At 39.7% G+C, this 61,253-nt stretch overlaps 2 protein-coding genes across 2 annotated transcripts; one reads left to right on the forward strand and one right to left on the reverse strand.

Moving 5' to 3' along the window:
* Nucleotides 1-6,219: 6,219 nt before the first annotated feature.
* PLAC9 (placenta associated 9) lies at nucleotides 6,220-17,688 on the forward strand. The gene is made up of 4 exons (XM_041473944.1): nucleotides 6,220-6,393; nucleotides 15,271-15,368; nucleotides 16,324-16,444; nucleotides 17,506-17,688. The coding sequence occupies exons 1-4, from the start codon at nucleotides 6,336-6,338 to the stop codon at nucleotides 17,514-17,516; spliced, it is 288 nt and encodes a 95-aa protein (XP_041329878.1). The 5' UTR covers nucleotides 6,220-6,335; the 3' UTR covers nucleotides 17,517-17,688.
* Nucleotides 17,689-18,638: 950 nt separating this feature from the next.
* ANXA11 (annexin A11) lies at nucleotides 18,639-39,557 on the reverse strand. The gene is made up of 15 exons (XM_041473933.1): nucleotides 39,413-39,557; nucleotides 30,542-30,602; nucleotides 29,329-29,441; nucleotides 27,779-28,153; nucleotides 27,171-27,258; nucleotides 26,706-26,800; nucleotides 26,146-26,259; nucleotides 25,837-25,927; nucleotides 25,646-25,725; nucleotides 25,453-25,509; nucleotides 24,473-24,566; nucleotides 23,680-23,775; nucleotides 21,070-21,128; nucleotides 20,383-20,505; nucleotides 18,639-19,350 (listed from the first exon to the last, which is right to left on the reverse strand). The coding sequence occupies exons 2-15, from the start codon at nucleotides 30,591-30,593 to the stop codon at nucleotides 19,291-19,293; spliced, it is 1,497 nt and encodes a 498-aa protein (XP_041329867.1). The 5' UTR covers nucleotides 30,594-30,602; nucleotides 39,413-39,557; the 3' UTR covers nucleotides 18,639-19,290.
* Nucleotides 39,558-61,253: the final 21,696 nt, after the last annotated feature.

Genomic DNA, 61,253 nt, shown 5'->3' on the forward strand with positions numbered 1-61,253 from the left:
GCCCCATCAGCTTCTTCTAATTCACTTTTTTAGTGATAAAGAGATTACTTCCGAATTATTTATAGCATCCTAATGATTCAATTGGCTCCTGTCCTCACCTTTGATGCTTCTTATTCCTCGAACATATGCAATGAGCCCTCCATTTCCCTTCGACTTTTTTATCCTTTAATCTTGTGTTTCCTCTTTTCTCAGTGTTAATGAGAAGAGACAGAGAGTCACCACGGTGAAAGTCATACCTTCATTATTCTGTTAATAACAAACAGTAGTATTCAAAAAGATAAAAACAGAAAGCATTTACAGAAATAAAAATCACAGAATGACATAGATTAATATCTGCATTAGGACATAATATTTCTGTTATTCTTAAAAAGAGTTCCAGTGGTGGGTATGAATTAAAGAACATTTGGGACAGCATTTTACTGCATCTGGATGGAATACTGTAAGAGATCTTTTAACTTGGAGCTAACTGGTCTCTTAAGGCAAGGAAGGCTGTTCTAAAACCTGACATTGGAAACAGCATCCATGCTACCCCAATTTCCTACATGGATGCTGCTTCAGGTGATAATTCTTGCTCCTACTTCTTTCATCCTTAACACTAACTGAACTATTCATGCAGATACAGCAAACTAATAGCAAGTGTAGCAATCATCAGGCTCCCTCCTAAATACATATGGAGCCAATTGCACTTGAACGAACTCATTAGAAAAAAATTTAGGAAAGGGGTGGAGGACAATAGTCGAGTTCACATCTGTTTTCCAACAATTGGAGTTAATGTTCTGCCTCTAGAGTTTGTGGAGTATGCTAATCTGTTCATTTTTTTCATATTCTCACAAGATATTTTCCAACAATTGGAGTTAATGTTCTGCCTCTAGAGTTTGTTGAGTATGCTAATCTGTTCATTTTTTCATATTCTCACAACATTTTTCATGCCTTGAATCAACCTTTATGAGAAATCTTTTCTAGCCCTTCTCTTCCTTCTTACAGTTATACTATTACCCTATGGAAACTACCACACATTCTTCTGTTAAGTAGAAGCTTTATGAAAGTATTTAAGTTGTCTTTTACTGCAGTTTTTCAGCTGGAATTAAAGAGGTGAGAAGCCATCAGTACCATACAGTAATAACTAGCTGTACTGTTGGGGAATCTTGTTGGACAGGATCCATCATGTGATTAACTACACAGGCAGCAGGATGAAATAAAATTCATACACATTCTTGTTCACTCTTTGCCTGGAAACGTGTATTGGAAGCATGTTTGAAGAAAAATTGCAGCTAAAGACATAAGTGATCTGTAATAACAAAGGAACTACTATCATCCTGATACAGTATTGTATATTTAATCACTCACATATTTTAAAAGGAATTTTAACCAGGGATTTTTACTACATTGGCTTTAAAATTATACACATACTGTAAATTTTCAGAGAAATGGCAGCAGAATGATTAGCTTGGCTTCTCTCTCTGGCAAGTCATTCTTCCCCTTGCAAGTCTCCATGACCTTGTGGTAATTAAGAGGAAAGGAGACCATGCTGAGTGGCAAACAAAAATAGGATTTATTTCCAGCTGTTTCTCTGTTTTGTTAGGTATCTCCAATCACATGGCAAACATTACCTGTATTCAAAGGCTTCACATACATGGGTGATGCCTTCCCTAATGGAGAAAGGTCCACAGCTGTTAAGTAACAGACCTTTGCTATTGTATGACTCGTATTCAGCAAGGTGCTACTCAACACATGAATAGCTTCTCAGGTATTAGCAGCTCCTTCATGGAACGAAATTGTGGCTTCGGTTTCAAGTAATTATCTCATTTAATTGGTGTGGTTTGTAATACCCATCTGCTAAAGACACTAGCTGAGTAATTCTAATTTGGGAATAATCAAGTACTTCCCCTGTATTATTTTCCCCGAATATTATCCACCACAGACTCACAGATCTATTTCCCATTTTTATGTGACGCAAAAGGGTACACGTAAGGTTACAACAGCAAAGGGCCACAACCTTCTGCAACAGCAAACAGAGCAAATATCAGACCACCATATGTGCAATACAAGACTGGGAGTAAAGAGACTATTCCTGAATCACTAATTTTGCTGGGAATGTAGTTAATCCAACTTTCTAAGGTTTCTTTTAAAGAAAAGAAAGGTTTCTTTTCATTAAAATGGGTGGGCGCACTGCGTATCATATTTCATAGGGTTCCTGAGGCATGACCAGCCTTCATAAAATGCCTGAAATATGTCAAATGAAAGAACATAACTAGTTAAAATACAAAACAAACAACATAATTCACTAATATTCCATGTGACCCCCCTTTTCCTTCAGCTTTCTGATTCAGTCTCCTTGTGGATCATTGCTCAGGAAGCTGAAGCCACAGACTGAAAACAGCCTGAAGCCATGGGATGCTTACCTAATGCTGGCAAACAGAATCCAGCCTAGTGCGCTGGCACCAAGCTGACACCAGAGAGGCAATTCCTGTAGCTGACTCACTGCTGGCTCTAGGCGGAGCACAAAATGTATTGTTTTGAAGAAGGCTGGATCAGAGTTTGCTCCATTACACATAGGCTTGTTAACTTCTCCAGGGAGGGCAGAGACAGAGCTGATCTTCACAGTGCTTCACAGTATCAATCATGTGATATGAAGTGTTTAAGTGCATTAGATTGTGCCTTTATGACAATAGCAGGAGAACTTGACATTTTTTGATGTCCCCTGCAAATCGAGATAATAAACACGAGTACTAGTTAATATGCAACAAACCAGAGAGGGGTTTGCTGGCACACTGAAGGTGAACACTCACTCAAGGTGATCACTCATTCGAGGCTGCAGACCTGTAACTCCAACAGAGGCTGCCTGAGAATGACAGAGGCATGGAGGCTCTGTGGAGACTGCCAGGGATGCGTGCTAAAAATCACTACTATCCAAAGCTTTCAATGGCAATGTCTACTTCATTCTAATGAAATCACCAGTGAAAGAGGCCCTTCATCTGTTCACCAAACAGAAATACTGTTGCAGAGCAAACTTCTGCTTCCCTGAGAAGCAGCCCAAAAGCTGCATGCCTACTCTGCACAAATCAGCCTCTCCAGGTAATAAAATTCTGCATCTGTTCAACAACTGCTCCAACCCAGCAGTCAGAAACTGAATGAATTAAGAGAGTGAAAGTAAGTGACCTCTTTCAAATGGATCATGGAACAAGCCTCAATTTACATTAGGTATTCAACAGCCTCCAAGTAGCAAGAACTTCTGGTCATGAGCAGCTGACAGAAGTTAAGCCTGTGACAAGAGCCTAAGGTACCTGGACAGTCTCTAATGGAGACAAATCTTCTCTCAGGGGCAGGTAGGCAGACTACACAATCCTTGCACAGATTTCTTCATCCACCAGTGTTAAATCCAGGGTGGTGATTATATTCTTTCATTTCCTTCTCTTCAGGGTAAGGTACTTTCCTCTTCCTACAAGGATTGCTTTTCTACCATATTTTTTGTCTCCTGAAATAATCTCCACCTAATTTTCTCTGTGTTTCACATAAGGTCCTATTTTTCCCAAGAGTTTGCTCAGCTATATCCTTTGTCAGCCCATGCTGCAGGATTTCATGCCCAACAGCAATGTGTTTTTTCACATGGCACATATGTTCTCTGTCAACATATACCCTTTATTTAGTCCATTCCTTCTCCCTATGCACCCTGTGGGATCACTGTGCAGTTATTTATTGCTTTTGCCAAGCATTTAACTAATTCAAGTAAGAGATACAGAAAGACTGTACCAAAAACAAACAAAAAAGCACCTCCCAAAATAGACAGTCCTTATGTTTGCTCTGCCTTTCACCAAACTGCCTGCTGGCATAAATTCACATCCCTGTTCACTGGTATGCTTTTTTTGGCTGCCAGTATCTTGGGAACATCTCAACAGCTGGATTTCGTGCAAACCTACATTCATATGATCTCACTGTGTTCTCATATATGGCTATTTCGAAGATGAATGTGCTAAAGAATGCTTTCTCTAATGGCAGTCAGTTACTGACTAACTTCTCAGAACACAAATATGTTTGCATCATATTCTTTTGCTCTCACATCTTCTGTCTTCTGAAAAACCTGCTTTACAATTTAATGGGCATTGTCACATCCCCAGATTTTTTGTGTTTTAGTTGCCATTTGTCTTACCCTGTTGCTTCCTTCTGAGTTTTTATAATTACAAAAGCAATCTGAGGTAATTACCCAAGATGACCAAAAATCTCAGGACAGGTAGTCCTACTGAAAAACAGAATCCCACTTGGCAGAAATATTCTTTCTGGCTGCATTTCCCTGCAGTGGAAAAAACTACTCTCCGATTACAGAAACAAGCCCTGGAGGATAATACTAGAGAAAACCCACACTATTTTGTTTAGTTCTCCATGGCTATCAGACCAGCACCTCACTATAGTCAAACATAACACAGTATACAGAAATATGCAGCAAGTGCCTTAGAGGGACTGAACTGTTCCAGGAGTCTGAGAGGAATTCAGGAGGAACCTCAAGGAAACATGCTCTAAAGGGGGTGAGTGGCCTCAGCAAAGGTGGTCTGGAATGGAAATTGCCGTATTTTTTACAGTGTGTTGAAGGGAAAACTGTTTCAATGAATGTTCATTGCTTTTTAGTGTGTGGCATAGGGGGATGGCAGAGAGCTTGCAGAAATCCTTCATGAACAGGCTCCCTTTGCAATACAGAGAATGCACTGGGTGATTCTGCTTTAAAAAAAGGGAGCCAAAAGGACAAACAGATTCAGAAAACAGCAGCCAACTATTCATAAATATTCTTCTTGTGCTCCCCTGTCTTTAAAGCACAGACAACACACAGATAATGTCTCACTTCAAAAAAATCACAGCTTACCACATCAGTATCTCATATTGAAACATAGGGTACAACTGAGGCTAAACTCACTGTTACCTTTTGCAGTTCCCATCTCAGGACCTGTTAAATTAAGATTTATGTAAGCTTTCAGCAGGCATAATCAAATTTATTCTCAAAACAAGAATTCGTAAGAATTGCAGTATGCTACATAGTGACTGAAGCCAAAACACCCAGAAAAACACTGCCACTCCAATTTTCATAGCTAATTTTTTTATTTCATAAAAACGTTAATGGATTCAAACCAACCCTGAGGGCTTAATAAACACTGAGGTTGTTCTATGCCTCATCAAAGTTATCAGACAAATTCCAGTCACAGAATCTGTTACTGAGACTATTTAACCTTACAACTGAGTTTACAACCTAACTTATTATGGAAGTCATTGAGGATGATTATATTTTGAACTCTAAGATAGCATCTCTACAGGATCATTTTCAGATATTCAAAGATCTTGATTTTTTGACTGCTGGGGAGGTGGTAAACCCCAAGGAAATCTGTTCTAGTTTGCAGGGGTTTATTTTCAGTGGTTAAAACACTGTCTATTCTGAACAATGGCCTTCAGGATTAAGTAGGATGCCTTACTGGCCTCTCAATTTTTCTTGCAGTAGTTTGAAAAAGGATAACTTGAATATGAGGACAATACCAGGAAGGAAACACCTTAAGTGTTTTAATGCCAGTTTAGAGAGGTCAAAGACTGATGCTTATCCAGTCAATACCCAGGAACCTGCAAGACAATGTTCAAGATCCTGCTAAAAATCACACACGTTTCCAGGCTACCATGAGTAGCGCTGTTTTTGCATGTGATGTTACCAAGCCCAACCAAATTTAAAACCCTGCCAAACTGAGAAGAGCTCAGATGGCTCCTCAGGAGATCCTATGATAATGTCCAAACATAAAGCACCACAAGGAGTTGTAACTTCCCACAAGACTGCCACACATTGGTACTGCCCAAGGAAGATGTTTCTGCACTCTTCAAAAGAGCATATGGTACAAGCCCTCTAAGCTCATGAGATCTAAAGATACTGTGTTTTGCAACGCTTTGCCTGCTCCAGATGAAATTCTACACGGAAAGAAACATCCAGCACCCTTCCTCCTCCTTCCTCCCTTCCTTGCCTTGCCCCAGTTGCTTTTCATCCAAAGCTTTTCATCGAATTCCATTGTAATCTGTGTAAATAAATACAAGTGTAAAAAAACCCAACTTTGGGGAGCCTGGGCCACTTCCAGCTTGCCTGAATAGCTGGGCTGTGCATGGAGCTGGAAGGGTGTTTTTAAAAGGAGGGAAGCAGAAGAGAACAGCTTAAGAATCTTGGCTCAGGCTGGGCATATTTCCGCCTAACTCTGGCTAAACCTCAGCACGAAGGGCTGGACGAGGAGCCGATAGGAAGCCGGGGAGGGAGGGAGAGAGGGAGGGAGGCTGCGGGGCTCTCCAGCACAGCCACGGCAGAGCCCGGGCACGCTGGAACCATGCTTTTCCTCTGGGTACTGGCGTTTGCTCTAGTCCTGCAGGAGCAAGATCCCTTAGGTAAGTGACTCTGAACCTGCAAAGCACAAACTGTAGCTTAATCTCAGTATGGTCAAAGCCTTTGCATGGGGTAGGAGGGGGAGGCAAATAATCGCTTAATTTCTCTATTTAATGTGAAGGTGACACAGGCATATGTCACAATTCTCTGATTTGAGAGGTAAAACTCCATTTTTGTGATGTTAAAGTCTGTCCTTTAGGCATATTGCTTTGGTAGAATTGGAGATTTTTTACTTCTTACAGGAGACAGAATCACTCTACCTTCAGAAATTTAGAACCACATTGAGGTGCTGCAGACAGTGCTCTGAATTTCCATAATTACTGTTCTGGCAGCCGTATTGATATCACACTAATCCACTTGGAAATGAGACTGAAGTTCAAGGTGATTAGAGAAAGAGTCTCCTTTACTCAAAGCCTTCTTTTTAAATTTCCTGGTAACAGCATCACCATTTTGTTTCTTCTACTTTGGATTGTTTATTCCTGAAATTTTGAGGTACATAACGACTTCTCCAAAAGCCTTGGGAGAAAAAAGTACAAACAGAGAACATCTGATATGCCTGCATCTGAATTCTATTTTCATTAACAAGAGATTAGCACTGAATAACCTGTAATCACATTGTAGTGTGACAAAGCTATTCAGTTTGGCTAGTTCAGGGTTTACAGTCTCTGTGTAACCACAAACCTGGCTTCCCAGCCTGTTCATACTACATCTTTTCTGCTAGCTGAGGCTCAGATTGATCTTCCCTCTGGTCCTACTTTCTTGACAAGACAATACTTGTATTTCATGGCAAGGTAGCAAGATGCTATTACATTCAAAACATTTCCTAAAAAACTGTTAGTCCCTTCTGCTCCCAAGTTCTAGTCACTCTTCCTTGCTCTGACTCCCTCCTACTTAACTGGCTTTGTGATGTTTATCTCAGTGATGAACTGAAACATCAATGCAGCAGCAAGAGCACTCTAACTTGTTTTCACTCCACAAGAATTCCCTATCCTCTTGTGAGTTTTGCGAGCTTCACTGAAATAAAAGAAAATAAAAAATAGCTTTGTCTATTCCCATAAAAGTAGGGTTTTAACCTAAAATAATTCACAAACTCAGATAAAATTCAGTTAATTAGAATAGCACTTCAATAATAACTGCAGAGGAGACTAGCACCCAGTATCATGCCAGGTGGTAGCTACTCAATCAGCAAACCATATTTACTGTCTTAATAGTGTATACCACGAAAAATGAGAAATTTTCTGCCTGTCATGGCCAGGGAAGCACCCTGCCAGACTGAAGGCTTAAAAAAGCAATCCCCACTTTCCCTCTGCTACCTTTGAGATAGGAACATAGCTTTTGATTCCCTTGCAGATCCCCCCATCCTAACTCCCACGGGTTCCTCTTAAAAATTATTCAGCCAAACTAGAATCTATGTTTTAATTCAGCCATTAACATAAACAATCTCATAGTCAAAGAGCTCAGCCTCCAAATCATTCAGGAGGAGAGGCTGGTACAGGAACCCTTCTGGATGCAACCATGCGCTCCTGCCACAGTTTACAGTGCTTTGCTGCCGGTGCCAGGTTAATTTGTGAGGTGCTGCTCAAATGCAGCACACAATGTAGCCTGGAGCACAATACCTGCCCCTTTTAAACGCGTTTCCAGGCAAGGGGAGGGGTGTGGCACCCAACAGCAAAGATTTTGCTCCATGTTTATGCGTGGCAGAGAGGTGACCTGGAGTTCATAGGTAAACAAGCACCTGCCCCTGCTCCATCAGCGGAGCACACCAAACACCGAGTGCTCTGCCAGGGACAGCTTCCAGCCGAGGCACTGCTGCTCCACACTGTGGCGTGATTTGCTTTCAAACAGCACACAGTTTCATCCAGTTCTAAGTTAAAGTAAACCAAGTGCAAGTGTATGAATGTTTCTTTTCATTCACCTAGCACTTTTTGAATTCTCAAGATGTTTTGAATCCTGTGATATTCATATGCAATATCAAAGCTGGGAAGATCTATAAGCTAGACCATTATCTAGAAAGCAGGAAAAAAATCCTTTCAGAACACAGCCAGATTCTGCCCCAAACTGACCATTTGCATTATCACAGAGAAGCATTTTTTCCTCTAGGAGATCAAAACACTGCATTGTAGAATTAAAGCCACAATAAAAATTTATGATAGATATGCTATTTTAGGCCTGACTTGGACTCATACTTCTCTACTAACAAATTAATAATGGATTAACCTATACTCCATGTTAGAGGTATTTTCTGTCCTTATAGAAAGCTATCAGCATTATTGTCTCCAACACAAGGATTACAGTCCTTGCAGAACCCACCTTTGAGCTCTAACAAGGAAGGAGAAATAAAGTTTGCAGCAACAAAGTGTACCCCAAAATACCTGTGTTTTTTTAAGATTGTGAGGTATCTGGACATCAGGGTTCAGTACAGAAGTGAGCCTTTTATAAAGAGATTTTACATATCTGTAAAGCACTATGTTTTCTTATGTTTAGTTAAAAGGAACTTAATTCTGTGGACATCATAACCTCCACATGTAAAGCAAAAGTTAGTATCATACTCCACCAAAAAATCAGGAGTTTAGAAATACAAGACTCCTGTTGTTCACCTGCAGGATGAGGCTTTATTCGTAAACACAGTTGATCTGCTCTGGCTGAAGCAGATGTAAGTCCTGGGCCTGAATGTCAGGATCTACTATGTATATATGTATCTGCCCTTCTCTCACTATTCTACCTCCTGAGTTGCTGAAGAATGCATGAACTGTCTGCCAAGAGAAAATACATCTTCAAGCAACTTCTTAGATTTGTTTAGATTTTAGAAAAAAACTCTAAAATTATATTCTTTAATTTTACTTACTTCTTTCCACTGCCATGACTTATACATGTGAAAACTACACAATCATGGAGCTGACTAATAAGTCACAGACTCACCTCATCCACTCCCCATGACCATTGTTTCTATTACTAAACACAGACCAAAAGCCATGTCCTTAGAAAATTGAGAAACTCTTTATCCTATGATACTAGTGGTTATCCTCAAATTGATGGTGGCATTCATTATTTACGTATCTCACATCCGCCACTTTCAAGCCAGCCTTAAGCTCACTAATTCTGCACAACTTGGATTCTTTACGGATACTAAGGCACAGCTCCTCTTCTTCCTAAACCCCTTCTCTACATGCAAGTATGTCCTATACAGCTTCTAGCTATAAACTTCCTAATGTTTAGCCTCAGTTTCCATAGCAAAGATACATTCACACAAAAATAAATCCATAATAAAGGACAACTTTTCTGGAGCCCAAAGTATCATTGTAAGATATAGCATGAATTAGAGTAATGTACCTGCTCATTATGTAGCTTGTGTCTCTTATCAGTCCAATTCCCTGTAGTCATTTTCCATTGCAGAAGCAAGTGCAAGAGGATATTCTCTGGCTGCTTGTTCAGAAGACCAGCATGCTGAAAACACTCTCCAAGCCAATAGTTCCCTCACAGGAATATTTAATTACTATCCTCCTTCCTTTGAATGAAAATACACAAAACTTAAGTGCTTCTTACAATCACAGATATGGTCAAATAGCAGAAAAAGGAAAGTAGTTTTTCAAGTAGCAATTTGGCTTCTGGCACATAGCCATGGCAAGGACCCAGATGTTTCTGTGCCTTAAAAAAAACCCCACTCACTGGAAGCAGGAACTATCCCTGGTCTTGTTCACTCCCTCTCAATCTTCACAGCTGGGTAAGTGAGAGATGGATCTCCTTATGAAATGAGAATTACATGGGTCACAATAGCAAAAGCTGCCTGTAAATGAAGTAGTTTTACACAGAAATGTATGCTATCTAGTCAAGAACAATTGCTATGAGGTCCCATTTCTGGTTTTGCACATTTCACGAGCACAAGTGATGTGTGGTCGGACCAGAACACACTGTGACACCAAGTCCCACACCAAGTGGATGGGACACACTAGGCAAAGATGTGAGAACTCGTAGGCTGGTACCTGAACCACCCTCATTAATAGATTCCCCAACTCATGAGATTCCCCCTTTGCTCCTTTCTCTTTCAGGTAAAAAAAAATTGAAACAAGTACAATCTTAACTGATGTAGGATCTGAAATAATATTCATAGCAGCATATTCTATCTACACCTTGATAAATAGAATATGAACCAGGTGTGCAAATTTGGAACTTGACTTTCGATATGGTTATTTAGCTTCTAAAATTAATTTTAAAATAACTATTTTTTAAGTCGTGTGTAAGTTGCTAAGGAATTTTATCTATTTATTGCAATTCCTGCAGTCTTTATTGCAATCACTAAAGGTAAGAATTCCCTTTAAGAAAATAGAGACTGAACTCTAAAAAGAGGTAGAACTACCTGGTTAGAACTACCCAGAGGGGTCAAAACCACAGCTAAGCATTAGTGTTTTATGGGTTACATCCAGAAAGATGCTCTATGTCCAGTTAAAGATAGGCTTCTGAGTGGCTAAGAACTTGAAGGGAATCTGTGCCCTAAAAAGTATTTTCAATAACAACACTCACTATACAAAACAAATATTTTTGATGTCCTAACAATAAAATTTGATACGGCTTGAGTTATGTATCACAGCTTAAAATTAATTTGGATATACTGGTGATAATGAAACTGGTAGTGACACAGAAATTCAGTATACTTCCATAGTCAAGGATGCCAATGTAATTAATTAAGAGCTGGCATTAATGGAAACTAACTTTGATGCCTTGAAGAACAGCCCCCAAAATTAAATATGACTAACAGTTTTAGCTTAACATAGTCTATGGTCTGAAAGCACTACTTATAGTTATTAGTATCAGTTCAGGTTCAAAGCAGTTCAATCTTCCCTGAATTCAGCTGCAAGTTATCTTCACCAATCACTTTTGAAAACCATGTGATTTCTTGAGCTAGCATTTCAAAATTACATGCAAATTTCAAAGTGGAATCCAGCACTTATATTTAGAGAAAAAATAATTTAAGCAAGGGTCAGCAAATCCATTCAGAAGTCTGTTGCATTCCTCCCAAACTGGATAGTGGATTAATCATTTGAACTTGATCCCCCAGTTCATGACCTTTTTCTTGTTGGAACATAAATCATTACCACTGCCATTCTTTTTCTCATCAAAGGCTGTCTGGCCACCTTATGCTCCATGCTTGAGGAATAAAATGATACTACTAAACTTAAGGCAGTGCAAACAAAAACACAGAACACAGCATGTTTTCTTGAAGAGTTAGTCATGTTCTCATTTATTCCCCATGCTCTATCACGTGTTTTCAGGCTTCCTCATTTGCCATCTGGTTCCTGTTTCCATTTCCCATGTCTCCCACTTGGCTTATGGCCTGCTTTGTTTTATCCCTCCCGCCCTACTGTGCGCAAACAAGACCTTGCAGTCAACTTTCAAAACCACACTGATCATAGAATGAGGCAAAAGGACTTTACAGGTTGTAAGATGGGAAACATTGTGGTTACTCACCTTGACCTTCTCTGTAACGCAGACCAAAGAACCCAACCCAGCAATTTCTAGATCAAGCCTGTAACTTCATTTGGACCAGCAATGTGTCATTAGGAAGGTTACTTTAAAAGACCTACCAGATCTGTGTGGTCACATACTTCAGGTCTGGCAGTCCTAGGAACCACAGAGAATGACAGCAGAGAGGCAGTTGCTCGGGTTTATTCTGATGCTTACCATTAACAACTACTTGGATGATCAAAATGAACCATTTAACAGCACCTAGATAGAAAGAACCCTGACAGTCCTAGAAGGGAACTTCATCAGGGAGCACAGAGAAGCAACATCTTGCAGGTTGGGGAAATACATCAAACGTACAGGAGGCAGAAGAGCTTAACTGAGGGATATTCTTAAGCAAAGGCCTCTGCTCTTAACCTGTTAAGTAAGGCTTCTTACTTCATTGCTCTTTCTCTCCCTTGCTAGAAAATCAAATTTTGTACAGTCAGGCTGTCAATAATACATAGATCTTACTATCCATCGTGCTACTTCTTTCAAACTTTAGGCATGTTCTTCTAGTAAACAGATCCTTATTAGCAACCAGTTCAGAGATGCTCCATTTCCCTGCTGGTGTCTGACTGCATCACAGCCCATGGTGGTTAGGACTACCCAGATTTATGGGCACCATCAATGGAGCACAGAGGACTAAATCAGAGGAAAAAAGGCATGAGTCGTTTTCTTATCTTGAACACAAGAGTTCTGGTTCTTGATAGAAAATAACCACCCCATATATCAAATAGAATGGATTTCAAAAATTTAACTAAACATCTCACTTCTAAGAAACATCAGGTGGAAATTTGCAGATGGGACATTAACTGAAAGATAATGTTCTCTCTGCCATATTGAAATGTCGCAAGTGTGTGCATGAAATAATCTATTAAGTTTCAAATTAGATATTTAAGACATTGAAACATGCCTCCTACACACTTGCCTAAGCTGTCAGAAGTTGCAAACACCCACACATTTTAAATACGTAATTTATACGGAATACAAAGAACACTTTTAAAAGTGGTTGGCTTCAAAACTTACTACCAAAGTTGTCTCTATGCATGTGCTTTGAAACACAGACAAGTAAAAATTCCAATTTACATTTAAAAAACATTTCTTCAGTAACTTCAGAAAGCAAGTACCTGGAAGTATCCTAAGTCATTAGTGTTTTGCTTATATAGTTTTCAGCCTTCTGCTCTTCACTTCCTTTACATGGTGACTGTTATTACTATACAAAGTAGAGATGCTGCTGGAGTAAGGTCAGTGCCAAAGGCAGATTGTGTCCCTTTCTTTCACCAATTGCAATAGAGAAGGGCAGTGCTCCTAAGCAACATTCCACGTGCTGTCTTTGAGCACATGGAAATTACTGCTTTGGCTGAATTGCCTGACCATAGTGACCTAGATATGTGCCATATTTACAGGGGACCGGATGTGTCTTGTGAACAGCCCATCCCAGAGATAAAGCCAAACAACAGAGTAACAATGAGTGTTTTGGGAAGCCAAAGCCTCAAACCAGGACTCAGAAAAAATAAGAAATCTACACTGACTGCCCGGCCAGCAGCAGCTGAAATAGCCTGTTCTGGCATGGTGGTGAAGGAGTAATTGCAAGAGCCTGAGCAGCTCTGTTCTGGTGTGAAAGCACTGTGAGTGATGGAGAGCTGTCTCCTTCTGTGTCAGGAGAGGAACCCACCACCCCAAGGAACCAGGAGCTACTGAGTCCTGTGTCTCATAGCAAGCTCTTTACCTCAGTCTCTAGATGCACAAAGCTGTGCAGCGCTTTGCAAAGCTCACAGTAAGATGCAACGACCTTACATTGGCTGTACATATCTATCATGTGATGTATACGTGTGCTTTGAACAAATGTCATCCACCATATCTAACCTCCCCACCTACAAACACCTGCTTAGAGAATCAGCCACCACAATTTCAGTATCTCCACACTGTTGCAGTCATGATGAAAAAAAACATGTAAAGAAGCAAAAATTTTGAGAAATAGCACGGTTCATTTTACCACTAAGACAGTAACAACACTCATAAACCACCACCACTAGCAGCAAAGAGGGGAAAAAAAGGGCAACTGCAAAGCAGCTGGTGTTGAAATACCTGCTGTATTTCAGCACTTCTGTAAACAGGTAGATGAAGTCTTCGGGATTCTGTCCTAACAGCACCACCTTTTGGTGACCGCACTAAAAAAAGCCCCAGCCAAATCTGCCAAACCAATTTCTAAATAATGCTCAGCAAGTCAGGTCACTTTGTAATCCCTCCTCCCTCCAATTCCAAGGATGCCATTCCAACTCAGAGTACATCTCTCATCGCCCCCAAACTGCAGTGATCCTTACTGACACGTGTTTGCAATCACCTGATGCCTACACTCCAGAAATCTTGGCACAGGCTTGAGATGAAGCACTGCAGCAGTTCCAAACCACTGCTCTGGCACAGCAGCACTGAAGACAGAATTAGTTACTGCTCTTGTGTGTCTTACTGTTCATTATAACACAAGCTCAGTTTTGTCTTCATTACAATCAAACAATGACAGAATGAGTTACTGCTCCTTCCTCATTATCATAGTTGCTTCAAGCATCAAACAAGAGCAAAACCTAACATCACATGCAGGAAAGTAAGTTATCACTTTAGCACAGTTTAAAATATTCCACTACAGTCCTCTGCACACATTTGAAAATTTAAATGTTACTGAATGCTGCACAGAAGTTACGAAAAGCAAATAGGCTCCACTAAAGCATGGACACCAGCAGCTACTGACCTTTCATGGAGCACAACCAGCAGAATGAAAAGTTCAAAGAGCAAGAGCTCATGAGTACTGAGAGGTAAACACAGATAACTGACAGAGATACGTGACTTTGTATATAGCAAAGTCAGCAAATGTGCTCAGCAGTAAAACAATCTTCATCGTTTCCCTTCCCATTGCAAAGTCAGACCGTCTGGGACAACTTTCTGGCACAGAGGAATCATCAGCATCCATTTGGAAAGTGGATAAGCTTAGCTAGTCTTCAAGTTTTACAGCACCAGATGCTTCTGAAGAAAGTCTACGAGGAACTGTTGTGTAAGGCAGATCTTCCCAGTTAGGTTTTACACTTAAGAGACAGAGTCACCGCCTATAAACTTACCCTACACATATAGGAAAAATAGATTATGTAAAACAAACACACACATAGACAAACCAAAACAAACACCCGTGGCAAGAGAAAACACCTTCTTCCAACCAACATGACGTGTGCAGGTAAGTACTGAGTCAAGCTGTAGTTACTGGAAAAGAAGTTCAATTCCGACATTTGGTTCATCAGCAATGCTGTGTAGCATATAAAATAACACTTTAGAAATCAGAAAGGCAAGGACTGCTATTAACTCTCTGCCAATTAACTGTGTCTTATTTCCAGCTTCTGCCGATCCTGTCAGTATGGTACCTGGAAGTTTGGAAAGAGGAACCTGGTGTAATGAACATATGCTCCATGAACGCTTAGATACTATTGAAGAGGTAAGAGGGATTGTGCTGGCTCCTGAACCTTACCAGACCTCCGCCCTATCCTTTTGACCAAAGAAAAAGGATGTTTCTAGACAGTGTCGCTTTTGGACTTTATTCTAGTAAAGGTTGGACTACTTTTTTCAGATGTCATAGTTTATAACTAGACATAAAGCCATTATCACCAGAAATATATAATCTTGATGAATTCCCAAAAACTGAGTAACAATTTATTATATATCACTCTTTTCTAGAATATTTATAATCTAAACATTATAATCTGTGACTTTAATCTAAAAATCTCACAATCTCTATTTGTAAAGTTTCACACTGGCTTATAAGTAGATGTGAGTTCTGAAGGTGACCCCAACACTGACAGAGGAGTTTCTGCTCACCCCTGCTGACACTTAAGAGCTAAATGAGCTCTGTGATGGGGATTCCAGGAAAGCTGCAAAGTTTGATTTTTTTTTTCTTCTCCCCCTGGTGTCTTAAGCACTTACAAGATAGCTGCTAACTCAGCTTAACTAACCTGTTATTTCTCAGCTGGGTAGCTCCCAAACATGCTGTGGTTGTCAAACTGCAACATTACTTCTCTTCTGCTCTAGTCCCAGCCCTCATCTTTCTACCCCATCAGCTCCTCTCATCGTCCATGCAGATTCTTTTATCGCATTTCTCTCAGAAATGAGAAAGAATTAAAAACAAACAAATGCAAAGCTCCAAGAAGTCAAATTCTTCTTTATACAGGGCTGCTGTAACGTAACGCTTGCAAAACCAAGCACACTACCTGGTGCCACTAGAGGCCAGCAGAACACAAGGAATGTTTAAAGCTGCAATGCGCATTACAGATTAAATTAGCTGTTGGCATTACAAGACATGAGGTTTACATTTCCGCAAACACATCTGGTGCAATTCCTTCCACTTGATCCTTTGACTACCTCCTTTCTCCATTTGTCTCCCTTGTTTCCATCAGAAGGTAATAAAAACAGTGGAGCACCTAGAATCAGAAGTCAAATCACTCCTCAACATCATCAGTGAGACAACACTGAATATCCCCACTGTTCCAGGAACTCCACTTATAGACGTTTTTGATGGTCAGTATCTCGTCAGGTATAACCTAAGTCGAAAAAAGGGTTACATATGTTATTATTAAATATGCCATATTTTCTCTCTAAAGATGTGAACTAATTCAGCTCAGGGTAGCTAAGGCCTCAAGACCCCAACAGCAGGTCCAGTTAGGAAAATCAGATTTTAACAACCAGTAAAGAGAGGGCTGGGAGAAAAGGAAGCAACTCACCTTAGAAAAGCAGGACAGACTAAGTTACCTCAAGGTCCCTTCCAGATTTAAGATCCTTGATTCTTTAGCTTCATGTGTGACAAAATAAGGGATGACATCAAAATTTTACGAAATTGGAGGTATTGCCATTTTGATATCCTAAATCCAACTTTGACATGTAAACTACTCACACAAAACATCCTCATGGATAAACGTTTTTGGAATAAATTAAACCACAACAGAAATTAGTTGGTTGAGACAACCTATTCTACTCACTTTCTTATAATGCTCTATACCCTTCATCCTCTGCCTAAATTTCAACAGTGCATTTAACAAGGTGAGACACTCTTGGTGGAAAATAAACCACTTGTGGACAGATAAAAGCATGCACAGACTTGTTTATGAATCAGTTTTGTCAGTGCTGTTTGTTCATTTAAGGTAGCAATACCTGGGCACACCACAGTGCACTTACATGATGCAAGTAGGGCTTGAAGTAGACAGCAGTAGTGTTTATGCTGGTTTTTGGTTCTTGCAGTTGGCTGTATGGATCTGGTAACCATGACTGATACTGTCCTCATCAACTTTGTTATCCACTGAAGTTTACAGTTTTCTGTGAGGGGCAGTTAACAGGCAGTTAACAACTAAGTTACTCCCCTGCGATGGAAGTGGGTATTCCAGTAGGAGTGAAAAGTATTCCAGTAAAGCATTGCCAAATTGCTCAAGAATTACAGATTGGACCTTCCTTCTATGATTTTGGGAATCAAAGTGACAATTCCCCACTTTAGAGTAGCAAGATTCATGTTGTAAAAGAGATTCATCCTCAAAGACTGATCTTGATCTCATAACCAAAAATAATCACATCAACTCTTCTCTATACAGATACCAGCTGAGCACTGTGAAGACAGAAGACAGCTGAATGTAACAGTGTGGTTGTCATAAGCAGTTGCACTTCTGATCATTTAATAAGCTTGTGTTTCCAGAATTCGTGCAGGGTGAACAATCCTCAGCTGTAGTTTATCTTCTGTGTTGCTGTGCTTTATAATAAAAAGATATTTGCTTTCAGACACTGTAGTATTGCAATACGAACCGCAAGAAGACACAGCTTTAAACTTTGCATTCTGAATCTTTCAGGAGCCCTACTTTGTCAAAACAGTGTTTCAAATACAGCACTGTCAGTAAGAAAACAAGATCAGGTGGTGTTCAGGAATAAAGCACATCTAACAAACTACCCTTAATTCAAAAGCTTCCTCCTTCCCTTGCAAAGAAGTGAACTCTTGCTATTGGTTTCAGCCAACAAAGATAGACTTCCAGCTGCAAATTCCTCTCAAGACATGCTCAGATTGTCTGACAGAAATAAGTGTATAGTCTGCCTTTGGACACAGGACACACTGCTGCCAATGACCAAAATGGGAGTCCTGTCAGCAAGTCCCAGTCAGAATCCATCATTTGGACACATGGCTACCATAGTCTGTAATCTTCCCTTGCCATGGTGACAAATGCAATCCAGAATTAAATCCACAACATTGCCTTTTTCTTTCAAGACAATAGCAATACAACTTGTAGGAAAAAGGACCTGCCTGACCCTTACACAACAGAGGGAGAACACTTACATGTATGTACTTCAGTAAGGGGAGTTTGCATGTTCCTGATTAACAAGCAACCTATTTTCACTGACCTAGTTTGAAAACCTTTCCCCCACTTTGTACTTTTCACCTTTACATGCTTTTATTTTGAGAACAACAGGCTGAAGAGACATCATCCATGCCAGCAGGGAATAAAAACTCAGAGTTCCAAGAGTAAGACAAATTACAACATGCAAAATGAAAATACTGAGGAATAACTACAGATTACATGTCTCATGTACAGACAATTGCTCATCAACAGCACACAACTTCCAAACTCTAATCAAAACAACGATTTCTGAATAATCCTGTGAAAGAGAACTTCTACGGAAAAACTAAGTTACATAAACTGAGTTATCACTCACGTACACCACTATGAACACCAAAAGGCACAGTCTGCAAAGACTTAGCTTTAATTTCATAATCTCTTCTTACATATATATATATATATATTTAAGGCACAATCCGAAACCTTTTAACATTAATGACAGAATCTTTACTACTGTCAACATTACTCCTGCCTTCTGACAGTCTGCCTTAGCAAGAATCAAGGTAAAAAAACAGAACTTGACAAAACTTCTTTAAAGCAGTCTTAACTAGACACAAAACCTCGAGGCTGCTATCTCCACATATCAGGAAGTGGGCTAGCCCAAAGCCAACTGCATACAACAGATCTAAAACTCGCATTAAAATGACACTCAATGTTTATACAAAAGAACACCTTAAAATCATACAACGGTGATTTTTGTTTCATTAAACAAATGTTATTTCAACATGATATAAGCAGAAAAGAAATAATGACCATTCATGGATTGCTGAGGGTACTATACAGAATCCTGAGCAGATGGCACATATGCTTGGTATTTTGGGGGGCTTGGCATTTATTACCTACTACCTTTGAACTGAAGATATATGCAGTATTATATTTTAAATGCAATTGCTTTAGAAGAAACTCATTACATATTTACTTATGGAGAAAAAAGATGCTTTGCAGCAAGTACATGAAAAGAGCAGCTTTTTTAAGAAAAGCTCAATGCTCCATTTAGTCATTTCCACCACACAACTTGAGTAGGATTTTCCGGTAGTCTCCTGAAGTATCACCCTGAAAAGGAATCCAGAAAAAGAAAAGTTGAAGAACAACCAAAAGAGATTAAGCTACAGCTGAAAAACTAAGAACTTTCCAGGGACATTTTTGGCTCTACTTTTACAGAAATAAGCAGCAGAGCTTACATATACCTAACTGTGGATATGCACACCCCATATTTACTGAAGCCAAGTTTTGACCAAATTCAGTCCATTAAATAGATATGGCCTGTTCTGCTTCTGAATGATAAATTATAATGCCAGATCAAAAGAGGAACAGGGAGAAGAAGCAATACAGAGCTTTTTCACCAATGTCTCACTGCTTTTTACTATACACTGGTGGTTACAGGCCATGCAACTACTGTAGAAGAAACATTTGGAACATGCTATCCTCCAGAATCTCTACAGGATTCTTTCCAAACACCACCAAGTTACAGCCCCTCAGTGTCCACAGCAGAAAGAATAAACAGGAGCTTAACAGGTTTGGCACCCTCATTACAAGGTAAATGAAAGTGGCACCACTCACTCTCCCCAGTTCTTATTGGCCAGGCATCCTCTGGGCTGTTGGTACAGCTCTTAATAGCAGTAGGAGGGTGGATCAACTGCTAATAAATCTGAAGTTTAGTCTATTTGCAAAGTCTTGTACTTTCAAGAGAAAGAGGGGGCAATCCTTTAGAAGATTTTTAGAAGCTTTATATTCTTCCAACACACAAATGAAGTAGAGCACCGCTGTTACTCAACTGGAGGACTGAGTGGTTCCCACAAGATCATATAAGGAGATTGGGATAGAGGGGCCTCAGAAACCCCTCTGGACCCATTTCCCTTTCCTTCCCTGCCTGTTCGCTTCCTCCCCATCTCTAGCTCATCAAGCCCCCATGCAAACCCAAGCGCTCTCCATCCTCTGGCCCTCAGCCTCCATGCTCCTGGCAAATGCAGCAATCCAACTCAGCCAGCCACAGTCAGTGCAGGTAACAGCTGCTCAGCACAAGGAGCAGTGTGCTGCCAGCGTAAGGGGTGTCATGGCAGGGCATGTAAGGTCTCCAGGGCTTACAGTGATATCTGTGTAGAGGGATCTGCCATACATCCGCTTGTACTCTGCACGTATGTCCAGCAGGTCAACCTCGCTGCGCGATACCATGATCCGGATCAGTGTCCTGTCCTTTGTTCCTGCTCCCTGAAACAAGCAAAGCAGCAGCATAATGTACTGGAAAGTGTATGATATAGCACCAGTAAAAAAACTAAATGCCTGTTTACTATCATAATCCCACTGACTTAATAAGCTTGAACAGAATTTAGCCTATCATGCTAAAATAAAATCAATTTAGTGGCAGGACACTAATTTCATTGCACAAGAACAGCTCAAAAAAAAGAGGGGGATTGACAGAGATACAGGGGAGGTCAGGAAAATTTGGTGAGTTAAATGGCCTACTTATTTATTTCTCCTAGAATTACCTACTTAATTTTGTATTAGTATCAATTTCAATGAGTTTTAAGCATATTTGTGTTTCACCAAGTGAAGATTATTGTTTAATGCATGGTTATCTTCATTGCTCTGTTAAGTTGGATCAAATTAGCTAGATTTTTCCAGCCTTTCACAATAATGACTGCATCATGACTGTTAGTCATCTGCCCACTGAAAAACATAATCCCTTCAGCTGCACAGTTCCTTCCCAAGAGCTGTACAAGCATTTAAAAAATTCCACACTATAAGTTTATGTAACTTGTCACAGACACCTACCTTCATTGCTTTATGTAATCTCTCTGCAAAAAAAGCTGGTGTGTTCTTGAGACACTTAACTGCAAAAAGGAACAGAGGAACAGTATTACAGAAATAAGGCATTCCTCCTCAATCAGAAGTCAGTAATTTTTTGAGTTTATCCAACATAGTCACATGCTTGAATTTTACATAAACATACACTTGATACAGTGCAGCTTCCACTCCATCCATTAGTCACTGAAATTATTTTTAATCCAAACAGTAGCTGCAATACAGTTAAAGAACCTACACTGCATGGCTCAAAGCAAACATTTCTGTCACTAGAAACCACCTAGTGTGAAGCAGCCATAATGAACCTTTGAATTCTAATGACCAGATTTTTGTCTATGAAGGGAAGAGAGGTGATGAGGAGCAGGCAGAAGACTTGAAATAATACATAGGTAGTGGTGCTCCTGGCTTCTTAATTCTAAATTTTTAGGCCATGCATCTGCAAGGTGTGACAAATTCAAGTCCTGCCCTAGTACAAATTAGGAAACCACCTATGACAGCAGAGACTCTTAGGTGGTTCCTTCTCCTTAAGGGTAAGTCATCACAACCCTTATTTTAAAGTCTTATTTTAGCCACAAAGTTCATCAGGACTCCTGAAAAATTTTTAACATGCTCATTTAGTAATGACTGGATGCTATATTTGATTAGCATAGTTCATCAGAAATCTGAAAGAGCAAAATCCAAGTCAAATTACTGTCATGTTAACCAGAATAATGAAAGAATCCTCCATCACTGATCAGAATTAAAATCTATATATTGATGCAACGTTGTTTCAAGTAAACAATCATGCAAACTGTAGCAAACTACAGAGGAAACAGACCACACTTGACATTTAATAGCACAGTAAGGTATCAAAATCAACCACACAGAATCAATACAGAACTAAAGGTGTAAACCCAAACATGTTTTTCATAGCAACACACATTCTGTATAGGAAGAAGTGCTTTTCTCAGTAGGAAAATGTAGATGAGAGATAGCAGTTCACCACAAAACTGTCCATGATATGTACAATACTATTCAAAAAATGAATGACAAAATGAAATGCATGTTTCTGTATCACTCTATGTAGCTAACACAACACACCTGCATTCTAAGATGTTTAAAGATATTGTTGTAAGTTACCAGTTGTACAATCCAGAAAGCTTTAAAGAAAGCAAAATTGAACATTTTCAATTAGAAACCCCTTTTTTCCTGCAAGTAAGGTCCACAGAACAAATGACATTAATTTACTGATATAGATAATGTGTACATACATATAAACAAAAAACCCACAAAATCTATTTAATAAAGGGAGTTATTCAGTGAATATTAATGACATGACTTGTTCAAAAGGCTATTGACTTGCGTGCCAGCTACAGCCTCAGTTTTGAATCTGGGCCTTCATGGAGACCTGTCAAGTCACTATGAAGCTCCATGAAGTCAAATGCCTTCTAAATGCTGAGCACTTTCTTTACCAAGGCAATGTTGTTCTACAAACAGAGAAATATCTTTTCCCTAACCTTGGTTTTCTAACAATAATTTCTGAAGTGACAGAGATTGAATCCTGGAAAAGGTTTCAAAACAATCAGACACAATAAGCTAGATCCAGTTTGTGTCATTAAAAGATCAGTACAATGACAGTGTAGCCAAGCAGAATAAGAACAATAGTTACATAGTTCGCACATGCACAAGACAGGAGTGAAAAAATGAGGCTTTTAAAATTGATTTTCATTCTGCCAAGACTTTGTTACAAACTTCAGTGAAAAAAATCTGTTGTGGTTGAACCAAATACCCTCTCCTATCTCATTTCCAAGTGATGCAAAGTCCATTTTTCCTATTTTGGTAAGAGTTTTTGGGTTTGGTTACATTACTACCATATTCAAAACCAAAGAACAACATTTTTAAAGCAGGAGCTCTACATACCACAGTATATTTACAGTAATAAACAGAAAAATAAATTGAGATGTAAAGACAAAAGACAGGAAAGTGTTTCACAGTTATATCAATAATAAAGCATTTTAAATAGAACTACTGCACAGCAACTTGTCCCAACTTCATGGAAACAAATGACTGCTTCTGAAGAGACAACAGTAGACCTGAGGTATGAGTTTTTACTCCTCAGAAGTACTGGGAGCAATTAAAAACAAAGATTTAATAAAATTGTAGCCACAGGAAATGTGGGAAAAACAACCCCCTTTGCAACAAAATTTAAGTTCTCTTTCTACTAAATAGAGGTAGAAGTAACTAGTTAGAGGGTTAATGTCTGTATTTTAATTAATACTGGATTTCCAAAATTGTCCCAACTACTCCCTTCTCACTGACCCAGGAGTTGGTAAAGTTCACTTCCTAAAACAGTGTCAATTATAGTTAATAATTCTCTCCCCATTTTAACATGTAAAATTAAAATTCTGCAGCTGCCTGAAATAAAAAAGCTTCATCTGTCATTTTGAGGTGAATTAAGTGCGCCACTTACTAATCACAAATGGCTCCACAGAAAGCTCAACATAAAAAGCAGAAAACTGGAATTACCACTAATAAGAACATGCTTAGCTGAAGCCAGCTGTAGCAGAATGGCAGGAATGAACTTGCTAAGGTGGCACATACCTACTGCCAGCATGCCCATCTCCAGGTCTCCAGACATCTCACGGCATATGCTGCTTTCGATGTCCCGGTTACACATCCTCTGGTACTCGCTGAAGACTGTAAATGGAAAAGAAAGATTCCAGTTCTACAGCAAGAGGTGGCACTGGAATGTGCTGGATGGCTTCATTTCAGTGGCACTTCTCAGCTGGATACTACAGTGTACTCACGCTAGTTTGAACATCTCAAGGATTAATACTGTGTTATCAACCATTTACATGTTATCATGCTCCTTCTAGCTTACATAGATGTGTCCTTTTCATTGAAGGGCTAGACCAAGAAAGCACAGCAATTTTTTAGGAAAGCTTCAGGTCTCAAAGTTAAGAAGAAAATATTCTGGTTCTCATACACACACCTTTCCTTCATGTAAGTACCCTGCATCCCAATAGCACGAAGTGAAAGTTCTACATAGTTACTAAAACATTTCCACCACGACAGACTGATGTAGCACCTTCCATTGGCAAGTAAAAGGAGAAGGATTTTAAGTGTCTTGCACACAGAAGTAGGCAAGACTGAAACAATTCTAGTTTTTCAATTCTTTAATCGGAGGATCATTTGAACAAGTATGACCTCTACCTGCTCTGATATCTAAGAAAGGTGACTCTTGCTTTTCCTCAGTAGAATTCACCCTGCTTTTCATTGGTATCTTGTTTGGCTCATTTTACAGATGGAGGAAATTCAAGCACAGAGCAGTGCTGTACATTTTTACCATTACACACAACAGAATCAAGTTACAGTTTACATAGTACATCATTACCTGCTCTAAGGTGAGCCCTGCTTCTTGCACACAGAATGGCATTGAATTTGGATTCATCAGTTCCTAGACGGTTCTCTCCAGCTGCATACAACTCCTAAGCACAGAAGGGAATTCACACTTCATTACTCAGAAAAGTAGTCAGGCTGAACAGCTGAGTTACAAATTTGCTTCCTTGCAGCCTCTCCTCCTTTCTACTTATTTCTCAGCCTACGTACTACTGCAAAACAGGAGCAAGCAATAAACAGCAACTAGCTCTAATCTTCCTATAATATGCTATGCTTGCAGTCTTTCCAGCTTGTTGATGCAGAAGTGCTCCAACACAAGAGCTCAGGATTACTAAAGGAGGGGACATTGTTCAAGAAGTACCTGAACAGTCCTTACATCTAGCTTGTCTTCTACAATTCTAGGTGTGCTCTGGGACGTTCTTGTGTTGGCTAAGGCACACTATGTAGAAAGCTAATGACACTGCTATTTAAATGACACTAGTATGGCTAAAACAATCAGGTTTTTCCCTTAGCTATGTAGTGAAATCGAACATAGAGAAAAAGAAATGAGGCAAGCATTATAAAGTCCAAGTGCATTATTTACTGCAAAACTCCAGACTTCCTTATACAACACGCAGACTAATGCAGGTGTTGAATAGTTTAAAATTTAATCCACACACACATCACCTCAAGTCTCTTTGGACAATTTCCTTAGAAAGCAGCACAATCCAACACTTGGAAAAGCCAAAGACCTGACAGAATGAGAGATAAAATATCCTATGAACTGTAGTGCCAAAAGCTTCATCTCTGTACTGCATCTACTTGGCTCTAAGGCTCTGTCACAGCTTTTTATATCTCTTCTATCCACTCAAAGATAAGCACTGCATCAGAAATCATCACAAGGTGTCCAAAACTAACAGTAAGCAGAATCCACACAGGCAAATTTCAGTGTATTGAACTGACTATTCTTAGAAATGATGAAGCATTTCTACTGACCTGTACATCTCTTTGGACAACAGACATGTCAACATTTGTACTTTCATCTCTGTTTCCCTGAAAGAATTAGAAGATCAAGAAGTATTACTGGTGGGCTTTGATGCGCTGCCTTTTTTTGAAATTAAAAAAAAAAACCAAAATCCACACCACCTACAAACATACAACAAATTCCAAAATCCCAGCAGGCAAGTACCTGAGCAAGTGAAATTAAAAGCCTCTGAAAGTGTCCAGACGTGTCACTTTTTATTGCTTCCTCCAGAGTTTTTTTATATTCTGGAAAAGAGATAGTTATGAATCTTCACACAACCCTGCTCATTTCCTAAATTCTTATTATCAGTCAGTGACTTAGTAAGAAAAGGAAGATTTTGATGCAACAGAACAAACCTGCTTTATAGACCCTGTTGAGTTCCTGAATATGCTCATTACTGCGGGAAGCTAAGATTTCAATGAGACAATTTTCATCTGTGCCAACACCCTAAAACAAACAAAGAAGAAATGCTTCAGATTCTTGATTTCTACAACCTAGTACAAAAGAAATGTAACAAAATTATATAGGAAAAATTCAGAATATAACCTTGTATAGGAAGTCAAAGCAAGTAATCCCAAATAAATCCAAACTTTTAAATGGCAACCAAGTATTTTATCAGTTCAACTACTTCCTCTAGGTTATAAATTTCTATCTCCTACACAAACCTTTATAGCTTCTTTGATTTCATAAGCATCAAACATGACAGGTGTCTTCATCATTGCCAAGATTGTCCTCTCAAAGTTACCTGAGAGCTCAGACTTGAGATCCTTGATCAAATCCTAATGAGAAGGAAAAACAAGGAAAAATTGCATAAAGACCAAACTTGACAAAAGCAAGCACCAAAAATATGCATTTTACTAAGAATTCTTTATGCATAAGCGCACCAGTAATGTATGCTCAAAGTAAAGCTAATCCACTTAACACTAAACACCACATAATGGTATGTGTACACTGAGGCCATTAAGGTCCAATCAAATAGACTGCACAGATCCAAGAGTCAAAGTAACCATTTAGCATAGAAACTGCTTTACATGTTTCATCTGCAACACTGCATGAAGAAGTCAAGCGTGGATAAAAAGCAGACCTCTGAACTGGCTATGTCCTAAGAACCATCTTCCCCTAAAGCACCTTCCAATCTTTTTTTCCCAACACTAAGTCTTCTGACTGTCACTGAAAGGATGCAGGCTCTCATTTCTTCTTCCTTCTGTTCTCACAATGTACTTACCTTTCCATAAGCTGTTTTAAAGGACAGGATTATCTGCTGCCTTTGCTTGTTTGAACGACTTCCAAGACAATCGATGATCGCCTGCTCATCGGTTCCTGTATGCGCACACAGACACCACAGAATGAGCGAGCACCACCTCAAGTGAGGATTCAGCTTTCTGTCTCTATTTCATCCTGTTCTAAACCCAGCAGAAGGACACGAATGCCTTCAATTCATCTACAGTATCTACTCTTGTGTACAACCACAGAACTTCGAGTTCACTAACACAGTAAGAATATAAAGAAAACCTAAACCAAACTCATGATATTGTTTATGCCCACATGAACTTCCAGTAATACTTCTGATAACCAAGGACTCAGTACACACTCAGTCCCACTCAGTACACACACAGCAATAGAAAAATATCAGTGCTGAATGGAGATGCAATTCTACTTTTAACTGAAATGTAAGTCCTCGACTGCTCACCAAATCCTTTCATGGCCTTCCTTAAGACTTCTGCATCCTTCAGAGGGTCAAAGCCTGGTGCATCAGTGATTGTACCTCGGTTTCTGTGCTAAAATGAGATCAATAGTGTTAAACAACAGTAGTGTTAACAGCATGTTAGTGTCAAATAGTGAAATACTGTGGTTTACTACTTAAGAAAGATCATCAGTTTTCTTTTTGTGAGAAAAGTAATAAAGAAAACTAAAACCAACTCTGCCTTAAGCAATTTGTTAATTTCTAGAAAGAAAATGCAAGACCAAGGCTTCCTGACATTTAATGACTTCAATTAATTAAGGTTTGATGATACTGTATATACAACTGGCAATACTTGCTAAAATTAGGAAAGGCAAGATTAATTAATTTGAATTCATATCAAACCTTTTTTCTTGGATACCATGTTAAAATGTAATTTCTTTCAAGGCATATGAGCCTATACTGCTTGCATTTGAAAAGGTTCCATCTCTCTCTCAAACTTCTTCTCATAACTTTCTTTTCAATTTTGTGACAGGTTTACACTAATACACACAAAGAAAACGCAGAGGAATGTATATACAGTCACAGTTCAAAAGAAAAGCAGTGAATGCTCTTACTGTTCCAGGAGTGACTGCAGGCCCTGTAGTTCCTGAGTAAGAGGGCATAGACGGGTTCACAGCTGGACCTGCTGGATAACTTGGCATGGGCTGCTGCCCTGGGTGAGTTGCTGGAAGTCCTGGATAGCCCATAGGCTGCTGACCAGGCGGTGGCGTGGGCTGGCCTGGCACAGGGCCGCCCGCGTACCCTGGGTAGGGTGGCATTCCGGACGGGGGATTTCCTCCAGGTGGAGCGTACCCTCCGTAAGAGGGCTGTTGTCCTGGTGGGGGTTGCCCAAAGCCACCTGGAGGAACTGGTGGATAACCCCCAGGTGTGGAAGGATACATGCTTTGTGGTAAATTTGTCCCTCCAAAAGTCCCTGCCAGGTTGGATGCCTGCAATGACGGCAATAAAACAAGAGACGGGAAGGAGCACAAACAGCTGAGTTTCAGTAACATGCTTAATGCAATACAACCTCCCTCCCCACCAAGACAGACAGATAGCTCTTTATCTGCAGAAGATAGCAAGCAGGATGGAAAAACCTGCCTAAACCTTTACACCAAATAATCCTTTCTTTGCCCATGACTGCCTTGTGTGATAAACAAGGGTGCACCTGGATGCAAGAACTTTAAGCAACCTTTGGCTGTTTTACCATGTGTTAGTAGTTGACAACTAGCAGGAGTTTCTGGACTACATTTGGAAAGACTTCTGCAGAAACTGAAATGAAGATATTCCAGTCCACATCAAAATCTTATCACTGAAACCTCTCTTCTAGAGAGAAACCAGAAATGACATTGGATGACTGCAGCACTGTCAGAAACTAGTTGCTGTGGATATTGCCTCGTGCATCCTAGATAGCTTGTTCAATTTGCCTGCTGGCTGCCAAATCACTTCATTTAATCATTGCCTCAGAAAAACATCTATAATGCAAATATCTTGCTACAAACTGCATTCGTTATGCAGCATAACAGATTTCTGAAGACTAAAGTTGTCAGAAGTGTCACTCACTTCTGCTCTATGAAAAAAAAAAATCACATTGGAAATGTCTACATTTTCTTCAGTGAATATAAAAGGTTTATACTTCCATCTGTTAAACATCAGTGTTTGTAAGAGACTGTTGATCCCATATTCTTTTCTAGGACGAATCATTGATACCTCTAATTATACAGCTTTTTTCCTTACTCTGACTAGTCAAAATCCAGGTAATAGGCAAAATCCAGACTGTGTTTGCCCATGTGAATATATTAACAGTGGATACTCTGTGTTAATAGTTCCCTATTCCTCTACACAGCAAATGCCAAGTTATATTAGTTTTATGTCCACAACTTTTGAAGTTAGACTGTTAACATTTAACTACTGCTCCATTTTCCTAAAATAAGAAATAGCTTGCAGTAACCATTTTCCTCAATAGGCAATATTGAATGCTCAACACCTAAACAGATTACACATAAAGGCACAGAATTCAAGTGATGAATCTTTCAGTGACAATTCCTCTCAGTGATAATTCCAGAAGCACAACTATGCCCTTAAGGACATCATAGCAGAACACATGAAATGAAAGCAAACTCACCATTCCAGCCATGTGGCTGGGATTGAACTGGTTGGCATAGCCAGCCACATTTTCCAGACCAATTGGAGGTGGATTTGAAGGTGGATAGGCAGCACCACCCCAAGGACTGCTACCTGAAATCAAACACAGATGTGCTGAAACAAGAAACTATGCCTTTTTAAAGTTCTTACTACTTAAATTTCTAATGTAATGTATTTTCAACACTACCAGGGAAATCAGCTGAAGAGGTGCAGGGTAGCAGTGCAATTACTATAAAAAGAGAAGTCTCACTGGGTATTTCTAATCATGTTAGTTATCACTGAATCTGTAAGTTCTCACTTAAAACAACTCTAAACCTATTTGAAGGTTAAAAATCAAGACTATTAACACCATGTTTTGATTTGAGAGAACCTAAAGTACAAAGCTGTCTGGGTATTCCAGTAGGAAGATATTATTAATTCCACTTACTTTGCTAATTTGAGAGGTGTCCACAGAGAACAGTACATTTACAGGTACCAAAGTCATAAAACCTGTCTGCACACAGCAGTATAGCCTTAAGACAGAATACTCTGCTGAGAAATAGGCTTTACCCTCCCGGCCACTTGGGCTTCTCACTGTACAGTGCTTCCCCATCCTGAGCTAGCCTGCCTAACACCACATGTCACCATACCTGCATGACTCCAGTCCTTTCTTTCTACCTTACAACAACACTAACAACTGTAAAGTTAAGCTTGATAACCAAGCAGTGGTTGAGTATTTCATCAGCTTTATGTTATTATTAATTGCTACCCTTTTTAACAGTACACAACCACCTGCCTAAGAATAGTGAATTAAGGATAATTTCCTATTTCTTTGGGGGATATGGTTTTAAACCCTATGAATGATTTCTCCCCATATTTATTTGTCTCACTACCCACCTTGAAGACTCCCGTATCAACTGGACATTGATCCTTGTCATTTATTGGATTTGGTCAAGTTAAGACCATCTCCTAATGCTCTGGGCTTTATTTAAGATGAATGAAACCAGACACTACTATATGAGCACATGGCAGAACACACACATTAGACAAATCAGAATCCCCAGCCCAAATAAAACAGGATTTAACAAGCAAGTACAGAAAGCTTTGGGGAGTCAAGGAAACCCTCCACAGTCTTTTTCTTCATCCATCTTCCTGTTTCCTCTCCAGATAGGACCACCACTGCATTTAATGTTTACTTCATCTGAACAACTTACCTGGGGCAGCTGGTGGGTATCCACCCGCTGGGGGATAGCCCGGGTAACTCATTGCAAAGATCTGCAAAGGATGTGTGATACAGTTATTTTCTGTAATGCTTCACTCATTACACCAGATAACACTAAGAGGAAACATGTATGCAGTAGCCAGTTACCAAAATTTAGACATAATCTGCACACTTTGTCCTGGCTTTTCCCTTAGAAACCTCTTCCATTTCCTGACTAATAAACAGATACCTAAGCAGTTGCAGAGTCACTCCTCATACTATTTTTCTTATTTGTTGCAGTTGCTACTTACTGCTTGGTCTATTATGTTGTTAAGGATGTATTACTTGAACTTGCTTCCTTTACTGTGCTATTAAAATCTCCAGAAGTTTCTAGCCTATACAGAACTGTCCTATCAATCAAGAGTAGAAAATCATCTGACAAAGAAGTTTTTTAGAAGGCACCTACCTGCAAACATCTGCAGAATTGCAAGGTCAGAGTAAGAAGCAGAAGGGATACACTTTCAGGCTTACAGCACTGCCATAAAATATGAAGGGTTTACTGATAGGATACGATCACTAGAACAAACTGAGTCCCTCAAAATGGATAGATTGTGCCTCTGTCAGCACACAAGTGCACAAAGTCATTAGCTGTCCAAAATAGAAGTGGAGGTCAAAAAGGAAGAACAGCTAAATGAAGGACATAATGAAAACTGGCTTCCAGAATACAAGGGCCTTCTTTGAAACAGAACAGCTACCAGGAAGAATGGTAAAAGTAACTGCGAAGAAAAATATCTACAATGAGTGTTTACTTCTTGAAGGTTATTTTTAATGACAAGCCACATTCTATTTTTAGAATTGCTGTGTAAATTATCCCATTTTTCCCCCTCTCTTTCCCCTAAAGCACTATCTTTTTGCATCTGGTATGTTTTGCTGTGTTTTGGGTTTCAACTATGGAATTTTGTTTTAGATTTGGTTTGAGTTGGCAGGGGTGCTGTTCTTGTGAAATTGTTTTCATTTTGCATGATCACGTTAACTTCCCTTTCTGGTTTGCATGGCTCTATTGCATAGCAACACTGAAATGGAGAAACACCTTTTTTGTGGTTTTCTTTTTTAATAAGGAAATAAAACTAGGAAATCTGCAATTTACTTAAGTGTTTGGCCTTCAGGCTGCAATACTCATTTAAATTTAAAGAGCGAGAAATGAACTAACAGAAACTGCAATGAACAGAGCACACCAAAAGTTATAACCCTCCTTTAGTTCTGCTCCAGTTTGTAGCGTCTAACAGAATCAATAAATAAGTAAATGCAGCTTCTCAGCATTAGAAAAGCAATGCCTGCTGTTAGCCATGCAAAGACTGACCCCAAACTCACGAGGCCGAGAAACAAAGCGCAAAACACTATTCTCCCTCTGCTGCTGGAAAAACGAGCAGGCAGCTTCCTCCCTCCTGGCGCCTGGCCACACCACTGCCAGAGGCTGGAGCTGCAGAGCCCTGCACACACGCTGCCACCTCCGGGCAGGTACCCGAGCATGGAAGCGCAGGGAGGCCAGCAGAATAAAAATAACACTATAAAAACTCAACAGAAGGCAGCCTGGCACACTTCAGAGCCTCTCTAATTCAGAAATGGGCTTTGCGTAACAAAGCACGGAAAAATAAAAAAAAGCGCAATTATTACCATGTCACTCAAAAACCAACCAAAGAACCCCCATATCCTAGATTCTTAGCATGCACAATGTCAATGCGTACATTTTTATATACAAATTATTACAACACTGAAATTAGTGTTATTTCTTCAGGTACAACCATAATTCTATTTTTAGTTATTTTTTAGCTTTACATGTAAATACAATAAAGATAGGGTACTTTTTCAATAAAGCTTTAGGTACAAATTTAAGGCAAAAAAACTTTTTTTTCTGTGGTAGAGGGTGAGAAGCAATGGAATAGGTTTTGTTTTTCTTAGCAAGTCTGATTGCTTTTAATTCCATATAGAACACTCATTTCAAATTGGAAAAAAACCCAAGATTAAAAGAGCCTTTTGGCTATGAAAGCTGAGGTTGATTAAAAACAGCCAACTTCAGCAGCCTGAAGAAAAAATGCTAGTTTCTATATAAAAATGTTCCACTTGCTTCTTTTGAACACTGTATTTATCCAGGGCTTTTCCAAGGGGAAATTTTCCCAGACTGGTTTGATTCCAGGCAAACTGGAGCTACAAACACACTGACTTCTCATGTTCGGAAACTTCCCTGACCACCACCTTCTCCACAGTTCATTTGAGCCTCTGTGGGCCAGTACTCTAAATTTAGAAATATTAACATAGAAAGTTACCTTTCCCAACCATTCCCTCAACCCAGCCTCCATTTCATCTTCTAATCTCATCTCCCACACTTTCTCCTGCTACATCCACAACATTTTACTAAAATTGTTCGCGATGAGCAGCACTTGCCTGCTGATAAAGGGGTGACACAGGCAAGGGAACAGAAGATATGCAAACCCACCCTGCTGTACAAACATTGTGTGGGAGGACACAGGAACAGCAAGGTCTCTGCTCAGTCATAAAAAAAATGTAGTGCATAAGACAAGAGAAAAATCCAAACAACCAAACCACACACGGAAAGAGGGAGTGCCTTGAAGAAAATAAAGAACAACTACTGACAAGGTCCTCTCCCCATTCCCAGTATTCAGTCCCAGAGGACCACCTCAGAACTTTATTTAAAGACCTGAGGTTTTACTCCCACAGTGAACATTGCTATCATGCTTCACACTGCAAGCTATAAAGCTTTCAGGCCCTTGAGCATTTTCATACTACTTGGCAAAGCTAAAAGGGAACAGACCTGTTCATAAAAGATTAAATCTGTGACAGACTTTCAACAGGAATCTTGAAAATACAATTCTGCAAGATACAGCACAGAAAGACTACAACTTGAGAAATTTAGAACAAAAATACAAATTCCATTGCCATAATGATGGCAGAAATACAGAAGAAAACTTCAAGGCGGCCAGAAAACTTCTGTTTCAAGGTGCAATAGCAATAAGCTCAGCCACTGCATTCACACCCATTCCTGGAATTTATTTAGTGGCTGCCGTTCAGGCTCCAGCTATGCCATGGTACAATAATTTGAGGACAAAAAAGGACGAAAAACCATAACATTTATTAGTTCAAAATTATTTGTTTAATTATACCCATTTCACAAGGATCACCGAGTAAAGTTAAACCCTTGGCCTTGACTCCTCCACAAGGTTAATTACCAGGATATAGTAGACAAAGCAGCCTGAAGCCATAAATTTCAGTACCTGCTCCGAGACTGATCCCTGAATTGTGAAACCAGCACAACAGAATTTATCACCTTACAATATGCTGTCGTTTTTCATCAGATATGAGCTCAGGCATCCAGCACTGTGCTTTTCCAAGACAAGGACAAACCACAGTCAGCACTGAACCAGCTAACTGCTATTTACCAGTCTGAGCAAGATTAATCTTTGACTCATGCACTGCAGCATACAAGTTGTTCTCTCCTGTATCAGTTGTAATATTTTTCATCCTGATGGATAAATAGTCCTGTAATTTTGTTTTATCATTAAGTCTTCTGTGTATGTGACTCCTGTCTAGCCTTCCTTTCACTATGAAAAAAACTAATTCAGTAGAATGGGTTTATCTTCCAACAAGGCTGAGTTCATGCCAGCCAAACCTCAGGAAACCTCTTTTACACAGATCTTATCACTCATTGTTCACCTTTACAAACTTTTACTGGACCTCATCCAACAATGTATATTTAAGGAGTATTAACACATCATCTACTTCCTACAAAAAAAAGCTTCCTTACAAAAAACACAAACCAACTCACAGCTCTGAATAGATGGTGGAACAAAAACAAACTCAAATATGAGTTTTTTCTAAAAACTATCAATTTTAATTGCTTGCTAGTAACTCAGGAACTCTGCCAGTTTTAATGATCTAATTCAATATAATAATCTTTTTATTACAGTAAATAATCTAGCACTTCTTCACCTGCTGGGACAAGGGGGTGAGAAAGGTAGCACTTGGAAGCTTTAGTCAAAATAAAATAGAACTGAAGAGATGCCATGTCCAACAAAGAAAAGCTGAATGGGAAGACACACCCATAAGCTACAACTGAGCTGTAAAAATATTACTAAGAACATTCCTGTAGCCTTTCCAGTGACAGAAGCCCTACATATATACTCAGAGCTTCAAAATCCAAAGAACGCAGTTGAGCTGCATGGACTTTCAAGATCTATATGCAGCAAAAACATGAGTTAATTTCAAGAGATCAATTTCATTTTGGATCCCTATTCTGCCCTGATGCAAGTGCTTCTTTTTGTAGCACACTTTTTCAATACTCTTTCAAATATATAAAATACACAGTCAAAGCACTTATGACAATACACATACACACCTCCCAAATAACAAAACAAGCAAGAAAATAAAAAAAAACAAATTAAGGTTAACAGATGTTTGAAGAAGTAATGGAATGAGGTTGTTCTATTTTGAATTCATAACTTGTCACAGAAAATCATTTGTTGCAAAAAAAAAAAATACTATAAATAGTCTGAGCTATGTTCTCAAGTGACTAATGCCTCAGGGATTTATACTCCTCTATTTTAAGTTCCACCAAGAAAGAATAAATTTTTACACCATTAAGGCAAGTCAGAATATGTAAATACCAATAACTCCATGAACTACAGCAATAGTGAAGTATTCGGCACCCTAAAATAATTACTTAAAAATATCTGATGGCTCATTTCACAGCAGCAGTTTTTAATTAGTCGCTGTGCCCGAGCCTGAAGCGCAGAGCCAGGGCGTGGCCCCACTGCAAAGGCAGAGGCAACAGGAACCAAAGGACGGCACAGGGTTTCCATCAGCTCTGCAGCTCTTTGGGACGGAACAAGGTTTCCATCAGCTCTGCAGCTGTTTGGGCTGCAGAGGGAATCAGGCTGTTCCAGCGACAACTGCACAGTCGGGCACGCTGGCAGGAGCTGCACAGACATGCAGCTCTACCTGCGACAGAGCCTCTCTGCTGACAGCCTTGGGACTCCCCCCGGGAACGAGAGGTACAAAGACATCAAAATGATCTTAACAGCGATGACTTTCACACTTTCAGGACAGGGAAGGCTTACACATTCAGCTGTCCAGCAACACTGGGATGGTTACTACCCCTCAGTGAGCAAACCTGCACTCACCCCAGGCTATAAGGAAGTATTCATTTTCAGCTGACTAATTCTTTCCAGGAACAGAATTATTCAAGAACCAACTTAAAACAGTAAAATAGAGAGACAGGCATTTCAAAGCAACCATAAACAAGGAATGTGAAAAGAAAGCAAGGCTATAGCTTTCAAATCTAGACTGCAGTTGAGATCAGCAAGCTTTAGTTCTCAAAGTTTACTACTGAGTAGTGTTTTTCCCCCTAAAGCCTAACATTTGTAAAATGCATTTATTCTCCTAGCTAATAGAAAACCAAGTATTTTTAAAACACTGCCAAGCATAGCAAACAACCAGTTATTTTGACTATAGATAAGTACACTGTTTACTGAATAACTGCAAATTCCCAAGCTTAAAGTTGTTATCTCTACCAATAATAAAATAAATATTCACTTTGTCTGCTTCAGGCAACTTAAGCATTTAATTCAGAGCAACTTACTAGGCCAAAGTCCAAAATCAGACATGTCTTTCTAGCCAAGCCAGAGGTCTTTGGGGTGCACAAATTAATTATAGCAAGTATCACTTCACATATATATTGACTATAGTAAAGTTTAGCACAAACAAGAGACCTTCAGAAGCATTAAAACTCATCTTTAATATGGAACTGATGTATTGGACAGTTCTTAAGCTCACAAGAAGTTAAGATCTAGAAGACTGAATTGGAAGCCCACCTCTCCTACTGGTGAAAACTTTCCCAACACCCTCAAAAAAACCCCTCACCACCCACACTTTGCAGTAAAAGAAAAAGAAGAAAAAAAAAACAAAAACAAAAACAAAAAAAAAAACCCAAACCAAAACAAAAACAACAAAAAAAAACCCAAGCAAAATAAGACTTTTTACCTTCCCTTACCAATTAAGATAGCATACTTTCTCTCAACAGACAGCACATAAGGGAAAAAAGGAAGCAACATTTGGGAAGAACTTGTTTCCCTTTCTTTGGAGATCTTAGACAAGACCATTGCTACTGACCAGACCTGACATGCACTGCACAGGGAACAGCCAGGTAGTGGAGCTGGGTGGGGCTGTGTTTGATTTATTCAGTTGCCATAATCTAAGGACTGGAACTGGTCCACATTCAGCACCTGTGACAGCTGAACAGTATGGATACAATTGCACACATACAAACAAAAAACTAGTTGACAAGCAGGAATCACACAAGAATGGGACAGAGCCGTCTCTTAGAAGGGCACCACTGAGTCCCAGCTCTGTCCCATAACTGATTCCAGGTCTACCCCATTCAGGATCTAACTTCTTATTAAGATTGTCTAGTGAGTGCTGATAAAATCTGGAACAAACACAGAGATTTTATCAGTAACAATAGAAGCAATACACAGTAAATACCTCCTGCTGTTCTTAGGTTTGCTTATCTACTTTGCATTCTTCCCAGCTTGGGGAATTGAGAAGGAAATTCAGCATTTTTATCAACCACACTTGCTTTCAAATAAACTGGCAAAAGTAAAGGGACAACACAAGTTTCAAATAGGTGAAAGTGCTGCTCACTGAGGGATAAGCATGCAGCCTTTTACTTTCCTTTTCCATAAAAAGTCTTTTGCTACCTTCAAAAGAAACTCAAAACACACTGCATACAGCTAACAAGGCCCTGTCCTTATCTCCAACAGTTTACATAAAACACTTAAAAAATATATACAATAAGAAACATGGTACAAGGTAGTAAAGATAAACGTATGAAATAAACAAAAGAAATAACATTGGTACCATTACTCAGTTGAGTATTTACTGCAATGGAAGCCTCCAACCACGATTTGAAGCTGACAGAGAAGTTTCTACAAATTATTATATAGAGGCTTGGCTAAAAATAAATGAAATTTTCAGTTTGTTCAAAAGCCCTTGTATTTCTGTAGTCACAATTATATAATCTGCTGTTTTCAATGATATCACTGCTTCAACTGGTTTTTGGTTTGCTGGTTTTTGGTTTTTTTTTTAATATATACTTCCATTGCTATCACAGAACTAGAATTAGGATGGCTCTATCTTGGCTCTGATTAATGTAGTGCTATTGAGCAGACCCTATGGAAGCTCCATCTTCCAAAACTTGCTAGAGGTCTAGCAAACAGCATCTCCTGTAATCTTCAAATCAGACAAACTTCTTGGCTTGATTTTTTATAGCACAGCAGGTTTTGTATTTTAAGTTGTTATCTAACACTATGTCTTTAAAATTCTGACTACACCTATAAACACCCCCATGAAAGAGCTTCATCCCCCTGCTGGTTTTGTTATGTTTTTAGTGACTTTTGACATTTCACAGTTCTCAGTCTAACAATTCAAAACTTCTGGGGACTACAAATAATAAGCTAAAGAAGTGACAAGTTATATGAATGAATGTGATGGCTACTCCAGAAATTTTAAGTACAGACAGACATTTTGGTCCCTGATCTTATACTAAGGTCAGGCAAGAGAAAGGAACAAAAATATCATAAATACTGTTGACATAAAATCATTAGGCCCTCGACAGAAATGTACTGGGGACAGGGTTACAGGCAAACACATAAGCAATACTCAGTTCAAGTTATCTGCCGCATCAGTGGGAGGAGAGTGGTCCACATGACTCTTACAGCAACTCAAAATACAGGAAATTATATAAATAACCAAGCTATGGGGAAAGCATTCATACACTCAGGCTTTACAGCAACCATACACTTGCACTGGTTTTGTATTGTTTCTGATGTTACCCTGGGTGCTCCAGTAAAGCACTGACTCACTCCACAGAAAGTAACTGTATGCTGGGGGAAGTATCAGGGAATGAACCTCCCACCTCCGACAGCAGCTGGGCTTTCAGGCATAACCCTCATAATCAGCTCCTTCATCAAAACACACAGCACCAGCACTTGTCCTCTCTCCCACCAGTCTGTTCTCTCTCCACACCTTCTGCCCCAGTGCCATCTGTCCCCGTTCTAGGCTCACATGCCTTCCATGCTTCTGCCCCTCCCTTCAGAACGTTATTTCTCGACAGTTCCTCCTTAACAGGAAGAAGCTTCCCGGAACTACTATAAATATATTTAAAAAGAAAAATATATCCCACAGAAGTATTCCCTTACAGAAGCAGGATGGGGACAAGAAGGAACTGCTTTTCTGTATACGGAGGTATGTGTGCTGTGTTCTGTCACACATACAGCTACAGCATAGCAAGAGTTTGAAGAGTTTCCCTTTTAAGACAACAAAAGTGACTTCAAAACACTTAAGCGTCTTAAAGACATTCGAAGTACATATGGTATAAGAAAAGGTCAAGTATACTACGAGGAGTTTAGAGAAAGGGGCCTTCGGGGGAAGGAAAAAAAAGCACTGCGTAATGGCCAGCCTACCATCTTAGGCTGCTTTCTCCCGACAACTGTACACATTCAAATTATAAACTCAAGATAAACTACGGACACAGGCAAAGGACCGAACTGCAACTACAACACCAAAACATGCCCTCTCCTCTGAAACCACACTTCCCCAGGAAACAGGCGTTGCTTCCTCCCAGCGGCGGAGCCGCCGCAAGCCCCGAGCTCCCCCTGCCAGCCCTGGAGCCGCTGCTGTCACCCCGCGGGCTCCGGCAGCCCCAGGATCCCGTCCCCGCGGGGACACGGGCCCGGCCCACAGCCCCGCCCGGCCCCAGCGCACCGGGCAGCCCCGGCCCCCCGTCCCCGTCCCGCCGCGGGGTCGCGCCTACCGAGGGTCCCGTGGAGCCGCTGCCACCGCCGCCCGTCCCAGGTGCTCGCCGGCGCTGCAGGGCGGTGCCGCGGAGAGGCAGGAGGAGGAGCCGCTGCAGCCCGGCTCACTCGGCCCGCCCCGCCGCGGCCTCGGTGCGAGGGAGGGCCGGGGCCGGCCGGTGCGAAACCTGCCGGGCGCGGTGAGCTCCGGGGGACAGCCCCGCACCGGGCCCGGGGGGGACAGCCCCGCACCGGTCCGCACCGGCCGCGGGTGGAAACCGCACAACAGGTTTGACCACAGGCGGTTTCAGCGAGAGGCCCATTGTATAAAAAACAAAAGACAGGGTAAGAAAGGGAGCTCCACCCGTGACGTGCGCAGCCTGGCATTCCCCAAGAGCGCAGCGTCGCCTGAGGGACCGGGTGACCTGGACACGGCGAAGGCAAATCCTGGAAGCTGCGAGTCAACTCGAGTTGTAAGCGTTCAGCGCAACATCGGATTAAAACCCAAAACCACCCCTGACTGTTCTCACCAGGAAACTTCAGAAAACATGCTTTCCAAACAGGGTGGTAGAGAAAACTCCCATTTTGTATAAAGCATACTTTTCCTTAAGTAAAATTCCACAAAAAATCAAGAGAAAGGAGATTGTTCATGTGAACTTCTTCTAGTGCAAGCAGTAATAGATAAAGGCTTCAATAAAGTAGTTTTTCCCCTACATGCATTCTTTAAAGATGAGTGAAGTTGCTCACATGGAAGCATTTAGAGAGACAAACCAAGATAATAAAAACGAAAAATAAAAAGGGCTAGCATTTTCCAATTATATTTCTTTTGCCAAGACACTAATCAAAATAGCAAACACAGCATTACCTAACTGAATCACAGCATTATACAACTTGGGTGGGGAATGAACTTGACTTTGCAGCTGGGAATTTTGTGAACAGGGTCCAGAACCTCCTTTCCAACACTTGCTTCTCTAAAGTGCATGCTTTGTAACAGGCAGTTTTATTTACAATGAAACTAATCTGGATAGATGTGTTCACACTTCTTAAAACATCCTGTTCAACCACCAACAGCTCTTTGTGGAGGACCTGAGCTGCTTCTCCTGCATACAACTTTCACATACCACAATGGCCAATCATGGAAATACAACAGCTGTGATTGAACTAAAGAAAAGAAATTGCCATTTTTCCCTCTCCCTCATCAAAATTTTAATTGGTACTGTAGAGGCCAAGGCTGCACTCATGGGAAACAGCTACATTTAAAGTAGTCTAAAACAGGTGAATAGCTATATTTGAATATAAGAACAGCTGTGGTGGTTTAACCCCAGCCAGCAACCAAGCCCCACACAGCCTCTCTTCCTCCCTGGCCAGTAAGATCAGGGAGAGAATGAGAGAGGTAAAAGCCAGAAATCTTCTGTGTTGAGATAAAGATAGTCTAATAGGAAAAGCAAAAGCCATGCACACAGACAAAGAAAAAGCAATTAATTCTCCACTTCCCATGGGCAGGCAGATATTCAGTCATCTCCAGGACAACAAGACTCCACCACACATAACAGTTACTTGGAAAGATAAATGCCATCATTCCAAATATCCCCCCTGCTTTCATAGACTGAGCACAATGACATATGGTGTGGAAAATCCCTTGGGGTCAGATGGGATCAGCTGTGTCCCTGCCCACCTTTTTGTGCACCCCCAGTCTCCTCACTGGCGGGGTGAGAAGCAGAAAGGCCTCAGCTCTGTGCAAGCCCTGCTCAGCAATAACAAAAACATCTCTGTATTACCACCACTATCTTCAGCACAAATCCAAAACATAGTTCTCCACTAGCCACTGTGAAGAAGTTAAACTGCATCTCAGTCAAAACCAGCACATTAGCTTATTGTAGTTTAGCACAAATTATACATTATCTTAAGATATCTTAAGCTTCACTGATAAAGGCATTTCTCATTAATAGGTAAAGCGAAACATCAGCACAGGTTCTGATGCAGAGTGCAGGCTGATGTTCACTGTGCAGCCAGATGGAGAAATGAAGATGTGCCCAAAGTAGCTCAGGTGGAAAGAAGGCCAGGGATCTTTGTCCTCTGAGTCTGCTGGTATTGCTTCTCTTGGGAGTTAAGCTCCTCTCACCTGTGTCAGCCACAAGGGGCCACATGAGCTCTAACACAGGAGTTCTGTTAACCAGAGGAACTTTGAAACAGGTTAGGAGCCATTCAGAGGAGTTGCTGCTCCCATCAGATGAGGACACAGCAACTTCTACAAAGCATTATTTCTTCTTCCAGCAGGATTTGGAAAAAAAACCAACCTCATATTTCTACAACTTTAGTACTGCTATTTTTTCATGTAGAAAAGCCCTTTGAGTGTCAATGCCTAGGCTGGAGGGGGTGTATGAGGAAGCTTGTACTGCTGCGACCAGCCTGGTATTCATTCCAGACCAGGCTGTGCTCACTTTGAAGCCAATTGCAATCCTCCATGGGTTTAACCAAGGTCTAGATTTGGCTTACTTCTATGAATCCCTCTATTTATCCAGGCTCAGTGACTGGAAGTCTCACACCTTTGATGCTCCATTCATAAACAGAAAACTGGACTAGCTGTGGCAGCATATGGAATATTCTTCTAACAAAGAAATCATTGTATGGAAACCTACTACCTGCCATTTTCAGACAGTCAGGGACTGAGACATTTGCTTAACATACTTTATTTCTGGAAATTTTTCCACAGGAATGATAACCTCTGAGCCCATGCTTTTTGCGACCTCTGCCTGGAGTAAAACCCTTTTCTTGCAAAAACTGATACAGGCACCACATGTACTTGTCAGCATCTACTTAAAGTTCCAGGAGTTTTAATATCTTTTTATTTCCCAACCCCTTGGGTTTTAATATTTAAGCTGATATTTAACCAGGACAGAACCCCAAAGCGCCACGGGCTGTGCAATTGAACAGAGGTTTACTTTTACTTGTATAAAAAACCTATCACTCTGTATTGGCATTTCAAACCAAATTCATACAGACAGTGATGCCACAGTCAGAAATGAAGCAGAAACAAAGCCTGGAATCCTTGGTGTTGGGATAGTGGGAGTTTGCCTGTCATCTCAAGCACAATCACACTGCTTTCTGACATTGTACTGATACTGACCAGGTACCAATTGAAACAGAAAACCTTTGTGGGAGAACACACAAAAATCACAGCATTTCCTGCAAGCAATGCATTTTCCTAGTGATCCTTCCAAGCTTACGAGCTCCAGACTTGTAGTTTTCCTAGTGGACTTGTGCCATTATAACACACAGACCAGAACCGAGTGGTGGAAACTAGTACAACAAAACATCCACACTCCTGACTTCACACGTACTGTCTTCATTTTTCCATATTCATTTTGCAGCATTTCATTTCTATCAGTAAAATATTCCATTGTTGAAAATTCAAAAAAGTATTATAATGCAGTCTGACAGTCTAGGACCCTCAAGTACCAGTCAGCATGAGGTACATTTTTGGGAGTTCTAGCCTGGAACCCAAATGGTCCAGGTTACCCCAGAGGTTTCCTGCATGAAATTGATCAGGTTCAGATCTCTCAAGGTGCACATGCATACAGCCCACATTCATTTTGAGCCCTAAGGAACCTATATACATCATTTGTAACTCACTCTCTTATGAGAAAGGGTGTTCTCTCACAGTCGTGCTGGGTTGTAGTTCACTTTTTTTACAGTCCTTTTGGCTGATGAAGATTTTAGAAAGACATTTGCCCAAATCCTTCCACTCTGCTTTAGCCACAAAAGACATTTATCTTCCCTCCTTGCTTTTTTTACTGCACCTGAGCATTCTGTAGGTTTTATACTTACTTTTTTTTTTTTTTTTTGCACATGGTTTCTAACTCAGCCAGCTTGCAACTCTTCTATGCACCTGTTTTTCTTCTTCATAACTGGGCCTTCAGTTAAACTAGATCCCTGCAAGACAATATTATGTATTTGGATTTGCCTGCCCTGCTTGTTCCTCCACAGGTTCTTTGTACATGCCAGCATATTAGACTTGAAGATAACAAGCATTTGATGGCAACAGCATTATCCTCAATCTGTGATACTCTCCTGAGAAAATTTTACTGCTTAAAATCCATTGCTCCGAGGCAGGCTTAGCTGAAATGACCTCTGCACTCCAGCTTTGTTTCCTCAGTGCATTTTTGTTGCAATAGGAGACTGCAATGTTTTATGTCTGCTCTGCCACTAGTCTGGAATAAAGGTAATACAGCCTAGGGCTCAACTTGCTGTATGCTGAGGAATGCAACACTACATCCATTTCATAACTGGGCCAAAACTTGTGATGGTCTGTACAAACTATGTTATCAAACTATCTGCCTTAAACCTGGGTAGGTCTGTAGCATAAAACACTTTTGTCAAATTATTTTCTTGCATGTATCTTGCATTTTCCCCCAAACCATCTTGCTGTGAGCTTTGATCTGTGAGGCTGTCAATCTGAGCATCTTCCACTGTTACTGAAAGCATTCCAATTCAGTTAAGAGTGAATTGGATTGTTGTGCATGCATTTGTATGTAAACCATTACCCTTCACATGCAGCAGAATATAGCCTTGAAATAAATATTTTCACCAAGGAGTAACAGATGGAAGTGCTTTTGTTTCCATTTTGTATTAGCAGAGACTTCTCATTAAACTCTTGAAGCGTTACAATTGGACAGCTCTGTGTTTTCCTGCTTGGTGGGCATAGCCTGGCTGACTTTGGTGGGCTGACACTTCACCACATACACTCATAGAAGTCACGAGTTCACGCCTTTACAGATCATATTTTCTACCATTTGTTTAGATTTTTTGCTTCACATTGTGTCTTGCGTAAAATTGAATTCTGAACTCCAATCAATATTTAATTCTAAGTAACAGAGTTAGCCAACAGGAAAAGCAACTCACAGAAACAGACTGAGCACACACTTCTCTTACAGAGTTTAAGCTCCCAGTATGGGGAAACAGATAAATATCTGCTAGTATTTTTAAGTACTGCTGAATGCAACTCAGTTGGTTGACTGGGAGCCCCATCTGAATACATTCTGGATGAGCCATTCATCCCTATGTGTCAGCTGTGACAATTTGTAATACCATTCTGTGCTGATTGCATCATTATTGTAAATGACGTTCCAGCCCCACAAAGTTTCTGGGTGGAACTTAATATGAATAAATACCTACCTATTTTTTTCCCCTCCAGGAAGTAGAGAGCAAAGCAACTCAGGCATTCAGCAGCGTCAAAGAGTTTTCAAGCTATTAAGAGAAGACATTATTGTAGGGTTAAGCAAAAAGTTTTATTAAAGAGTGATTTAACAATGATGATTAAACAGTTACTAAACAATGACAACAAGATGGTCAAACACTCTACTACTTACCACACTTCTAATAATTAATCTAGCTTGTGTAGAGGATGCTTTAGATTTAACATAAAGTGTCACTTACCTTGCTGTAGATTCCAGATGCCAGGCAAGGTATCTCTTGGCCTTGAGGAGTTGCCTTGGGAGGCACCCCTGCTCAAGGGGAGATCACCACTGTGCGGCCACTGCCATGCAGGAGAGCTCAGGCTCTGGGACTGCAGATATCTGTAGTGGAAAGTGATTGGCTTGTAGTCAAACTCCTCTCTGGTGGCAGCCAGAGAAGTTTTAGATATCTCCGGTCTCAGTTTAGGCCCAGTTTTAGACATGGCTGGTCTCAGTAAGACCCAAATTCTTTAGGTGAAGGGATACAGCTTAGCATAATTTCTCAAGGTTTGCACAGCAGGGCTGGCTTCAGCCAAGCCTATTTGTTGGTGATGCCAGCAAATGCCACTGACTCAGAGCAGATGTGCCCATTATACACAAAGTTTGAGAAAGGATTTGGGAAAGAAAGACCTTAATTCTTATACTCCTTCACCTCTGATGTAACTGTTCATACTTCTGTCTCACAGGAATGCTTCTGTTGTACCTCTAATAGAAAAAGGTGGGATTTGGAGTCACTCACAAAGCTCTGTTTAGCCTTGATTCTGGCTTTGACACCTTTTAGCTCCTCCCATCAGGTCATGAACCCACAGCTTTTTACCTTTACTGTCCTATTCACTAGAACTGAACCCTCTCCTCTATCTTCTGTTCTGCTCTCCTCACCTTTATATCCTATGTCAGAATACACCATATTGAACTATTCTTCTTTTCCTTCATCTACTATATATCCCTATTTCTTATTTGTGTGGTAATTCTGTGAACAAAGGAGTGCCTATGGCTTATATGTGTATTAAATACATCAAAACAGTCATGGAGCTGAAAATATGACTACTGGGTAATTTTTACTTACTATAAGCCTAGTATGTGACTTTAGCCTGTTCATTCTTCAAATTCCCTTCCTTAACACTGGAAATAAATACCATTAATCAACCTTCAGTGTGATGATAAAAACTAAGAGGGCTACATAAAGATAAATATCCTACATGTACAAGACTTCTTTGTAACTATTAGTCAGAATTGAAGGGCTTAATAAAAAAAAAAAATCTCAAGACTACAAAAAATACAGTTCAAACTGTAATTAAAAGTGTAGCTTTTCAGAGGTTCTGATCATTAATGCCTGTGGGGGTCATCTGTGCACAGCAAGCTCTGAGGGGCTTCTTCACCTCACTAATGATATGGGTCAGCACTTCCACAAACCATGCCTCCAGCTGCAGCAGCGTCCTGCTGTGGCAAAACAGTTCTTTGGGACATAACTCTTGGAACACAATAAACCAAGTCTCATGCAGAGAAGCAGCATAATCTTCCCATGACTCAGCCCTGACTCACCAGGAGCCTTTTCCACATTTAAGGAAAACCATGTCATTCAAGCCATCTTTAGCACAGATGACCTTTTAAGCAAGATTGCTCAAAATATTTTGCAACTATTAAGAAAAGCAAGCACTGAAAGTTTGCCTTTCGTAGGTGTCCCAGCCCAGCCTTCCTTGCAGGTAAGCACCCTAACCACAGACTAGGGATCAGATCCTGAGAGAGCTGGACAACACAGTTTTTAACTGAAAGTAAATAGAGTCAGATTTGTGTTCTTGGTATTGACAGCAACCAGGCAACATTTGTATAAAAGAAAGAAGGCAAATTTAGAGCTGAGTAAGCGTTTTTCCAACAAGTATTGCCCACCCAGCTGATACTTTGAATCAGCACATAGTTCCTTGCTTGCCTTGCAATTGCAGGGAGCAAGAGTCTCCTGGTGGTGTGGGAGTGCACAGCAGTGCAGCCTCGGGTGGCCTGGCACAGGTCCCCTGCACCCAGCACCCCGACAGCCTCCATTCCCCGCAGATCTGCAAAACACAGGCTCCACTGCAATGGTCATCCACCCTTGCCAAGGAAATCTCTTTTCTTTCTCCAGCTCACTCAGTCCTAGGTGATTACAGCTCGCCTCAAATGCTTTTTGGTTCGCTTTTGGTTTTCTGTTTTGTTCCTTTTATCCTCATTTTGAACGTTGCAAACCGCCTTTGTTTGAAGTGTTAAGGAAGGGAGCCTCATTGCATCCTGAACTAGACTTCCATATTCATATTTAGAAGCAATAAAAAAAACAAATTGTTGTTTTCTACAAAGCAGTTGCCATCAGCAAAGCCTATTATCTGAGCTGGCTCAAAGCACAAAGGAATGACAGCTCAGTGCTAACATTTAAGATTCAGAGTTTCAGTCTATTTTAATACGTTCTATGATGAGTCAGAGCCCTCTCCTAGAAATATGGAAAAGCATTTTTTCTTTTCTTAAAATAGTTGTGCTATTTCACCTGAGAAATACGTAACACCCATAAATATGAGCCAGTGATATTCCTGCTTCCTTCAATTTTAATTTACTTATACAGCAGAGAATGCAAAAATGTGTTAAGAGAAAAAAATTTAATGATGATGCTCAGATGTAAATAGACCAGAATTATTGAAGTGTCTGAGTTTACAGTTCAGCTGCAGATTGTGGCTAGTTAGTTTTGTTTGTTTGTTCAAGCACAATGTCATTAATCAAATTACTGAGATTTCACAAAATTTAAGTATCCCAGGAAGATACAAGCACACAATAATTCTCATTATCTCTCAGTTACCCATAGATTTGCCAACAGAGGGAGTCCTCTTACTGTCTACCAAAGCTTTGTTGGAGTGACGGTGTCCCTGCTGAGAAGCTATCCTCACACTAATAGCAAGGATGAAAAAGGTTTGCAAAACAGAGTCACCTCAGGGTATTTAGCAAATCAAAACATGGGGTAATATCAGACATCAAATCACTAGAAGTGCACTGGAGGATTCAAGTGGTCGTTTTTGTTATTACAGCAATTATATCTATGGGCAGAGCTGTGAAATATCTATGAGAGTAATTACTCTTAAATACATTGAGAAGAATTATGCCAGATAAACATATAGTTCCCTTATGTCTGCAAATCAATGCTTAACTGTAAAACTCCTTTGAGTTTTCCTGTTGTTAGAGTCATAGCTTGTCAAACAGCTGCTAGTCAGGCTGTGGTTTGATGGAAACAAAATAATTAAAAAGAAACCAAACCAAACCAAACCCCCGCCCCCCCCCCCCCCCCCAAAAAAAAATAAACCAAACACCAAGACTTCCTTCTATATTGTGATTTCCTTAAAGGATCATGTAATTTTATTCCCAACCAAACTAACTTGTACACAGTAAGACCTTCAGAACTTCACTTGTTTTTTCATCACAGAATAAACCAAACTTTCTTGTGAACTATGAAAATATTAACATAGTATTTTATAGGCACTGTTTGGATCATTATGGTTTCTGCTGCTTACCCCTTACTTGAAGTGGCCAGTTCCCTTATGACTTGATGAAAGGATTTCAACAGCTGATGTGATAATGACATGAATCATGTTCCAGATTAGCTTGGACACAGCATTTCAGTGCATTTAAGGGAAAATTGAAAAAAAAAGAAGAAAGAGCATTATACTTATTATACCAAAGTAAACACTTTACAACTACAGTGTATTGCCAGGGCTAACAATTTTGTGAAATATTAAGTAACCAAACCAAGAACTGAGCAGCAATCAGGCATGGTGATTTCCTAGCAGTAGCATAAGGACAAAAATATGAGGCTACGATCACATCCGTGTGACAGTAGCTCCTTCCTTCTCACAGAAATTGCCATTTTTACAGTAGTCAAGACTGAAGTGCTCATGAAGCAACTCTTAAACCTGTTTTCTCAGCTTGGTATATCCCAGTGAGTCTTTTAGAAAAATAAAAGTACACAACCAGTATTATCTGCATCTGTTCCATCCCCTTTTGTCCTTTTGCTGGGACCTGGATTTACACTGAGATTCCAGCAGCAGTCCTAACCTCAACTAATTACCTTCTAAAACAAGTTCAGGATCAGTAAACCAGTGCCAAGAAAACTCAGAAATACAACTAAATTGAGCCTAATTATTGATGGGAGTAAAATTGAGATTTTTTTTCTTCTTCATTTTCAGATGAGTCAAGTTCTTTGTTTTCTACTTCTTTTAACACTGCAAACAGATCAGCTTTGCAAGTTTTGGACGTCTGGCCATTTTAGATAAACATTCCAACCTTTTAAGTGTTTACAGACTAAACTGTAGAGCTAAATGTTTATGTTGCACTGAATAACTTCAGCTTTGTATTTAACAGAAAGACTGCTAAAGTAATATTGTTTCAATCAGTAGGTGAAGACACATGCTACCGAAATAACCAAAATTTTAAAGGAAGATATTAATACTAGTCTGTCCATAAATATTTAATACATCTCTATGTAGTAGGCTTTGTAGTTGGAATATATAAAACTGCCACAGTTTACAGGGTTTCTAATTTTAAACCTATTCTCAGACCCTTCAAAAACAATTATTATAACCTTTAGCTTCTAAAACTAGTATGTAGCTTTTTGGGTTTCAAATTGTATGCTCCTCCCCTAATGCTGGTTTAATATGAAATAAATCCTTGGCCATGTATTTCAAGGAACATGGCCTCAGATATTGCTCAGAACAGGGTTTGGATCCTATTATTGTACCTGTGCAGGGCAAGAGTTTACCCTCACACATGCAAAACTACATGGAGCAGAGAACTGCTCTGGTCCAGAATGGAGAATTTCTGGACCAAAATATCTGTTCTCAATCAAATCTTAGTTTCAAATAGTGATGCAGCTGTTGCTGCTAAGATTAATTTGAATCATGTCTCTCTCTCCTTGGTATTTACATTTTTCTTGCTCTTTGGGGACAGCAACAATATCTAATAGTGTGTAAATCTGAAAGTATATCATTCACTCCAAATACCACTTTGCTTGCAAAATGAAAACAAGCTGGGGTACAATATTGCTTCTAAGAAGAAGGAAAACAACATGAAGAGAGTTGCAGTGGCATCAGCTTGCAGGCTGTGTTATTCATTGCTCAGCTGCTCATGTAGAGACTTTCCATGTTAAAACAACACAATGATGAGGATATTTCTTTACTTCTGTGGTTAACTTGTACATTTCCATTTGACTGTGAGTTTCAGCTGGATGTGTTTTCCACAAGGTCAGAAGAGTTTGCCCTGGATCGGCTCCTCTGGGGATCATACCATTACACATTTCCTGTTTTGCACACGACGACACAGTAAGCTTTTTCAGACACAAGCTGTATGTGTAAGCCTTCTGAGCAGAGTTACTACTGTACTACTGCAAGAGTAAGACAGTACAAAGGAAAAAACTCTTGACTGAAACTTTTCCCATCTTTCTACCGAGTCCTTCAGAACCTCAATTCAAGCCCACTGCTCAAACAAGTTGAACTCAAAGAGCAACCACTTCAGGGTTTAACCTGGGTATTCAAATCTCTGAGTGTAAAGTAATCACATATAGCATTTGTGTTTTGTCTTTTGTCCATGGCTTAGGCAAGACAGTTTTCACTGTGTCAGAATAGTTGCTTCTCAAGTCTGGCAAGATGAAGTTACCTGAAACTCAGAACAGATACACCCTTTCTAATGAACCCAGAGGTAATCAGGCAGCAGTTGCTGAACCAGCTGATAAAACTGGCATCACTATCCCTTTTCACAAACTGCTTCAACTATGCTTAAAACAGCTCCTTACCCTGAACAATTTTCTGAAAATTCCAAGTTATTTAGAAGTTGAACCATGTCAAGTGATTTACAGTACCTATTTAGTGTTTTCAAAGGAACTAACATCTGCAAGAGTTTTCTGTTAATAGGTTGTATTGTAAAAGGACCTTTTTAAAAGACACGGCAGCAGTAAAAGCATGGAAATCACAAAGGGAAGTGTAAAGGAAATGACTATAAAGAAACAGTTTTGGCGTTTTCTTAATCAGTTCTAGAGGAGATGCAAAATGGACACCCATGTGAAAGTCCTGGTGATGATCTACAAAACTGGGTGCTGTAATTTTAAGATAGTTTATATCAGCTAAGTATCACTGAAATTATACCTGAAGACTTGACATAGATCTCACCTTCTCCTAGATTGCTGGAAACACAGTTCAAACCAGAACATTGCATCCCTCATGCACATTTCTATTGCTGTCTGGCCACAGAGCGTCTTTGGAGCATCTCAAAGAAAAGAAAGAAATTTTCTGGACAGGTTTGTCCTGACATGATCTTGAAATAATGCTGTTCTCCATACAGGAAAAAAATTAAAAGGAGGACTTTTGACTAATTTATAGAATCTGATAGTCCTCAAAATTGGGACTGTTATTCATAGTTCACAAAACTTTCCTGTGAGAAAATGCTTGCAGTATGTGGGACAGAACAGCAGGAGGGGATCAAGCCAGCCTTCGATTTCGGGAGCTTCAGGCAGCAGGGAATCCCGGGCATACCAGGACTGAGATGGAGGCTGCTGCGTCCTCCATCCCCTCTGGTGATTTCTGCATTATTATCACCCAAAGGAAGCTCTGCCTTGCCTGCTCCTGCAATCAGGAACGGAAAGCATTGACAAAGATGAGCCAGAAAGAGTGCATTGTACTGCAGGATATTGGTATCTAAACTTAACATTTGGGAGAACAATTTAAAGGAAGAATTTAAGAAAATACATAGAAGCATCATCATTCCTTTCTGGTATTTTCAAGGATCCTGGCAACATAGCATTTCCTCAGTAAGCCAGCAGCCTATTCCAGCTACAAAGATGGACCACCTCACTTCACACACAGTGAAAAACAGGTATAGAGAACAATCTGGTGCCTGCTTGAGTCCCCCAGTGAGATCTGTGGAGGCAGATCCATAAACAGTGCTCAGGGGCTGCTTGCATGAAATTCAGTACAGGACTGGAGCTAAATTCTCTGTTCTGTCAGCTGTTGGTAGCGTGCAAGACCCCAGCTAGTGAGCTCAGATCAAGCCTCAACAGGCACATGCTCACCTCTTAAAATAGTACAGTCTGGCAATAGATTGCAAAAAGGCAAAAATACTCATGCTATAAAACATAATTACCATTGCAGCCCGTGTCATGGCCTGCCATTGCACACCATGCATAGTAAAGGAAGGGTTTTATCCAGGACTCTGACAGCCCAGCATGGTGGATTTCCACCCCTGGAGTACCCTGAAAAGGTATATCAAAGGAAAGATTGCTATCTATTTTCCTATAATGAAATATTTTTGAAGGAGTGAGATTACAGATGCTAAAAATGGGGAGCACATAGCACTGATTCATCTAGTGGTATTCATACCTAAACAAATCTGATCTCAACTGTACATTTATGCCAAATTACTCTCTATGTGAAAAATATATTCCACTGCCTTCATTTTTGCAGTCTCATAGTGTTTACCGTCAACAGAGTAGAGGAATTTCCCTTTCCTGACTACAACCTGATAGTCTCCCTTTTGCCACTGTTTAATAATTCACTTCACTCTCCAATGTTTGAGTTCACCAAGTATTTGCTGGCATTTACCTTGAGCTCTCTGTAGGGGGACTTCAGTTCTTTGAGGGTTTGAAGAAAATTACATTCTCTATTCATGTCTCTACTAATGTACTATATGAAGTGCTAGCTCTGCACATATTTTCTAGTCTGTCCAAGTTTTCCAAATATAATAACTGTGTCCTGACTATCAATAAAATGGCCAATTTTGATCACTACCTTCGGCACCTACAATCCCAAGCTTGCATCATATGTATTTCCTTGCCAGAACATTGAATAATGTATTTCTTATTCAGGGATTGCATTTCCACAGTTATTTCTCAGCCCATTCTAACATTTACAGTTTCTCTCAGTCTGGTATTATATGAATATTTTACTAATATGCTGCTCCTATTTTCTTTTACAATAGGCTCATATGTACTTTCAATGATAAATCAGTAGTTTATCTGTGTACATGACAGTAAAAAAACAAAATAAGCATTTTTCAGCGTTATCTCCCACTATGCCTTGCATTTGCAACCCATTGCTTCTAACCCTGAGTTCAATTCTAAATTTATTACACTCTAGGCTTTTAAAATTTGTTTGAAGCTTAGCAATTGAAACTCTACAGTCCTAAAAGTGGAAACTCAGAGAAACAATTTACTTACCATCTGCGTGAAATTAGACTCTCACTTCTACCTCTATGGCCAGAAATAGAAGAACTGAGCAACTTCATTTTTAAAATCCTTATTCTAGGATTTGGGGAAAGGTGGGGGAAGGCTTTAATAGTGCAGCCACTTTACCAGATACAAGTTATTAACAGGAATCACTTAGCTTCATATATACATACATCACAGTTGAGACAGCTACCATACAGAGTATCACCATACAATATCAGAAGGCTTTAAGCCTTCACCCTTACTGACTAACACCTTACTCCATCAGAAGGCTTCATGCATCTGCTCCTCTTGTTCTCCAGCCCAGCCTTTTATCCCCTCATGTTGATGCACGGCACCTGTGTGCCCTCTGCTCCCTTTGGTGTTGGTCAGTGTCCCCGGGCACTCCATGCTCATTGCTGTCAGTGCTGCTCACCTGCTGCTCACAGCTGTGCCCACTGGGGATGGGGCTCAGCCCCACTCCCAATTAACACAAATTGTGTGCCTACACATTCATATTAGCTACCAGTGTCTAAGAGACTGACATGAGCAAATCACATAGAACCTAAGCTGAATTACATGAGTGAGAGAACTTCTTCAGAATATTCCACAAAACAGCGCCTGATGCATTTGAAGAATATTTACATTCAAAATACACTTGGATTTCTAGTCAGGAAAGGCCCACTGAAATAGGGGAACTTTCCCCTCAAGATAACCCTTTAACAGGCTGTTGCTTGGAAACTGAATATGCAGAGGGATAAGAATAGAGTGGCAGAGAATGCCCTGCTTAGAATAAGAGAAAATAGCAGCTGCTACTATGACTGCAATGCACTTGTGCTTGCAGGACAGCTTGAAAGTTGCAAGGGACTAGAAAGCACTACTAACTTAAGAAAAATAAAAATAAAACCTCTAATTCGGTGCCTAATTTTGTCTGTTTAATTTTAAGTTCTGCTGAATGATCAGCTGAACACAATGAAACAAGGGAAGGCTAAAGAGAAGCACAGAAGATTTAGGTGAAATTTTGAGCAAGGTTCTAACTCTACTCCCAAAGGCAAGTGAGCTCTTACTAATGCTGCCCTTAATAAATTATCATTTAAATTGACACAACTACTGATCCTATTAATGCTTAAGTACAAAAGCCACTTTATATGTGTAATAATTCCACAAGCACTGAGATTTCCATTCAACAGGCCATCTAATGTCTGCAGTTCAAGACTAGGGCACAGCACTTCTGGCAGAAAAAAAAAATAAAATTCAGTCCCCAGTGTAATTGCACTAAACTGATAATTAACTGCTTAAAGTGATGTATAGTGAAAGGTCAAGCATAAGGTGAAAGAGATGACTTTCACCTCTGCTACAGTTTGATAGCAGGAAGATTCCTTTAGAACCCAGAGACACAGTAGGTTGTTGGTTGAAAAGCAAACATTGTGTGGATTTCTATGAGGCTTCTGTGAGCAGCAACAAAAGTTGTCCTTTCTGAGAAATGTACCCAGAATGAGAATATCTCCTGCTGGACAGCTTGGACAAAGAGCTGGGACTGCCAAAAGCTGTGGAAAGCTGCCAAAGGACAAGGAAGAAAATAAAGCAACAGAGAAGTGCTAACATTTTATCAAAAAAATTTAGGGTAGGGAAAGGCAAACTTATAAATGCCAACAGTCACTGTACATGAACACCCTGAAACAGGAAACAGCAGAAATTCCAGCTGGGGAGCACAGTGAAAGATTTTGCACAGGAAATGGAGAGATCACATTACATCAAAATGCTGATTTTCAGAGAGGGCCCAGATAGACAGTAAAACAGTTACAGTCCTATAACTCCTTTTAATACTATGAATAGTAAAAATGTAACATCTAACCTGCAAGAACCCTAATGGATCACCATCTGCAAGCAGCAGGAAATAGTCATACACTTCCCTTGCTGAAGTGGGATGTAGGTACATCAGTCTACAGACATTTTCAGGTAATGTTTCACTGATATTCACCAACATCTGAGCCTTTGTTCAACCATTTCCTGGGTTAGAATAAAATTTGTATTAATTGTTGCATAAAAAATGATAAAAGATAAGCAATTAAAACTCCTATGGAGGACTACAATTTTGCAGCCACTCAATTGTTATGATTATCACTTCAAAAGTAAACCAAATTTTTTCCTCCATATCCAAGATAAGTAGAAAGACCTCAGAAAATCTCCATATTCAAGATAAGTAGAAAAACCTCAGAAAACCTCCACCAGCATATTTCCAGAAAATAAGATCAATGACAGTGATGGTGAAACAAGAGACTATTTAAGTCCTGTCCTCAAATAAATTGATTTTTCTTCATTCAAGCAAACATTCTCACATACATTTCTACACGAATTTGGGAAGGAATTTTAAAGGAATATCTTCAGAGTTGTTTCTGTTCTCATGTAGTCAGGCCTGACTTTAAGAAGAAGTTACACCTGACTGTGGAAACTGAGCTGTTGCATTACTGCCACAGAGAGATTAGATATTACTAAAATTAAGATCCTGGAGCCACATGTCATGCTTTGCAGCATAGTTACTTCTCTCATTACAATCTTTAGCAGATACTTCTTCAGTAGTATGCAATTCAGTGCAGCAACACAGAGTATGTGCCTATGCGTTTCTATATGCATTCTATGTTCCAAACAATTGGGGCTGTTACCACATATACCTGCTATTTGAGTTATTATTTTAGCATTAGCTGCACATGACTAATGGTATCCTGCTTTATTGTTTGGAAGCTGCATATAAAATAGTACGAAAAAGTGGCGCTGATTTATTTGCATGCTAAGTGAAAGCAGTCCTGTGTAAGGATCTCTTGATTACCAAGGCTGTATAAATTCCAATAAAAAACATTCAGTAGCTGGCACTGAACTCTACGTGGCAGTAATGTACCAGCTCAGTCTATACAGCCAAGGCTTAAAATAGGTAGGGGATTACATGTAGCAGGTGTAAATTAGGAAGATATTAGGACTTGACCCTGTGAAGCATGAGAAAAAGTAACAACCTGTGAAACAAATTTAAAGAATTCATAATTTACCACAATTTTAGGAAGGCATGTCTCTCCATCTCCTTTGCACAACTAGCAAAAATTCCCCTTCATCTTTCTGAGAACATATTCATGTTTGCTAAAGTCTTAAAAATCTACTTATATTTTTGTGGTCATCCTGTCTGGCTTTGCAGAATCTTTTGGAAGACAGCTCTACAATTTTCCACCCTAAGATATCTGATATCTACACTAAAAATAGCCCCATGGCAATTCCTCTGTTGAAGATACACCTACTGGTATGTGTCATGTTGATCATAGTTTAGAATCCTCTTGGACACTCCAAGTACTGCTGATGTCCCAGGGGCTGTAACAGAATGAGTCTCACTGTGCTCTTTAAACAATCATTAATAACTTATGCCCATAATAACCCACATGAGAGCGTATCTATTTTCTGCACCTCGAGTATATCAAACTTAGTGTCCTCTGACCATGTGAGGAGAGGAAGGGGATGCAAATCAGTGAGTGAGGAGAGGGTATGAAGAACATCTCAGCATTGTTTGCACAGCTGTGGTGTCATGTCTGCCCCTCGGAATACATTTTTCATGTATTCATACATTGTCACGTCTTCCCCTTGCACTACATTTTTCAGTATTCCTGTCCTACAGAGTTAAATACTCCACAAATATGAAACAATTTACCTCTCATTAAGAAGCAAGAGAGTTATAAGAGCTAGGCAAAGTCTATGAAACAATTTACCTCTCATTAAGAAGCAAGAGTTATAAGAGCTAGGCAAAGTCCATTTCTATGGATATCTGCTCATCTTAGAGAAATGTGAGCTAGTCTTTCACTAGGGTTTTTCCTGAAACCCACCAAGGCTTGTGGGATGTACAGCAATAACTCAGGTGCCTCAGGAGAGACCTCCAGAGCTTCCCTATGGCTGCACTTAGCTGCACTGGGTGCTCTTGTATCAGGAATGCTTCCTGACAAGTTCTGCTTTGTAGTTTTTTCATATACATCAAATAATCGCATTCTGTGTGTAAGGGGTATCAAGTATTATAAAAAAAGAATTAAAAGGCTTGAAAAAGTGCAGCTTTAAAACTTAAGTTCTCCTTTAAGGAAGCTCTGTACTGTTACTCTAAAACATCTACCAAATTCTGGAGAGTATAGGCCTCCATTTCTGCACTGCTCTATGAGCCAGCACTTTCTGCTCTATTGCTTGAAAAGACATTCCGCTTTTTTCAACTATTAAAATGGAATTTCTGGAGCAAGTAAACTGAATTAAACATAAAAAGAATTTAAAAATCAGTCTCCATTATTCTATATTCAAACATTCAAATTACTCAGTAGATTATCTGCGGTCTTGCTTTTCTTTTATGTTTTTTAGCAGCATAATTATTGCATAGGTGAACTTTCCAATGGAAACCTACAGAACAGCAGTCAAGTTTGGAAAAGTCTAGCCCATTTTCTTCTTTCAAACAGAAGCTTGTAAAAATGTCTTATTGAAGAAACAGGGAAACTGAGGCCACCTCAAAACATGAGCAAGAATCAAGCTACTAATGATACTGCTCATGAGCTAAATTGCCATGAAAACTAATATGCACCAAAGGCAGAGAGGAATGGAGTAGGTAGGGTGAGGGGGAAGCATCTTGAAAAGTGAGAACATGTTTGATAGGATCTGCCCCTAAGGGGTAGAATATCACTCCTCTGCCCTGGGCGCCTTCCACTGCTCCTTTCCAGCTGCTGGTTTCAGCCTCAGCTCAAGTCTTGTTACCCACATATGCACAGTTCTGGTCAATTTATACTCCAAGAGTTACCTTGATTCAACTTTTATAAACATGTCAATGTTATAAACCTAACAACTGTTATAAACACAACAGTGTCACAAGTTAACAACTGTATGTACTGCAGTACATGTTTCACCTGCCTGGATCTCCATTCACTTCTTGCAGTTGCAGAATTCAACACTTTATTATTACCTGGCCTTAAACTAGTAACATGGAGAAGGTCTGTCCTCAGCTTTGGGAGTACAGGTACAGGGAAACAGGAAAGAGAAAGAAGTCATTAAAGGATTCTGATTCTAGGGACTTCAAGTTCTACTTTGAGGCTTTTTTGAGAAGGCAAATGATAAAAATCCCTTAATTACCTGTAGAAAAAAAAATACATTCTTGCAAGTCCAAAAAGGTACACAAAATATGATATCCAAAAGCAAGTAATGCAGTTGCAGTTCTTATTAAAAGGAGTTTGGAACCAGCACTATTCTTCCATGTGCTGCAGGCAATCCAGTTTCTTAGATATACAAACAAAAGCAGATGTGTTGATTTTTACTGGCAAAGTGATTTATCTCTATATATGGTATCAGTACTAGAAAACTGTGTACAGAAGACACACATATTTTAATAAGACCAGATGTAGTTTGGAGAGCAGAGTAGCAGGAAGGAAACACTTCAAATATTTTTAAAAAATAATCTAGAATTAATTTTTTACTTGGTAATAAAGGGCCTCAAACAATTTAATACAGTAAAATGAAAAGGCAATATTATTATGGAGCAAAAGAACTGTCAGATAAAAAAAAGCATCATGTAATTAGGAAAACCGAAACCTATTGGCCTGGAGAGTGTCAGCAGAAAAAACTAAACCTCACCCAAATGTCTGATAACTAGTAGATGAGGACAATTTTAATTTGGAGAGTGATTACCCACTGGAGCTGATGCCCTTTCTGTTGCAGGGTTTATTCTGATCTTGATCTGTTTTTCAGATCAAGAAGATGATCAAGAAAATATTTTTAGCCAAAGATACTAGAAAGATTATACAATTCTTGGCAAAATTTACTATCTTGCTTACTAGGGTTGTTCAGAGCAAACATTTCCATAGCCTTTTCCAGCTTTAAACTCTGTGAAGAGTTAGACCTTCTTCAAAATATTTTGAGGTGAAGGCTCTTATTCAGTTTTTTACACAAACTCCTGCTATCCACTAAGGTGTCTTGTAACACTGACTGTATTTTTAACAAGACTGCTACTTCACAGCAGTAGAAGAGAAGAAATATGAGCACACACAACAAAGCTGTTAAACCCAGTGCTAAAGTGCAAGCTCAAGTGAAGCCAGCCATGTCACAGCCATGTCTGTAGGGTTGAGTAGTCAAATAATTAGGTAAGTCTTTTTGTAAACAGCTGGCAGTGATATAACAGGGATTTTTCTTCCTATTCCATTCCAAGAAAAATTGAGTACTTTGAATGGGAATAAATCACACACTGATAAAATACAGTAGAAAACACTCATGAGGAAACTCACTATTGAAACCTTGATCAGCAGGTTTGCTGTGCCTGCACAAAGCTACGTACTGCTGTAGTACAGAGCAAAATAAAGGAAATCATTAAGAGAATGTATTTGGGATTGGAACTAGGCAGAGTGCCATCATGAAGCCTCCTTATAGGTTTAAAAGATCTTTGCTAAGAAATTGAAGAGACAAGTAAGAGGCAAGAAAGATATATATTGCTGATGGCCACCTCCTGAACACCTACACTTGACTACCAAAACTCATACATTTGTGGTTTTCCGGGTACAACATATAGCATTCCCTTTTTCTTTTGCTCACCGTATTTTTCTAGTAACTATTTCTGACCTCAATTCTTCTATTTTTTGGCTGGGGTATTGGTTTGTATTTTGTTTTGGGGTTTTTTCCAAGGAGAAATTTTGACTTTTTTGTGCTCTTTGTGCTTTTTTGTGCTCTTCATCATAGATTTTCAAACACCATGAAATTACTCAGCAACATCTGTCAAGCCAAGGAATTAACCTGAAAATAGTTAAAAGAACATAAAATTTTTGTCTCCTGCTCCTCTACAGTACAACCAATACAATAATATAAACCTATTAGCCTGCTTTTCCCACAGTAAAGGACGCATGGGATGGAGCTATGTAGATGTGACCACTCTGTCCAGGCAGACCTTGTGCTGAGCTTGGCAAAAGAGAACAGGGAATAAAATACCCTAGAAAAATGTCCACAAAATCTAAAAAGAAATTTTAAAAAAATTTAAAAAAAAAAAAAAGGAAGTGAACAGAAATGAGTGAAAGAGTTTTTCTAATGCCACAGAGTAGTTCAGTGGCTAACAAGAAATAGGAATATAGTTCTTCCCAAGTTCCCTCTATTGCCCTAACCACAAGATGTGGTGCTGCATACCAGTGATTATTCTATGAGATCAAGACGTGACTGTGTATTGATTCACTGTTTAGAAGCTGAAAACAGACAAACAGTTCAGAAGCATAGTAAGAAATCAATGGATCACTGTTAATTTCCTTCCCAGTATCTATTGTTTGCTATGAGATGCTTCCACACAGCATTTATGGGAGCTCTCTAACCAACAATGCAGCCCTTCTTAATCCAAGCAGTGACATACTTTTAAAGTTTCATTTCCAAGAAGATACTTCAGCAGCTAAAAGGTTTAAAATTTCTTAGTTCTTTGTCAAGCTCTTTAAGGGGGCTGGGGGAAAGAAAAGATTGGTAGATTCAGCAGTGAAAATAAATTCCCCAAAGAAGAGAAGTTTTGGCAATGAATTTTAAGTGGAAAAATGGTCAAAACATCAGTTATGAAAACTCAGATTTCTAAAAATATTCCTACAAAATGTTTCTCAAATTTATCTACAGACAGTAACACATCTATAATTACAACAATCTTCTGAAATAGGTCAATATAGCCTTTCCCCTGCAGATTAATTATCCAAGGCACAAAGAAGATAACAGTAACATTCCCAAAGTCTGACTTGCTGCAAAACTAATCAAGCCAGGTCACGTATTTTCTGGTCTTGATATGAAATTAATTCAAAACAGCAGGTTTACTAACACAAAATACTTTAAACACCCTGCAGAGGAGCAAAGGGTTTGGTTGGTTTTGTTATTTTATTTTTTATTGCAGCCCTTTAGAAACACCGACAATCCTTCACCAGAGGCCCACTGTAGTAGTACTGACATCCAAATTCAGTTCTCAACATTCAGTAACTACTGGTTTTTACTCACCCTGGTTTTGCTTATGAATGTAAGTAATTTGTACTTCTGTGGCAAAGTAAAAAGTGAGAATAGTTTCTTCTTTCTTAGATAAAGAACACATGAGCAAGTCATAATAGGTAATTACAAGAAGGTTACACTGCATCAAGAAATATTTTACAATATGCCTAATAGGTGTATAGAATAACATGCAACAAAACCAATTAAATGTAAAAATTTGTTGACTATTTTCTACTGTAGCTAAGGTTAAAAACAGGTATTTTGAGGAAGGTGGTCAGAACTCCAAAATACAAATGCCCATGCATTCAGCTGGCTCAGTCACACTTTGGCTGTACAGATGCTGTGTGACAAACCCTGTCAGAATTACATTATTTTCTCTTTAGACTGGAAAAGTGTGGTCCTACAGGATAAGACTAAGGTTTGTGGTTTACTGATTGGAAAGAT

This window comes from Pyrgilauda ruficollis, unplaced genomic scaffold, assembly GCF_017590135.1.
Source record: "Pyrgilauda ruficollis isolate IOZ18807 unplaced genomic scaffold, ASM1759013v1 scaffold11, whole genome shotgun sequence".
NCBI classification, from domain to species: Eukaryota; Metazoa; Chordata; class Aves; order Passeriformes; family Passeridae; genus Pyrgilauda; species Pyrgilauda ruficollis.

Bases quoted from the DNA above. Each gene is read 5' to 3' on its own strand.
- PLAC9 (XM_041473944.1), top strand. From the start codon at position 6,336: ATGCTTTTCCTCTGGGTACTGGCGTTTGCTCTAGTCCTGCAGGAGCAA. The intron at 6,394-15,270 runs GTAAGTGACTCT...TCTTATTTCCAG, and splicing joins GCAGGAGCAAGATCCCTTAG to CTTCTGCCGATCCTGTCAGT. The intron at 15,369-16,323 runs GTAAGAGGGATT...TGTTTCCATCAG, and splicing joins GCTTAGATACTATTGAAGAG to AAGGTAATAAAAACAGTGGA.
- ANXA11 (XM_041473933.1), bottom strand. From the start codon at position 30,593: ATGAGTTACCCGGGCTATCCCCCAGCGGGTGGATACCCACCAGCTGCC. The intron at 27,259-27,778 runs GTAAGAGCATTC...ATCTCATTTTAG, and splicing joins CTGCAGTCACTCCTGGAACA to CACAGAAACCGAGGTACAAT. The intron at 21,129-23,679 runs GTATGTGCCACC...TCCTTTTTGCAG, and splicing joins GATGGGCATGCTGGCAGTAG to TTAAGTGTCTCAAGAACACA.